Source organism: Rosa chinensis, chromosome 7 (assembly GCF_002994745.2).
Source record: "Rosa chinensis cultivar Old Blush chromosome 7, RchiOBHm-V2, whole genome shotgun sequence".
NCBI classification, from domain to species: Eukaryota; Viridiplantae; Streptophyta; class Magnoliopsida; order Rosales; family Rosaceae; genus Rosa; species Rosa chinensis.
Genome location: NC_037094.1, coordinates 28600693 through 28671025, shown reverse-complemented (window position 1 = coordinate 28671025; position 70333 = coordinate 28600693). Strand labels below are relative to the sequence as shown.

Genomic DNA, 70333 nt, shown 5'->3' with positions numbered 1-70333 from the left:
GCAGACTTGCTTGCTGTTGGTAATATTTGGAATCGTGCTTCTCATTGTGATAATAGTACTTGCAGCTTAATCAGAAGATTATCCGCATTTGATCAGAGTCAACTCACAATCTGCCCATCCGTTTTGCTAATGTATCTGATGGGTTGTTTTCTGGGATCATCATGCCTGACTTGAGTTTGCGCTTCTTGATCCAGTTTAGTATATAGCTGTCTGTTACAATATCTGGTTGTTTAGTGGGGGGTTGTTTTTGCTGTAGGTTGATGGTTGGGGCTTCTGATGGGTATTCTATGTCTGTTACGTAATGGTCAAAAGTATATGTTAATAAAATTCATAATTCTTTGGTTTTCATGTTATGCTATGTTATGGTTTTGGCTCTATCCTTTTTCCATTCATATAATTCCCTCAGTCTGTAATAATTAAAGTTGTTTAATGATTGTTTTTTGGAATGAGATATGGTTGTTAGGAGTTATTGATCTCACAAGATAGCAATAGATCAAGAACACAAGACCAATCTGAGAGAATGAGCCAGTTTATTTGAGATGCAATATGGCTATATCTTACAAGATAAAACAGAAATTCAAATGCAGCCCACGTTATCAGCTGGAAACGTGGTAACTTATTCAAAGCTGTAACAACATCCTAAAGACTAGGACACTTATTAACAGAATAACAAACTCTAAGCCATAACATTCCCTCCCTTAAACTAGACTGCCTAAGCAACTAGTTTACTGCAGGTGCCTTACACGCTCCCAACTGATCTCTCAACTTTTGAAATGACTCCAGTTTTAGTGGTTTAGTTAACACATCAGCCACCTGCTCTTGTGTTCCACAATACTTCAAATGCACGACTCCTTCCCTAGCCAGCTCTCGTAGGAAGTGAAAACGCACATCTATGTGTTTGCTTCTACCATGCATCACAGGGTTCTTGGATAACTTGATTGCTGAGCTATTGTCATAGAAAATGGTAGTGCTTTCGCTGCCTTCATAGCCAAGTTTCTTCAGAATTCTCTTCATCCACACGGCCTGACATGAACACGCTGTAGCAGCTACGAATTCAGCCTCTGTTGTACTAAGAGTAACAATTGGCTGCTTTCGTGACGACCAAGCAACTGCTCCAGAGCTCAGAATGAAAGCATAACCCGACGTGCTCTTTCTATCCTCCAAACAACCCGCATAATCACTGTCAGTGAAGCCAACTAACTCCTTATTCCCTCCCTTCCTATAAAGAATCCCAAAGCCAGCTGTTCCTTGTAGATAATGCAAAATCCTCTTGGCTGCCAGGAGATGAAGTTCTGTTGGCTTTGACATATACCTACTAATCAGACTAACTGCAAACATTATGTCCGGTCTTGTGGCTGTTAGATACATCATGCCTCCCACCAATTGCTTATAAAAAGTGCTATCAACCTCCACTCCATTCTCATCTTTAAAGATCTTAAACCCCGAAATGATGGGATTCTGAACTTCATTGCTGCTCTCCATCCCAAACCTTTTCAAAACCTCCATTGCATACTTCCTCTGGCTTATAAAGATCCCTTCACCAAACTGCATCACTTCAATACCGAGGAAATACCTCATTTTTCCCAAATCTGACATATCGAATTCCTTCATCATCGAACCTTTGAACTCACTGATCATAGCCTTATCATCTCCAGTGTAAATCAAATCATCAACATACAAGCTTATAATCAAATGTTTACCTTGCTCGTTGGTTTTGATGAAAAGTGTTTGCTCACTATCACATCTTTCGAAGCCTTCTTTCAGGAAATATGACTCAATCTGGCTGAACCAAGCCCTAGGTGCTTGCTTGAGTCCATACAGCGCCTTGTTGAGCTTATAAACCTTGTGAGCTTCATTCTTCACTTCATACCCCCTCGGTTGTTCAACAAAGACATCCTCAGTCAACTCTCCATGGAGGAATGCTGACTTAACGTCAAGTTGGTAAATGTTCCAACCTCTTTGTGCAGCGAAGGCAAGAATCATTCGAATCGTATCCATTCGAGCAACTGGTGCAAACACTTCCTCATAGTCAACTCCATATTCTTCTGCATAACCCTTCGCAACTAAGCGAGCTTTGTACTTCTCAACCTCTCCAAGCTCATTCAGCTTCGTTTTGTATACCCATTTGAGCCCAATTCTTTTAGCTCCTCTTGGTAACTTTGTTAGAAACCACGTTTGATTCTTCTCAATGGATCTCATCTCTGAGTCCATGGCTTGCCTCCATTTATCAACCTTCACTGCTTCCTCATAACATATTGGATCTGCACTAGTAAAGAGAGCTATGTTGACATTAATACCTTCATTAGAAAGGCCGAGACCTTCACCAGTTTCGTAGTCCCTCATCCATACCGGAACTCTTCGATTCCTACCTTCTTCTGAACTAGAGGATTCTGGATAACCTTCCACACTTATAGGACTTGGCAGAACTTCATCACTTTCTTCATTGTCATCTGCATCTTCTCTTTTAGACTCACTTGAAACATTTTGCTCCTCCTCGTCTCCCCATTCCAAGTCTAGTAGAATTTGGTCTTCGTAGCTTTTATCCCATTCCCACTTCTTGTCCTCCTCAAATACAACATCACGGCTGATCACAACTTTCTTTGAGACCAGATCATAAAGCCTATACCCTTTTGATTCCTCACTTACTCCCAATAGAACACAGCTATAACTCTTGTCTTCAAGTTTTGTCCTCCGAGCTTCAGGAATATGAACATGTGCAACACTTCCAAAAATCCTGAAATGTTCTACAGATGGTTTAACTCCACTCCAAGCTTCCTCCGGAGTCACATCTTTCATTGATAGTGTGGGGCACCTATTCAACACATAGAAGGTCCAATTCACAGCCTCAGGCCAGAAGGTCTTCGGAATACCTTTCTCAGATAATAAGCATCTCACCCTGTTCATCACCGTTCGGTTTTTCCTCTCTGCAACACCGTTCTGTTGCGGTGTATAGGCAGTGGTTAATTGCCTCTTTATTCCATTCCTCTTGCAATATTCATTGAATTCACTTGAAGTGAATTCCCCACCACGATCTGTCCTCAAACACTTAATGGCCAAACCAGTCTCTTTCTCCACATAATTCTTAAAAAACTTGAAAGAAGCAAATGCATATGATTTTTCAACTAGGAAATTCACCCATGCTTTTCTACTGAAATCATCTATAAAGCAAATCAGATACCTTTTATGACTGTTGGAGATCAGAGAAATCGGTCCACATAAATCTGCATGAACAAGTTCCAACTTCTGGGATGCTCTCCATGTGCTCCTTTTGGGAATAGAGTCTCGGTGTTGCTTACCCTTCAAGCAATCAGTACATACAGCGCTGGATTCAGAGAACTTAGGCAAACCTCTCACCATTTCTTTGAGCTGCAGAGTCTTGAGGCCTTTATAACTTAGATGACCATATCTACGATGCCATAGATGAGCTAGGTCTTGTGTGGTTGCTTGAAGGCACACTTCCTTCTTTGTTTGCATCTTAGTGAATTGAGTGTTGGATAGTAGAACGAACATTCTATTTGCAGTCATGTCAGTTTGGATGATCATACCTCTTGATGGATGATAAATTCTGCATTTGTTTGACTGAGTTAGAATGGCTAGCCCTCTTTCCTGCAGCTGACCTATACTGAGAAGATGATTCTTCAGTTCCGGCACATAAAACACTCTAGTTACTATGTGATTGAGACCATCGAGAGACAATCTCACAGTACCCTTTCCAACTACACTCATCTTCATATTGTTTCCTAGCTTGACCATCTGCTTGAACCCTTCATCCAGCTCACAAAACAATGATCGATCGCCACACATATGGTTACTACAACCTGAGTCAAGAAACCATACGTCATTTCGACTTGCTCCATGCATCTCTACGTAAGCCATGAGAAGCATTTCTTCTGTATCATCCAACGCTGCATAATTGGCCTGTTTATCCCACTTTGGAGTGTCCAAGTTGATGACATTTGAAACACTCGACGATGGCTTTGTTGTAGGATTGACGACCCCCTCCTCTGCCTCTTCCTCCTCTGAACACAGCTCTCCCACGTCCTCTTCCACTATATCTCTCTTCGTGTGTTACTTTGAGTGCCTGCTCTTCTCCACGACTCTTATGAAACTTCTGTTCATGCACAATGAGTGAACTTTGCAGTTCATCAATTGTGAGTGAATCAATATCCTTAGATTCTTCGATCGAGACAACTATATAGTTAAATTTCTCGGTCAAAGTCCTAAGGATCTTCTCCACAATGGTAACTTCCCTCATTTGCTCACCATTACTCCTCATCTTGTCAGCAATAGCCATAACACGAGCAAAATAATCAGTGATAATCTCACCTACTTTCATCTCCAGAATCTCGAAATCTCTTCTCAACGCTTGTAGAGCCGAACGCTTCACCCTAGCATTTCCCTTGAACTTTTTCTTCATAGAATCTCATATCTGCTTCGAGGTGCGTTTCTCCAGAATTTGCTCAAGAATTGTCCTGTCAATCGCCTGGAACAGGTAATTCTCCACTTTGAGGTCTTTAGCCCTCAACTCCTCCAATTTCTTTTGCTGCGTCTCACTCAACGCTGCTCCTGCTTGTGATTCTTCATAACTAGTCTCAACTAGACTCCAATAACCTTTAGATCTCAAAAGGTTTTCCATAATCATGCTCCAATGGTCGTAATGACCATCAAAGCGTGGTATGGCAGGTTGCAGGAGATTCTTCTCTTCACTCATTCTTCTCTTGTTTGTGAGTCACTCGAAAGACTGCAACTTTCTTTTCTCAGGCCCCAGTGGGGGCTCTGATACCAGATTGTTAGGAGTTATTGATCTCACAAGATAGCAATAGATCAAGAACACAAGACCAATCTGAGAGAATGACCTAGTTTATTTGAGATGCAATATGGCTATATAATAGCCTTACAAGATAAAACAGAAATTCAAATGCAGCCCACGTTATCAGTTGGAAACGTGGTAACTAAACTAGGAAGAATTCAAAGCTGTAACAACATCCTAAAGACTAGGACATTTATTAACAGAATAACAAACTCTAAGCCATAACAATGGTGTCCTCTTTGGGATGGGCACAATAGCCCCTCCTGTCAACTCCACGCATGACTGCGTAAGATGGATCTATTGGAACTAGGGCTGGGCGTTTAAACCTGGAAAACCGGCCCGAGAATGGCTCGTTTGGATTGGAATTTGGAAAAAATTGATGTGTTTTAGACTTTAGTTAAAAACTGGACCGGGTTTACTTTGAACTGGTTTGGTTCCGATCCTTCAATCTGCGAAAAAATTAAAAAAAACAAAGGGAAAAAAAGAAGAGGAGAACTAAATGGATGTTCTTTGACATGTGTCACTGACTTATTGGCTCAAGGGTTGTATATGTTTCACCATAGGTGATTCCTCACCTCAATATAAATAACATCATTTTAAATAAATTGGATATTTTTAAATGTATCCAGCAAATTTTTAAATGTATTCAGAAAAAAGAGAGAAGGAAAGACGGGAAAAAAGAAAATTAACTGGGTCATTTCATCCCTATTCAGTCGCCCGGTTTCTTCTTTGTTAGCCATGCAATAGGAAAAAAGAGAAGGAAAGACGAAAAGGAAAAAAAAAAATTCTTCATTAGAAGCTTTGCAGCTCCAATACCATATAACTTCTTTCTAAATTATCTTCGTCTCTCTGAACTTGCTTTGCAGCTCCAGTACCATATAATTTCTTTCTATATTTCGTTTTTCCTCTCTTCTCTCGTTACTCTTCCTTCAATCATCATGCCTCTCGGAAAGCCTCATTATCATTTTCTCCAATAGGCAACTGAAGAGAAGTTCACTAGTCATGGTCTATGGCTGCAAAACACTTTTCTCAGCCCTTCTTTGTGTTGTATATTTTTTGCCTGTTGATCATGGTTTTCAGCAGCTGGCATATAGTAGGTACCAAAAATTCTGTCCCAAAACAAAAAGAGTGGCTGACAGAAGTTGTACTTGGCATGTGGACAACTTCTACAGGGAAGGTGGTGAGGATAATTAGAGTCGGCCTAATTAAACTCTATATGGTTCATATGGATGAGCCATATAATCTTGTAACAACCAAAGAATTCCAATGCAGACAACAAATGCACTAATTGGGACGGTGAAATAATAGTGTCCGTTGGTTTGTGACTGAAATTAATAAGTCCATTAATTATCTTTTGGGACAAGTCCACATAATTAACCTAATTCTATTAGATTTTAGAATTTGCTTTATGCACATATAAATATATACTTTTGTCACCAATTAAGGTGTGAGAGAGAAAAGAAAAAACCGTAGCTTAGGGCTCTATAAAAAAATTACCTTTTGATTTGTTGCTTTTGTTCTTGTGAGAGACAATATATATTCGAGATAGTGGTTATTCTATTTGATCTTTCTCTTTCCGTCAGTGTATTCGAGTGTAATTGAGATTTTGGGTTTAATTGTTAAACACTTTGTAATCTCCTCACCATTTCCGCCCGTGGATGTAACCCTTTATTTTGTGGTGAATACGTAAATCCTTCGTCTTCTACATTTTTCTATTAATTTATTTTTTTCATATATCTTATACTTCATACTTGTTTGACGCTTCCACACAACAATGATCAACCGAGACTTCAACCAATTCGCTATCACTTTGGCACAAACTTTGCAAGCAACAAATATAGAGGGCGACAGGGGCGTAGCTGTGACGTAGAAAATGCATTCATGAAAGTTAGGACTATATGTTACGGACATTTTCTACACTCATATGCTAAGAGAGGCCAAAGGCGACATAATATCCCACTGACGAGTAACACGTGATTTGCATAAAACATAAGGTAGTTCATGCATGGGCCGCATAGCTTGAAGAGGTAGCCTAGGGTAGGTATTTTATATATTGTTTTACACAAGAGGATGATCCTAGAATATTATGACTTTGGAAATTGTCTATTCGCTACTGTATTGCTTCCTTGGTGTTGAAAGCTCATACATCCTTAGCATAAGTATTGATCTGTATACCTATTCCGATCCTAATGATGTATACATGCTTTGTAACTTTCTAAGCGTATGTGCATGTCTAATGATCTTGATCGATCAGATCCTATGCATCAACTCATTCTTTTTTGGTATGCAAATTTTTGATTCTTTATCCCATTCCTAAAAGCTTGTATATTTTAACTTTTTTTTATAGAAATAATTCAAGCTTTTTTGAGTCTGTGAAATAATTCAAGCTAGTCATTCTTCCAGTTTGGCAATGTGCATATACATATGTAAGGATCTCAGACCTTATGAATTGGCTGAAGCTGGTTGTACGAATTTGTGAACTTGTAAGTCATAACTCGTACATATCATAGATTTCACCTGACAATTATTTAGGTTATGTATCCCTTAAGCTTGTATACTTCTTGCTTCATTGTTCTGCCTTCTGTACCTTAAAACTAGGATCGTGTTCATATCGCAAGAGATCACAATCATCATATTCAAATGAATAATACACTCTTGAGACCTTCAAAAACGAGATACACAAGCCACAAATGACCGTCGGATTAGAACTGAAAGCATATCGTTCGAGCAACATTTATAACGTATGTCGTATTATATGGGGATATTAGACATTAGTTCAACAAAAAAGTTCGGAAATGCTCGCTTCTTCTTTCACTTCTTCATTCTTCAATTACATAGAAATATTAGTTAATAGGATTGTGAATAGCCTCATACAACTTTAGGCCAGCTGATGTTCATGAGACTTGGAAAACACTGCAAACTAACTATGATTGATCGATTTTCACACATTTTTATGTTTTAATTCTGAAATATTGAATCTAAGTCCAGATTAATCATACGAGAAAGACTAAATAGGTATCAAGTATCAATCGGAGACTGCACATCATGTCAGATTGATATAAGCTGCAAACTGAGTCAACCAAATCTAGGAGATGTACTTTTGCAGAACCCTGCCTAACATCAAATTAACGACAGTGATTACCAAGGAGATGACCATGATCACAGATCATTACAACTAAAACATATCGAGCAAAATAATGTATGCATATTACATCAGGGGATGTAAGTGCACTAAGAGAAATTTTTCTTTACAATTTGTTAACATGGACATAAACTATTTGGAGTACGTCTAACTAAATGATAACTATCTCTGAAAGGGAAGCTGTTGAACAAAAGAGTTAGAATCATCATCATCATTCGTGGCATGGTCTTGCTTCAGCTTCCTTCAGAAAGTTTTGATTACTGATATCAAACGACTTTGCACAATCGAGCTAACTATCAGTCTCACCTTAATTCAGACCAGCTAGGGTGGGTTATCCTATTTTCCTCGAAATCGTCGAGGCTTTTGGTAAGCATCAGAGCAGTAACATAACTGTCTCGTCCTGAGGGATTTGAATTAAGCTTCAGGATGACAAGTCTCACTACTGGATTCAGCTTTTGTTGGATACTTTTCTTTGCCCTGTAATCGTACGTTAAGCAATTTGACAAGAATGACCATTTGTGAAGGAGGTAAGAGCCTCGAGAGCACGGTCAACAGCAAAGGAAAATCAACTTTTTGAGGAGCTATCATTCTCTAAAAGCAGCAATAGCAATAGTATTAGCAGTTCTCCCCTAAGTAAAAGAAAAGCACTCCCTGTGTAGATGTTGGATAATCCTTCAAGAAAGGAAAGGCCTTGAAGCTTCAAACATAAGTAGGAAAAATCTGGGAGTTCATGAAAGCAACATATAATATTTCTTCTAAGAAGCTTCAGAATAATTATGTCCTTGGCTGCATGCTTTTTCTTTTATCCTAAGAAGCTGAGAGTGCCGTAGTTAAATTACATGGTTTTCACCTCAACCATACAATTTAAGGTCACACACACTTTCAGAGGATCTAATAATATTGGTTCCTTTTGGTGGCTTAGGCTATCTAGCTTTGTTACCAGTATATATGGTAGGGAGCGTACTACTTTTCATTTTACTAGTCTTTGATTTTTTTTCTTGTAAGTTTGTTCGTTCCAGTAAGATATTGTTTTGTGATCTCTATTTTGATCTTTGTCCCATGGAATTGGTTTGGCCTAGCCCCCCTTTCTTTTTGTACCTTTTTACTCTATCAATAAAATTTCGAATAGGGCGATAAGTTAGCTTGAGAACAAATAAAGGAAAATTTTGATTGAGGCTTTTGAGACTTTTTAGTTGGCATAGAAGAAGATGAATTACTGCGGGATGAAAGCATAAACTGTCGGCTGGAAAAACTATTGGTTTTATGAGTAGGCATAAATCTATGTTTAGATTGTCTCTTCTTTACATGCCTGTGTAAGGATTTAGATTGTCGTGCCTGAATTTTGGTCCCAAGTCCAAAATCTGTAGCAACCAAAATTGAAAATGAGCCTTATGTATTTCCGTAACCTTCCATACCACGCCCAATCTTGCAAACCCCAAGAGCATGATTGTGGCTCCACGAGCTTGGTATTATGCTTGTAAGAAGAATCGATAGTTAAATACAAGACCAAGAGTTCTTTCTAGCAAAATGGGCCTTAAGCTATTACCCTCTTTGGAATTTGTTTAGGTTTCAATTCACATGGTCAACTATATTCTATCAATTAAAATGCCCTTAATTAAAGTTTTCTTTAAATGCAGGTTTTTGCTTTTTATTTTTAAAAAGAAGAGGTCGAGCAAGTAATGCAGTTATATTTTTCTAATTATTAAAAAATAAAAATTTATTTTTGTATGTATTATATTAAAGAAAAATACAACTATGGAGTGATGCTGACAAAGCTCGAACTGGAGAGCAAATATGGCATTCAAAGATAAATAAAAGGGCAAACTACTGTTTAGTCCCTGAAGTATGCTTTCGTCCTCATTTCAGTCCCTGCCTTTCTAATTTAATCCCAAAAGTCCTTGAACTCACAATTTCTGTCCAAACTAGTCCATTCCCTCAGATTCTTCCGGTAGCTGGATGACGTGTCAGTTTTCCTCCTATTTTTTTCTTCTCTCTCTGTTTATGTCTCCTTCTTCACCTCCTCAATCTTCCTCACTTCGCGCCTATCCGGTTATTTCAGTCTCTCCCACTTTACTCTCAAACTCTCTAGTCACCACCTATGACAGACCCAATCCCCGCCCAATCACGCCGTTTTCCGATCATACGAACTACATCTGCGCTGTCCATTTACTTCCACCCACATCACCAAATCGTCCTCTACAATCTCTATCCAATCCTCCACAAAAAAAAAAAGAAAAAAGAAGAAGAAAGATCCCATTTCAAGAACTAATCGATTATCTCCTCTTTTGGATTTCTTGAATTTTTATACCCACCCTCCCCTTCCTGGTTTGGGAGGTCGATAAACGATGGTGGTGATGATGTTGGGGCCCAGGTGATGATGTGGGGTTTGATTGAGATGGGCGTCCGTGGCGGGTTAGGATGGGGGGAGAGAGAGAGAGAGAGAGAGAGAGAGAGAGAGAGAGAGAGAGAGAGAGAGAGAGAGAGAGAGAGAGAGAGAGAGAGAGAGAGAGAGAGAGAGAGAGAGCTCAAATTCTGATTCCCTTAAAATCCCCCAAATTCGAGCACCACAATGGGCAACATGGAGAATACCAGATCATGGAGTTGAAATTCACCTCCACGATGGGTGGATGTTCCAATTCCAAAACCTCGGCACAAGGTTGTGATTATGGTGAATGAATAGGCCAGTTTGGGAAGCAACGGGGGCGAAGAGAAAATAGGTTCGTCATCAGGGAGTTTCTTGGCGGAGGAATGTGGAGGAGGCCGTTGGAAACAAAACCCAGATCATAAAGTTACCTCCTTGGGTTCAACCTCAACTCTCTTCTTCTCAACTTGGTGGTGCAACTGAACTACAAGCTTCTCACAGACATGGTATTTCATGGAGGAGAGATAAACAGAAAGGGGAAAACAAAAAAAAAGAGGGGGAAAACAAAAAAAAAGAGGAGGAAAACTGACACGTCATCCAGCTACAGGAAGAATTCGAGGGAATAGACTAGTTTGGACAAAAGTTGTGAGTTCAAGGACTTTTGAGATTAAATTAGAAATGCAGGGACTGAAATGAGAATGAATGCATATTTCAGGGACTAAACAGTAGTTTGCCCTAAATAAAATGTCCATGGAAAGCTTTCTCCCTTTCTGTACCTAATGTAGTTTTTTTATTTCTTTGTTTTAAAGTCTATTGAAACTATTGCAGTTTATTAAAGAAAGGAAAATATCTTTTCAAAAAAAAAAGAAAAAAAAAAGGAAAATATAAAAAAGAAAAACAAATGAAAAACCCAAAAAAGGGAAAAGAAGAAAAAAAATGACATTGCTCGAAACCAGAACGCCCATGTCATAACCTTGCAGCCCTGCCACTGTCCCAACCAGTGCTGACGTAAAGTTCTCCGCCTTTTTTGATATAAGTACTGTTTATCATGAATCAGAAGTTCAAAACCACCGATAGCCAGAAATCCAGAATACCAGATTTGCTTATTCTTTTGTTCTTCTTCGACTTCCCTTCAACTTAAAGCTCCACTGGACATGTTAATAGCTTTGCAGCTACGGTTGGTACTGGCCACCGCAAAACCGCTGATATAATGAAACAACCTCAACAACTTTAGGCATACAGGACTGCCTCCAAGTCAAGCGCCGGGCAACCCGGGTTCACTCGTGGCCCAAAGACCCAATTTAGCTTTCGTCCTCATATAAGTGTAGTGATTTTGACTACGATTTTGACGAAAGAGTCAAAGTGACCCTATTTTTATTGGGTTGCAGATGCTAGATTTGGACTGGGGAAGCCGAAATGACTTTGGCTAAGTGGGTTGAGATGCCGTAATTGGTGAGTTATTGATGGGGGTAGGTGCCAAACGATGACGAATTACAGCCAGCAATAAATAGCGCCAGCGTCAACAACGCACCCTCTTTATTACCCGATGGCTGACTATGACTCACGTACTCGACACGAAATCTCTCTTTGCGCTTCCTTCTTTCCATCTATAGCAATACTTCTCCATGCCACCCACCTCTGAAATCTGATCTTGACCGTGCACGAGGAGGTTTCTTACGTCTTTAGCTGGTTTCTATTATTTGTGGATGATAAGAAAGCTGGCTTGTCCAATTATCGTTCCTTGATTTGAGAAATTTTGTCTTCATCTTTTTACTAATTGATCAATATGTATGTTCAAGTTATGATGTTGTATATATTGAGCGAGATGATAGAGCTTGTAGAGTGGCCCCTTTTTTTAATTCTTCAAAGCAATTCGTCTAACACCTTTGCTTCACGTACTGTTTCACCAATTGATAGTTACAATCCTCTCTGGGGAACAGTTTTGGTTGTTTTGCTTTGCATGACGATAAAGTTTGTTTCATTGTTCTAGTTCTTGTTTCCTTAAAGTAATACGTCTACACCCCATCTCTATTCTTTCATTTCTATTTGTAGATTAAAGATTGTTGTTTTCTTGAATTAGACTCTAGTTGTCATTGTTTTGATATTCTTTTGAGGCAATTCATCGAAAATCAACCTTACCTTTTATTTCAGATAAACAACTATGAATTGGTAAGACACTAACCCTAAACCCTAAGCACTACTATAAGAGTGAGCTATCTTAGACCCACGTTTTGGCTGACGGTGACAGAATCCGTTTCATTCTAACTTCTCTCTCTCATTGTGCATTGAATAACAAGGTCCACCAGCCACCATAGTTTGATCACTTGATGTCTATGTGTTCTACAACGTGCTTCTTTTATTATTTATTTTTGCAAGTCACCAACCTTGTTAATAAGATTAAGACAAGATATATACGAGTTCTTTTCATTTTTCATTGTGCAGACTACTGCAGACAAGATTCATTTTCATTCTTTTCATTTTTGCAAGTCACCAACCAAATTGATGGCATAGAGTGAGCACTGGTACAGTGTGAACTATCGTTCCAGTAAAAATACAATTTTGAATGAGGACGTACTATGTGCATTTGAACTTAGATAGCAAATTTTGCACGTGTTCTAGTAGTTAAATATCAATTACTATATGGATGTCATGTACAAATTCTGCTGAAGCCTATGACACCAAAGTTAGGCTTCCCTTTATAATAGTAAAGATGGGAGTTGTTCTTCCCCAAACGTGGGAGAATTTCTCTCTAACTGCTTTCACAATTCTTCATCTTTTTGTTTTTTTTTTTGAATTACAGTTTGAGGTTATTAAAAAAAAAAAAATCTAACAATATTTTTCCACACACAAAAATAGAACAAAAGATGAAATAAAATAAAAAGGCAAATTGACACACGCTAGAGGCTAGTGTAATTTTGACTGAATTACATAGAATAAACGTCCTGGAACGGGAGGGCATGACAATAGCACAAGTATTATAGATCAGCTCTTTATAATTTTATTTCGTGACGGTCCATATGGCGTCTTCATAAGATGGTGGGATCATTGGCATGTGATAGGTACCGAGTATCTTATCCCAAAAAACGAAGAATGGCCGGGAGTAGTTATACTTTATCCCAGAAGGCTGATGGTGCAAATCATGATACAGGCTATTGTTTTCGAATAAGACGTGAAACGGGTGCCATGGAAAGTTAAATAGGCCGGAGTGGTCGTCCACTGCTTTGATGGTTGCAAAGGAGAAGAAGAAAATCGAAGTCCGCGGAGACATCCCAGAGACCAAGAAGCTGACGGCTCCCGCCATGGTATCCACGAGAAGACCCTCCAACGGGTGGTTGTACAGTGCACCATATGCATACGGAGCCACCAGCCTGTGATGCTGGGAGTGGACGTGCTTGTAAAGAAACTTGTTCTCATGCATATATCTGTGCATGAAGTACTGCCATGTGTTCATCACCACCATAGCTATCAGAAACTGGACCGTAGTTGTGACAAGCGTCATGATCATTGACCCACAATTATTTTGACCTGTCGCTCATAAAACCCACAATTAAATAATATTAATTGGAAAATTTCCATCTCCATCTCAATGAATGAAGATTAGAGTCCGTCACCCCAATACCGTACCCAATAAGAATTCAGTTGAGCTGTACTTGGGAAGGGTAATCTTTTTTTTTTTTTTTTTTTTTTTAAAAAGGTAGGGTAATCTTTTTTACTCGCTATATTTTAGTGAAGCTTTTAAAGAATTGAAACCTATAGTTATGCAAATAAAAAGATAATGTGTAATATATAATTTGAATTAACAATTCAACTTTCTGGATTCTTTTGATAAAAAATAAAAATAAAAACTTTCTGGATTCTCAAAACGGAAAGAAAATTAGAACTCGCTGAACTCTCGTCTCTTTCTCCATCTCGACGCTCGTTCGCTCTGATGGACTCTGCTAGCAAACTACGCCCCTTCCAACGAAGAAGAAGATCAAAAACCCCACCAGCACCAACTACAACTACCGCCAAAACCCTCTTCTTCCTTTCTTTTCTCTTCTCTACCCCAACCCAAACCCAAACCCAAAACTTCATCCTTCTTCAATTCCCTTCCTCGTCCAAAACAAACCCAATCAAATCTTCCCCTTCATGAAGACCAAGGCCAAGACTTAAAACCCACCTCAAGATCGTCTCTTTTCTCCTCTCTACCCAAACCCAAACCCAAACCCTCCTCTCTCTTCCAATCCCTTCCCAAAACAACTCTACTTTCTGGGGACAAATCTCCATCCTATTTCTGATTTTAAAAAGTGGGAATCTGAAATCTATAGTAAAACTCCGTCATTACCTTCCCTGATTTGTCCTCAACTTTCCCCAATTCAGGTCACAAATCTAAATTAAAACCCGGCCCTAGCTGTACGGATTTTCGCCATCCCTTACCCGCAATCCATTTTGCTAGAGAGTTCTGGTGTTACACTAATGGATGATTTAACATGCATATAATGAAATAATAACCTGTAGTAGAAGTAGTCACAGAAGCAGCAGCATCATTGTCACGGTTTGTCAGAATATACAAGAGTGTGGCAGTGCAAGCCTGCAGTGCTTGCTGGAGGACAACACCTTTGATTACTGTCCCTTTGGAGACGAGGTGGTTTCTCTTGTCTTGCTCCTCTGAGCTTCGCAGTTTATACTTGGGGACTAATTTTTCAATGGATATTATTACGGCAGCGTAAAGCCAGTACAGTATTATGGGGATAAACATCCCCAGAATTTCATCAGAAGCTATTCCCATCAGTATAGGCTTATAACGATCTAGTTCTGCTCTGGGTTACTAAACAGGATTGATAGTTATAATTGATTCGTATTCCTATTTATAATATGAAAGAACAGAGCTCTCAAAAGTTTTGGAGGCTACATGTTAAATTGCAAATATGGGCAATTATATATAAATATATCATTAAAAAAATTTGTCATGTACAAATAAATATAAATACAAAATTAATTATTTTAGTTTTTGTTACCTCTTATCTAATATTATTTTTTCCACTTCTTTAAAAAACAAAAAAATTTAGAAAGAGAGGACTAAAGCTTTTTAAAAAACAAAAATTCCATTTACAAACAAAATGACAATTCGATTATGAATTATTAATGAAAATAAATACAATACTATCTTAAAAAATGAAAAACAGAAATAATTGAAACAAGGATCAAGAATAAATGTAAAAAAGACAAGAAAATGGAGGCAAGAAAAAGGGTCCCAAAAAAAGAGAAACAGAAAGCAAATCAACTGTAATGAGAATCGAATTGGTACCTTCCTACAAGGTAACAAGAGAGATAGTTCCCGACTAAACTATAAGAATCTCAAGTACTGAAGGCCCTTTCTTATATTTATATAAATATTAAGAAGTATACATAGGGCCCTAAAATTTGGGGTCTTGTTCCATCACTCACTTTGCAAAGCCTCTAAGCCGGATCTGTGACAGAATATAATTACACATACATTAACTACTAAGAAGCATCCATTCAATATGATATAATACAAAAAGGTGGCAAATCTTAAAAATGTTAGAATACATGTACGAGAAAGACACGAAGAATAAAGTTTATAAAACCTACATACTTCGAGTGATCTAATGTTCAAAGAAATTACCACATCTGTTGGAATTAACAACAAAACAATGCTATCTCCCTCCATCAACCAAACCAAACGAAAACAATCCTGCTTTAATGAATTGAAACCAACTTCTGTACCTTTTTTATAATTTTGCTCTCTTTTAAAGTTTTTCATATTTGAATCTCAATGACTATGTTGTACACGTATATTACTGTTTCCTGTAATTTCGATTTGATTTGAGTTTTCCTTTGGACTTTCTCATATTTGAAGTCTAATTACAACAAGATTGATGTTGTTTTCTTTTTGGTATAATTTCGATCTGCTTTATACAATTTGGAGGATTTGCTGCAAAGAATTTTTCTCTTTTGTTTCATTTAAGCTGTGGACATGCAGATCTTAAAAAGTAAGAAACACAGAAGAATGAAGTTTTTCCTGAGAAGAGAAGACTTGAGAACAAGCCGTGGGGAGGAAAAAGAGTAGAAGACAAAGCAGTAAAAATTTTCTTAGTTGAAGTGGCAATTTTTCAATCGTTAGATCACTCATAAGATTTTATGAACTTTTATAAAACTTCACAGCCCTCTCACTATAGAGGAGTTCGATCCGATATTTTATTTATTATTTGTATATAATTAAAAAAGATAAAACAAAAACAACACAATAATTTATTGCAATGAACCATCATGTTTCCAAACGAAATCCATAAGAGTTTTTCTATTGAAACCTCCAAATTTAATAGGGCTGGCAATTTGGGCCGAACCAACCGAATTTCAAACCGGCCCAAACAGCTATGGGCCGAAATATCGGCTGTCGAGAATTCAGCTCGTCTACCGACCGTATATACATACACACTGAATATATATACAAAAATTAATAAAATTTCGTAAGAGGTAAGGTTTGAACCTTAAACCTCTTACACACACCCACTGCCCCCAACCATTGGAGCACAATCATCTCTTACTATAATATATACAAACTTTATATTTATCTGGTCCTAGCTCTTACTATCGAATCAAAACAAAAGACCTTTACTCATTGTTTCTCTTCTTTCGGTATCTTCTTTCTTCCTCCTCTTTCATCAAATGCAATTACAGAATGCTCTCCTCCTTCTCTCTTCCCTTTATTCTTCTTCTCTCTTCGTCTTCTTTGTTTTGGGACTTGGATGTATCAAGTTAACTGTTGAAATTGCTGATTTCTATGAGGTTTCCTTCTTCTTTTTTTTCCTCCTCTCCCTCTTCTTCTACTGCTGGTTCTGGATTTGAAACTATAAAATCCCCAATTCCTAAAATCCAAGAAGTCAAAATCATGAGTTGTTCCTCCATAGAACACAGATTGGGTCCTGCGAATTTCTAATCTTTACAAAGCACCATCGGGTCCTATAAATTTTGAATCTTTACATGCAAATCCAGAAGAAAAGGACTGTATCAGATTCTCTTTTTCATCATTCGATTCCAAATTGGGCTCTCCTCCGGTATACTGATCTCGAGCCGAAGTTCCGGTATACCCATCCGTCGGTAACTGATGCCGACGGTTTGGTTTCGGTTGCAATTTTGGGAAACAGACCTCTGATTGGTCGGTAGCCGGTTGATGAAAATGATGCTCGGTATTCAACTGAATCCAGCCCTAAAATGTACTCACTTGACCTCCTTGCTTTTTACACCTCTTATTAAATTTTCAAATGCTAAATTTACTCACTAAACCTCACTCAAGTTCTTGAAATAACCTCACTCATATAATTTGCAAACATACTATTAATTACATACTCATTTCTTAACTAGATTACATAAATCTCTTATCCAATAAAAAAGAAAAACACAAGGTATTGGGCTTTAAAAATTAATTTTTAATAAAAAAGAATTATTTTTTAAAAAAACTTTTTTTATTTTTTATTTTTTTAAGGAAAGACGACAGACTATATTAAGTGATAACAAAAGGTTACATGGAGCAATGCAAAAGTATCAAAAGAAAACAATAAAGAAAAACGAGATGCACAGACGCATCTATAATAAAGGAAAAACAATCAAGGATAATCAGACGCACAGACGCATCTAGAATGAAAGGTAACCAGGATGTGACTTGATGTCGAACGACATCGCTGCACTGCACATGTCACAAAAGCAGTGTAAATGTAATAGTAACCGTAACAGTAACCGGTGATATGATCACCTAGGAGAGGTGATTCGCCCACCAGGAGTTCGAAAGTAACCGAGGGTGTCAGAAACTCAAAAATTAGCAACGAACTCCTAAGAACCAGAACCAATACCATATCAATATGAGTAGGTGTCTCGGATCCAAGATCCGGATTTGTAAGCCACCAGGATCCCAAATACGGATCCAAATCCGGCCCAAGACCAAAGTCAGGTCTGCCAAAGCAACCTTGACAAAAGCCCAAGCCCATTTGAATCTGATTAGGGCACCCAAGCTCATGGGCACCCTAGCATCAGCTCCTCTCCGGGCACCTGAGAGCCTCAGCACCCAAACACCACTGATCCAAGGAGCCGCACCGATATCCCAGTCTGAATTCCACCGGAGAAGGCTGATCCTACCCTCATCACCACAACGCCAAACACTTTCACCGGCACAGTCCTCCTTGGCCCGGATCCTGTTATGATACAGGATAGTGAAAATGCTCCGCCATAACCAATTTCCTCTCAGATCGGAGGGGCTCTGACTAGCCGAGCCTGAACCCGACAAGCCCCATGCAAGCAGCTCCACGCCACCACGATGGGCGAACTAGAGTTCCTCACCCAACCTCCTCGCCGCCATCCCAAAACTCGATTTCAATCGAGCCCGGCTTGGCTAGAATCTAGGCTTCGTCCAAACATCCTGGCCCATTTGAAAGCGCCCTCGCCGCCATCCGTAGGGGAAGGACTCTAACAAAACCTGATCCAATCCTGGCTCAGACAAATCCGTGAACCGCCCAGGATCCCAAATCTTCCAATCACCAGTAAACACCAGTTCAGTTGGCAGCCGAACGAAGTTCAACCTCAAACCTCGATGCGAACCAAATTGAGAAGGAGAAGCCCCTGATCTCGACGTCAATGAGAGAAACAAAGAGACAGGAGGGACGGACTGAACCGTACTCGATAGCTGCGACCCCATGGGAAGGGCCGAAATTTTTCTCCATCAAAGATGAAGGCAAGTGCAGAGACGCTTGGCCATGGCCGGCGCTCTCAAAAACCCTAGTAGAGAGGGTAGGGAAACTATATGTGTTTGAAGAGTGAATTCACTTGTTTTGTCGTTTTTACCTTTTTTATTGATACAGCTACAACAGGCTGTTTTACTTTTTTTGTTTTTTTTCTTTCTCTTGTAGATGTGCAAAAAAAAATGAAGAGTAATTTTTCTTAATGTTTAATTATTTTCTCTATTTTCTGTACCTCATGATTAATTATTTAACAGTTTTTTAGATTTTCTTTTTACGGCTAGCTATTTTTTCTTCTTCTTCAAATATAATAGATAGACTAGGATTTAGGTCATAATATGATTTCTTTTGTTATCCCTCACCAATATGCGTTCAACATATATGATGATAGGAACTTTTATGTCACATGACCTTGATTATAGTTTTAATTCTTATTAAATATATATAAATGCGTTAATGAGTATGTAGTGAAATTGGAAAATAAAAATAGATAAGGAAAATAATAAAGAATGTAATATACTATTATTGAATTGGAAAGTATAGAGAAATTAAATATAATTGTTTTTGGTATAATTATTGTCCTTAATAGTCATTTTATAAGAGGTTATATATGTCATTTAATAATTCATAATAGAGTGAGGTCAACTGAGCAGATTTGGAGGTCCCAATATAAATGCTCTATTGTGTAAGAAGCATTGTAATATAACTCGTAGATACTACATTGCACCTCCAAAATTAACTTCCTACACCTGGCAATTTCTTAACAAATTGCCCCAGTTGTAGGTAATAGCAGCTGCACCTAGGAGTGTGTTGGAGGTTTTGGTGGTGTTTTTTGTGATTTTAAGTGTCATGTTCTTTGTACTTTTGCTTCTAACATTGACACTGACATTTCTAGTTCTATAGCGGAGGTAATGGTGGTCAGTAATGACTTTCGAACTTGCTTGGGTACGTGATTAGAACCACATATGGTTAGAAATTGATTTGTTACTTGTGCTTGAAAGCATGAGGAGGGTGTTAGACGTTTTGGTGCTGTTTTTTGTAACTTTAAGGGTCATGTTCTTTGTGCTCTCAAGACATTAGTTACACTTGAACAATTGGCAATTGATTTTTGTGGGTGATTGATAGCAGTGACATAAATCTTCCTAATCGGAAATTTATAATAACAATTGTCAATAGGAATATAATGGTTATTGGATTAGGCAATTAATCGTATCTAGTACAAAAAAAGTATAACCGGAAATGAATCCCCATTGGAGGATTCATTTTCCCTCATTGTTCTCTTATTACAAAAAAGTTGTTCATTTTGTTACATATACCAAATTTAGGAAATTGATTTTTAATCCTTTGCGGTTCTTTTTGTTTGGACGAAAATTCTATATGTATTTTTTGGTGTTGAAATATATCTACTACTATCAGGAAAGCAAAAGATTTGGTGTCAAAAATTTAATTAAAAAATAATAAAAAATACTCATAATAAATCATTCAAAATGATTAATAACGGTAAGGGTGGTTCTAGTTGGACCTCCGAATTTGATATTTGGACCTCCATTTTTTTTTAAGGGTCCTTGACCAAAAGCCCGAAAATGAGCCAAAGTTATCCCACTTACCCCAGCAACAGATTTTTACTCCTACTAACCCAATTTAAATTAAAATGACAATTTTACCCTCACCTTAATTAATAAACTACAGAATGCCACTATATTTTATCTTTCATCTCTCTCTCTCTCTCTCTCTCTCTCTCTCTCTCTCTCTCTCTCTCTCTCTCTCTCTCTCTCTCTCTCTCTCTCTCTCTCTCTCCAGCACGATGCCCATGACGCCGGCCCCCTCCCTCCCCGTCGCTACTGGCTATGCCGCCATCTCCTTGGAGCAAGAAGGAGTTGGTCCTCCCGGAAATCGACGAAAACGACTTCGTCAGCACCTCCCAGAGATCTAACTCGCTCCTCCGCCGCCTTCACCACACCTAGGAAAACGCTGTCTCCGCCGGAGATCATGGCGCCGGGGACGAGTTTATTCTGATCAACGATGGATTCGGCGGCCTTGTTCTTCCTTTGGCTCTGAGGCTCGAGAAGGAGAAGACGGAGGAGATGTTGAGGACGACGAGGATCTCAGCTTCCTCGAACAGCCGACCATGATCTTGATCCGGATAAACCGGTCAGAGAAGTTATTGTCGTTGAAGGTGAAGGCGAAATCGGCGTCCGTCGACGTCGTCACCGTACCGGCGAACTCTGACCCAATCATTCTACTATCTGCTATTTCCGATGCTCACAGTGGAGGAGATGCTCATGTTTTCCGACGCACTCTTCACATCCGATCCAGATTCAATTGAGCCACTCTTCACATCCGATTCAGATTCAATTGCATTTCTGGTTTGATTGCTTGTTATAGGGTTTGCACTATCCAATATGAAATGATTATTTTGTTTTTGTATTTTGATGCTTTTGACTGTAAGAATTTGAAATGATTCTGTGTTACAATCCATCAGTAGTCGCTGCTTTTGTCTTTCATTTCTTTGTTAGTTCAATTTGTTTCATTTCTGCTTCATTTTGCTCCCACTTGAGGACTTCCTCTGTTTTCAATTTTCTCCTTTTCTCTCATCTGTGGGAGAAAGTGGCTAATGATGTTGAGAATCTGCTCCTCCTGGGTGTATTTCTCTGCTTAGATTAGTTCTCATTTTGGCTATCGAAAGTTTTATTGGGGGGCAATAGACGGCTATTGGGGGGCAATAGACGTTTTGAATTGATGTAATCTCCTTGTTTTTTTTCTGTAATCAAAGTTTTATTTGTCTAAATTTAGGAAGATTAGTTCCCATTCTGGCAACTGAAAGTTCTATTGGGGGGCAATAGGCTTCTATTGGGGGCAATACATGGTTGATAGTCGTCTATTGGGGGGCAATACATGGCTGATAGTCGTCTATTGGAGGGTAATAGACGTCTATTAGGGGGCAATAGACGTCTATTGGGGGGCAATAGAGGTTTATTGCCCATCTACTAGGGGGCAATAGATGTCTATTGGGGACAAAAAAACTTTCCAGTGAGATTTTCAGCAAATTCCGGTGGGCGGCAGTAGGTGACCGAAATCCGGCGACCGGTGACCGGATTCCGGCGAAAGTTGGCCGGTGACGGGCTCCGGCGAAGTCTCCCATGGTTTCTCTCTCTTCTATTTTTTTTTTCTCTCTCTCTCTCTAAGTAACAAGGGGGTGAGGGTAAAATGGTATTAAAAAAAAATTAAAAACAAAAAAAAAGGTATTAGGGAAGACTCCCTTAGAGTGTATTGGGTAAGAGAGAATTAAAAAAACTTAATGGGGTAAGTGGGAAAAAAAAACCCTAGAAATGGGGTAAATGGACAAAATCTCTTTTTTTAATTATCAATAGATTTTGTCAACTTATATGAAAAGACAAATAAGGATAAAAAGAAAAAAAAAATACTCTTCTTACCTCCCCTATAACATTCAATTTTTTCCCGAAAATTCCTTATGTTACCTATATAACTTTATAATTTACCTAAAACAATTAAGTAAAGATAATTAATTTCTATACAGGGCCCTATCATTTAATACAAAAGTAAATTAAAAACAATATTAATTTGAAATTTCCTTAAACTAAATTTATTGAATATCTTGGTGTAGTTATTACTAATTAAGATCCAAGCTTATAATTCGATTTAAGCGATGTATATATATTATTTTTCTAAGAGCCAAAGTCTTTTCTAGAACCATTCATATTGCAAAAAAAAAAAAAAAAAACTATGATCTGGATTAATAGAAAAATGTTTGTAATTGTCTACTTGTTCGGATCCTCCAAGAATCAATTTCTTGTTTCATCATTGAAAGTACACCAAAAATATAGGCAGCTTACTCACACAATTCTTCATGATTAAATTGATAGAGATAAGAAAAAAAAACAATAAATTGTTGAAGATACATATTTAATTGTTCAAGGGTGTTTTGGTAAAATTAAGGAGGTCTACTTAGTTATTTAAGTATTCAAAAAAGTGAATTGGAGGTTTAATAAGTAGGAGAGGTCCAAATATCAAATTTGGAGGTCCAACTAGAACCTCTCTAACGGTAAAATTAAAAGAAGTTCCATGTCTTTTCCTCTTCACCAATAACACTGTTGCACTCCCTATATACAATAGGAGATTCTTCTCCTTTTAGGGTTAAGATTTCGGGGCATAATGGACTCCTTAAAATCTTAACCAAACAGGGCAGGGAAACAAAATTCCACTACATGAACTAAAAGTATATTGTTTCATGGACAAACTTGATCAAATTGCGTGTGCTTATATTGTTTCATTGAAGGGTGTGTTTGGGTGAGTGAAAAAATGATGAAACTTAATTGAAAGTGAGGAGGATTTCATAAACGCTAATATGCCAAATCTCTTGTTTGACATTTCTCAACTTGAAATTTTGATTTTTTTTTTTTTGTGAAAAAAAAACTACGAATTCATTATTTGATTTCCAAATTTTAATTTTCACCAAAATAAGTGCCATTTTGCTATTCTTAGTTCTTTATTTATTTTCAAAACAATTTATTTATTTATTTAAGTTTCTTTATTTATTTTAAACTTTCTTAATTGATTAGGTATTCTAAATCCTAAACAGACATCGTTAAAATTCCTATAAATCTCACCGTTTTCTCATTGAAACAGACCGTAAGAGAAATTATAGCTTCTAGGTTCTTGAAGGAGGTTAGCCATTCGAATTTGGCCAAAGAACAGAAAGTGGATCATTTTGTGAATCTGCTCTTTTCGACTGAGTTCACAGATCGGAAAACAAAGGTATAGTGAATAAGTATCAACCGGACCGTATGAACAAGAAGAAGGCTTGGTGGTTGATTACACGTCGATCCTTTTCCCTTTCATATCGGTTCGATCGGAACAAATTTCGAAGGCATATATAGAAAAATTGATCGACCAAGAGAGCGAGAAACAAAATAGAGAGACAAGCCGTAGTTTTATTTATTGTAGACCATTGGATTGTAATAAAGCCGTGTCGCAATGTTGTCAAAAGCTTAGGGAGTAGGTTGGGAGAAAAATGACTTTGCTTAGGAGAGAAGTTGCTATACTGTTTGCTCAATGTCAAAGCTCAAAACGTTAATGTTTTTCATTAAAAACGAAAAAGGTTCCTGGTTGTTTTCATGAAGATTTGGGTATTAAAGTTGTTCTCTTTTTCTAAGATTTCTACTCCTGATACTGCTGTTGGCCTCTTCTTTCAGCTATGAACATCACATTCAGTCAAGAACAAGAAGAAGAGGAAATCATCGAGCCTCCTTCCGGTGAAGGAGCTGATGAGGAGTCCAGTCTGACAATGACGACGTACTGGTCTGCTGTAGAGCGGTTACCTACCTATTCCAGAACAAGGAGAGGAATTCTACTCGGCCAAGGTCAAGAGGAGGACGGTGAAAGCAGAGAGATTGATATCAAGAAGAATCTTGGACTACGAGAGAGGAAGACTTTGTTGGAGAGGCTGGTGCAGACTGTTGAGCAAGATAATGAAAAGTTGTTGCGCAAGATCAAGGACCGCATGAATAGGTGATTGATTAACTCTAATGAATGCTGCAAGTTTTTGATGAAATTGGATTGTAACTTGTAATCTTTAATATAATATTCGAAATGCACGCAGAGTTGGACTTGAATTTCCAACAACTGAAGTGCGGTTCGAACATTTAAATGTTGAAGCAGAGGCTTATGTAGGAACCAGGGCGTCGTCACCTACAGTGTTCAACTTCTCCATCAATATGTTAGAGGTACCATCTCCTGGATCAAGGTTATATCTATTTTAGATTCATGCTTTTATATGATGTAACTTAATAATTCACCTTAGTTTTTCTCTTTAAAATAAGGGGTTCCTGAATTGTTTTCACATTCTTCCAAGTAAAAAGAGAGCATTTCCAATCCTTCATGATGTAAGTGGGAGCATCAAGCCAAGAAGGTAACCAGACAATTACTACTTCATGTATACATACTCTTCAAACGGCACACTTCTCATACATATGAAATGCTGGTCTGTCTGATTTCTGCAGAATGACACTTCTTTTAGGGCCACCTGGCTCTGGAAAGACCACGTTCTTATTGGCGTTGGCTGGAAAACTGGGTAAAGCTAATCTAAAAGTAAGGAGGTCACTATTCGTATGCGTTTCTGTTCCAATACTTGATTTCTATTGCTTAGTTCACAACATGTCACTATATAATTTGGTGTAATCGCTTATGAATGACATTAGTTTTCGGGGAGAGTTACATACAATGGAAGTGAGATGGATGAGTTTGTATCAGACAGGATGTCAGCTTATGTTACTCAACACGATCTACATATTCCAGAACTGACAGTGAGAGAGACACTGGCTTTTGCAGCTAGATGTCAAGGTGTTGGACCACGTTATGGTACGTCTGTTAAAACACCCTAAAGTTAAGGTGACATTTATATACAATCTAGGTTTGATAATTTTGATCTAGAGAATCTGAATTAAGTTAATTTTTCATCTGCATTTTGGAAACTTCAGAAATGTTGGTGGAATTATTAAGGAGAGAAAAGGCTGCAAATATTATGCCAGATCTTGATCTTGATCTCTACATGAAGGTATGAGAACAGCTGTATATATAGGAAAGATCAGTATAAAGCTATGTTTTATAATTCTAATTAATGCTACAATACATAAACCAGAACAATATATCTTAAAATTTTTATATCTATGGCAATTGATGTGGAACTGTATCCTTTGTGTTGTTCATCATTTGCACCCTCTAAACCTTACTTTTTGTACTTGTTCTTGAAGTAGCATTCAAACACCTAAAATGGCTCTTTTAAACTTTTTGCAGGCAGCAGCACTAGAAGGACAGGAAGCTAATATAGTTACAGACTTTATTCTTAAGGTATCCTTCGTTCAAGTTAATTATGTGCCTTTGTGTACAAAGATAAAATCTAGAACCACACACTTCCTGCTTTGATCAGTAAACGAAAATTTTCCAACTTTTGCTAATAAACTTTTCCAGATTTTGGGACTTGAAGATTGTGCTGACATTATGGTAGGAGACGAAATGACCAGAGGTATATCTGGTGGACAGAAAAAGAGACTCACCACAGGTATGCATATATAGGACTTCCCCAACTCTCTTTTTTTCAGTTTCTTAAAGTGTGACCGGGTAGTTTAACTGCGGCTGATTCTTATACAAAAAAAAATGGTTGATACATTATTGCAGGGGAGATGCTGGTTGGACCAGAAAGAGTCCTTCTGATGGATGAAATATCCAATGGGCTGGACAGCTCAACAACATTGCAATTAGTGAAATCACTACAACAATATGTCCACATTCTGAACGGAACTGCATTAATCGCTCTACTGCAGCCAGCACCGGAGACATACAATCTCTTTGATGATATAATTCTCCTCTCGGATGGCTACATCGTTTATCAGGGTCCACGTGAGAATGTTCTTGAGTTCTTTGAGTACATGGGCTTCAAATGTCCAGAGAGGAAAGGAGTTGCTGATTTCCTGCAAGAGGTAGCTCAACTTACTCACACATATATATAATGACATCTCTTCCCTCTATGTCAACCTTTTGTTTTCCACAGAGATTGGATATATATAAATAAAGCTTCTCATTTATCTTAATTCTATGACAGGTGACATCAAGAAAAGATCAAGAGCAATACTGGGCTCATAGGGATAGGCCTTATAGATTTGTAACAACCAAGGCATTCTCTGAAGCAATGCAGTTATTTCACATCGGTAGAAAAGTTGGTGATGAGCTTTCTATTCCATTTAACAAGTCCGAAGGCCACCCTGCTGCATTGTCAACTAAAAAGTATGGTGTTAATAAGAAGGAATTGTTCAAAGTTTGTATGGCCAGACAAATTTTGCTTACAAAGAGGAATTCGTTTGTCTACATTTTCAAATTGGTTCAGGTGAGAATTGAGAAGTAATGAATATTACTAGTTAGTAATGGACTTTTTCCAGAGGTGGATTTAAATGCAAAACTCTTAATGTTCATTGTTCTAATATCTTAAGGAAACTGGTCAGGTGATTCCATACATGCAAAGTGAAATTTTGGCTCGTTAACCTGCAGTTGGTGCAAAATCAAATTGAACATTTTGTTCATCTTTCATTCAGAGAAATATAAAAGTAAATGAAATACTTCTATTGTTTTGGTTTCAGCTTATTCTAGTTGCTCTTACAACAATGACATTATTTTTACGTACTGAGATGCACCAGAACACAGTAGCAGATGGTGGGATTTATATGGGAGCTTTATTCTATACACTACTCGCAATTATGCTTAATGGGTTTCCTGAGCTTCATATGACAGTCACTAGACTGCCTGTGTTTTTCAAGCAAAGGGACCATCTGTTCTATCCTGCTTGGGCATACTCTTTACCCACATGGATGATAAGGATCCCTATAACTTTTGTGGACGTTTCCATCTGGGTGATCATAACTTACTACCCTATAGGTTATGATCCGAGCATTGAAAGGTAATTGAAAAGTGAAACATGTATTTTCAAAATTGCATTTAAAAGTTTAGGTTCAGCTCAGGTTAATTTTATTTGGTCAGACAGATCAAGTTAATTGGTTATCAAATATAATTATGAAAATTTGTTAACAGGTTTTTCAAACAGTTCCTTCTACTGCTGTGTATTAGCCAGATGGCAAATGGATTGTTTCGATTGATAGGGGCACTAGGAAGGAACATGACTATTGCAAATACATTTGGATTTGGTGCTTTACTTGTCATTCTTGGTCTGGGTGGCTTTGTCATATCACAAGGTAAATTCTTAATCTAATCTGAGAAATCATAACAGTGCTTTTATGTGTTATTGTAGTGGACGTAATTAAATTCTGATGGTAAGCTAACCTTGTGTCTTTTTTCTTTTTATTAATTTTGTTATTATTTTTTATTCAGAGGATATGAAGAAATGGTTGTTGTGGGGATATTGGCTCTCACCATTCACATATGGACTGAATGCCATCGCTGTCAATGAATTTCTTGGAGAAAGTTGGAGACACGTATGCAAGGATAACTTTTCACGATTGTGACAATAGAGCTAGAGACTAGAACAATTAGAGTAGGTGAAAATCTTCAGGAAAATGTTAATTCATGTGTCTTGGGATTTTGTAATACAGGTTCCTGCCAACTCAACAGAAGCATTAGGAGTTATGGTTTTGAAGTATCGAGGCATATTTCCGGAGGCACGCTTCTACTGGATTGGATTAGTAGCTTTGATTGGATTTATTCTTCTGTTGAATTTCCTTTTCACCTTGGCACTTCAGTATCTTGATCGTAAGTACCTAGGCATATTAATTTCTGTCTACAGATGGATACTATCAATGCTATGTTTTGACAATTCTGACAATTTCGTGGATGCAGCACTTGAGATGCCCCAAGCAGTACTATCCAATGAGGCATCCTCCACAACAGAAGATAGCAGAGTTGCAAGCAATCCTACTAGGCAGCATGGCATGGTTCTTCCATTTGAACCCCTTTCAATTACTTTCGAGGAAATCAGATATGCTGTTGATTTGCCTAAGGTATCTTCAATTTTTGTAAAGGAAAAATAGTATTAATGCTATTTTTCATTAATTAAAATGTTTGGTGACTGGGAAGCAACTTGAACTACATATCTACAAACACTATTAATATTACCGTCAAATCAAAATCAAATATGTTATTGTAGAACTCCCAGATTGAAATATCAAATAAAAGTACCCTTTTATAATAATTGAACCAATTACAAATGATGAATGCAATCAATGCATTTTCATCCTTCACATTAATATATATGTCCTTGCAGGAAATGAAAGATCAAAGCAAAACTGGGGATCGGCTAGAACTTCTTAAGGGCGTGAGTGGTGCTTTTAGGCCTGGAGTTCTAACAGCTTTGATGGGTGTTAGTGGCGCTGGAAAAACCACTCTCATGGATGTCTTGGCAGGAAGGAAGACAAGTGGATATATTGAAGGTAGAATCACCTTATCTGGATATGCAAAAAGGCAAGAAACATTTGCTCGCATATCAGGATACTGTGAGCAAACAGATATACACTCCCCTCATGTCACTGTTTACGAGTCTTTGGTTTATTCTGCATGGCTCCGGTTGCCCCGTGAGGTTGATTCCCCAACCAGAAAGGTATGCTTCTGACCTATCCTTCTTTCTTGTGAAGGCCTGTCTTTAGGATGATAGTTTCTTTAATCATGGATTATGTTTAGTCAAGTCTTGTTGAGCATATCCATGCTTTAATGATTTGCAGATGTTTATTGAGGAAGTCATGGAGCTTGTAGAAATGGCCTCAATAAGTGACAGATTTGTTGGATTTCCAGGAGTGAATGGTCTCTCAACTGAACAACGCAAAAGGCTAACAATTGCAGTAGAGCTTGTTGCCAACCCCTCGATAATATTTATGGATGAGCCGACCTCTGGCCTTGATGCTAGGGCAGCAGCAATTGTAATGAGAACAGTGAGGAATACAGTGGACACCGGGAGAACTGTAGTCTGTACCATCCACCAACCAAGCATTGATATATTTGATGCTTTTGATGAGGTGATATACTGTTAATTAGTATTAGTAGCTACATTTTGGATATACTATATATTTAATGTTACAAGATTGAAAATTTTGATGTTCTACTGTAGATGTTGCTTTTGAAACGCGGGGGTGAAGAAATATATGTTGGCCCTTTAGGCCACCATTCTTCCCAGATGATCGAATACTTTGAGGTTAGGTGTATAATACATAAATATATAATTATCTGCCATACTTTACTCAACTGCTAACATTAATGAGATTTTAGGAGATTTGTGGAGTTTCTAAAATAAAGGATGGTTACAATCCGGCAACTTGGATGTTGGAGGTTACTTCTCCAGCACAAGAAGCATCTCTTGGGGTTGATTTTGCATACATATACAAAAACTCAGAAATATTTAGGTAAGATATCCATAAAAATTCATGTAATAATGCTATACTTGTGTTTCAGCTACTAATTTCTATATCTGAACTATTAGGAAAAATAAGGCATTGATAAAAGAACTAAGTACTCCTGCACCAAATTCAAAGGACTTGTACTTCCCAACACGATATTCACAGTCTTTCTTCACCCAGTGTCTAGCTTGCCTATGGAAACAGCATGTATCGTATTGGCGAAACCCTCAATACACTGCGGTGAGACTTCTTTTCACAGCTACGATGGCTGCACTACTTGGATCATTTTTCTGGGATCTTGGTTCCAAAAGGTATATATTGTAACACACATGAGATACCAGTATTTCCCAAAGTTTTGTGATGCAATGTATGTAAAACTTAATGTGCAAGAGTGACATTGATCATTTCATGCTCCTTCCAGACAAAAGCAAAGAGATCTCTTTAGCGCGCTGGGTTCTATGTACGCTGCTGTTCTCTTTATTGGTATACAGAATTCCTTATCAGTGCAGCCAGTTGTACATGTTGAGAGGTTGGTCTCTTACAGAGAAACGGCAGCTGGAATGTACTCGGCTTTTCCATTTGCCTTTGGACAGGTATGCTATTTGTTACTAAGTTTCTGCAAGGTTGCTACTTCGATCTACAAAGATCAAAGTTAGATCAATCCATTGTTCTGTCCTATATGTCAGCATGGGAGGAAGAGTGTTGGCTTCATATATAATCTTCACACTAAATATTATTTTTTCAACAGCACTTTCATTTTTTGGTCAGTATTAGATGGTTGTCTATAACACTTTACACTGTATATTTGCCTTGCAACATAAGGATCTGTATCTTGTACATGAATCTAGGCCACCTAAATTTGACAAACATGAAACTTTTAATTTCTGCAGGCCGTCATTGAGATCCCATACACTTTGATCCAGACTATCATATATGGGGTTATAGTATACTCCATGGTTGGATTTGATTGGACGGTCAGCAAGTTCTTTTTTTATCTATTGTTCATGTACCTCACCTTCTTATACTTCACCTTCCATGGGATGATGATTGTGTCAATTACTCCGAGCAACACCATGTCTGCTGTAGTTTCGTCCGCCTTCTACCCATTATGGAATGTCATTTCAGGATTTCTCATTCCCAAAACAGTAAGTGAATATAATAAACAAATGTATACATATCAACTATTGAAAATTGTATACGCGAGTTTGTTCATCAATCTGATGGTATACACTCACATTAGTTCTATTTGGCGGTGACAGAGAATTCCAATATGGTGGAGATGGTTCTATTGGGTCAGCCCGACCTCTTGGAGCTTGTATGGATTGTTTTCTTCCCAGTTTGGCGGACTCAAAGACACCCTTGATTCCGGTGAAACTGTAGATCATTTTATAAGCACATATTTTGGATATAGGAAAGACTTTCTAGGTGTTGTTGTAGCTGTACTTATTGGGTTTTCAGCGTTCTTTGTGTTCATCTTTGCTTTTGCAATCAAGAAACTAAACTTCCAAAAGAGATGAACCATCATACAAGCATGTATCTGAATAATGAAATATGATATACAGTCCCATTATTAGTCTCTCGTTTTGATTCCGATCTGTTATCTTGCTGAAAATTATAGTTATATATAGGTGACATCTCCTTCTGTAGGTATCGATCATATCATAGAATATACACATATCAAAGGATAGTTTTTGATGATTTGAACTGCTGTTAGGTCCACAAAGATATTGGGATATTTGTGTTTATCTTTCATGACAAAGTAAAATTACAATGAACTAGAGCTGATGTATATATCAGAAAAAGTTAATAGATAGCGACACTCTGGTTTGTTTAACGGTAGATTGACTTCAGTAAATTCATGTGAGTGTCAAAAGAAGCTCATTTATAAGTTATGAAAACAAATAGTTAGAGACATTATAAGTTTTTAGACTACTTACAAGTTTCATTAAATTTACAGAAAACTCATATTTAAGTTATAAAAAGTAATAGTTAGAGGACATTATAGCTTGTTTACACCAGTGATATTTACGTAAATTCACATGATTGTAAGAAGAACTCATCTAAGTTGAGAAATAAACGTTACATGTTGAACCACAAATAAACTTCACTAAAGTCAACAGAGCGTCAAAGAGAGGACAAATAGTTTGTTTACACTAGCAAATCCTTAAATTTGGATGTGTTAAAGGAACTCATTTAAGTTGAGAAATATAAATAGCTAGAAATGTTACAAGGGTTGAACTACTAATAATTAAGCTTCACTAAATTCAAGGGAGTTCAAAGAAACTCATGTATATGTTAAAAAATTTAAGAGCTAAGGACACCATATTTGTTTAACTACGAGCAAAATTTCATTAAACTCACTCGAGTTTTATAAGAAACTAATTTGTAAGTTACAAAATAATCATCACGGCACTATAGTATGTTTTAATAACATATATACGAACTTTCACTAAATTCACGCAAAGTGTTAATTAAGCAAAACTTATTTATAAGTTATTAAAGTTTTTTTTTTTTTTTGGGGGGGGGGGGGGGGGGGACATGCACCAACACAACCTCGAAAGAGACCACTACATTCGGGAGTCACCGCCCCTCCCTTACTATAATTTTATTGATAAAAATCAAAATAATACAGGGATGACAAGCGGGGGACTAGGCCAAAACCGCTCATACAAACAAAGAGTTACAAAATAAACCAACAAAAGAAAAGTACAAGGAGGAACTCAAAGTAATGAGCCCAAAATAATACAAAACTAAGATGATCTATAGAGAACTCTTGCAGATAAATCATGAACAACCAAGTATTTGATAAAAGACGGGATGTTAATTAAGCCACCAAATCGCCCCCATTGGATACACCACAGTTTGCAAGTTTGTCGGCAACTGCATTACCTTCTCGATAGATATGAGAAACACGGAAATTGAGTTGATGAGCCTGATGAAGACGACTTAACCATTGATTACAGAGCCTCCAAGGAATTAAATTTGGAGAGTCAAAATAATTCACCATGAGCATGGAGTCAGTTTCTAACCATACGTGAGTCCAATTCCTCACCCATGCCACACATATTGCTTCAATTATAGCCAAAATCTTAGCAGCAATTGCACTGGGCACATTAACTTTAAAAGAAAAGGCACCAATAAATTGACCATTAATTAACATATTTGAAAATACCTCAAGAACCACCCGAACCCGGGTTTCTAAGCAACCCCACAATTTGTTAAACTACATAAAACTTTTCACTGAATTCATGGCAGATATATAAATAGAATGAATCATATTACTCAAATTTGGTGTGTACAGTACAACAACTACGAACTCTTTACATACAATCAAGAAACCGAGAAACACATTACAATGGTGTGTTGGGATTTCTACCTCAATAAGATGACGATGAGAGTTGAATATAGTTGAACATAGTACCATAACCATTGCCAACAAGACCAGGACTGGGTATGTGGATGAAGTTCTCTTCTGCAACAATGATGATCCATGTAGGCACCAACTATAGAACTTTCTGTTAAAAAAAAAAAAAAGGTCCGAGACCCTGATTTTCCACAAAAAAACTGTAGACTGTAGACTGTTTTTTTTGGCTAAAATCACATATTCTCACCAAATCTTTCCCCCCCTTACTCATGATTTCTAAGTGATTCTAGAACATGAACTAAGAAACCTAGACCTGATTTTTTTTTTAACGGTTGGAAAGCTGAAAAAATCATTTAAAAAACCAGTTCAACATTTTTGCGGTCCATCACTTGAAATAACTCCTAAAACTTATGTTTTACCAAAGATGAGGTTATGGCATAAGAGAATTTCAATAAAAAATAGTGTTGACAAGGTTTGACATGTTTTGACATGTCACGACATGCAACGAATACTAGAATATGTTAAGACCACTTTTATTCATTTTGTATTACAAAAAAAAAAAAGCAACCCGGCCATTAAATAGCGACACGGGCACTACATATTTTGTCATGATTGAGTAGGAAAAGTTCTCGTAGAACACATGCATGTCTAACCAAATTCATTCAACTATTCTAGATTCAGACTGCAAATGAAAAATATAAATGCATACTATGACTTTGAAGTTGCACTTTATAAGCAATTTTGATTATGTATAGTTGACCAAGGTGATGTAAATTCAGGTCACTCTAAATATCAGACCAAAGAAGAAATAAATAACTGGAAAATAGAGCTACACTAACCCATTTCACCTATATGTTTGACCAAATATATTCCCTAGCCTATTATAAAAACATAAAAAAAACTGAGGATGGTCTCGATTTTCGGGATGTAGAAATAGTCGAGGAAAATTATATGCTGCAACTCGCAGCGCATTGGAATTTCTAATGGTGTTTGACATCAAATTGAATGGGGGCGTTCCTGCAACACAGCTGAAAGGTTAGTTATGCATTAGTGATGGACTGATGGTGGGAGAATACTTATTGACTATAGGATCTACTCTCGGACTTGGTAGCTGGTGAAGGATTTTGAATCACATGAACTGTTTCTTATGTTGCATAACACCACTCTAGCATAGGTGACTGAAGGATTTCAAGTGTTGAAGTTGGAGACTTGTAGTACTGTAATAGTAGTGGTGGTGCTTGCTGGGTGGAGATTGTTGACCTTTGTAGTCAGATATTGTTTTTGTGCATGCTTAACAACAAATGCATCTCTTCTGTGGGAGGTCTTAGTGGTTCGGATGATATGACACTTGAAAGAAATTGCATCTATTTTGCTTTTGATTGGCTTAGTATTGAAACATCACCTATAGTTGACTTTGGGGTGTTTTCCCTGACAAAGAGGAGCGTCGAACCCTTGAGTTGTCCTATAAATCATTTGAGTCGAGGATTGAATCCAAAATGTGTGGTTTACACCAAATCTTTGGTAGCTAGGTTAGTTCAGTAAGCTTTTGTTTTGCAGTATGATCCATATGTACATTGGGGAACACTTTGACCTTGGTTTGCACAATTATACTCAACTTACATAGTGTTGTCTGTTCCTCCTGCAAATTGGTTTCAAGAGTGTGCTCCAACTCTGTCTTCAGATTCTTTCAATTAACTACTTTTCTTTATACTACTGCAGGTTCAAGCTTTTCATGTCTTCCAATATGCTCAAAGATGTTCAGTTTCGTCACCCTGCTAGGAAGTCCAGATCGAAACAACAAAGTCAAGGCTTACGATTGAAAGCTCCCACCAGTGGGATGGTTAAGAGTAAATGTTGATGGAAAGCTTTTGACAGGCTAGGACACCTACAAGGGTGGTGTTATTGGATTTGTAGTGAGAGATTCTGAAGGTATAATTTGTATGGGGCAAATGTACTAAAGACAGAACACACCGAAAAGCATTGGCTGGTAGGGAGTTAGTTCTTGCTCAACCCTCAGTCCAGTAAGTTTCAAGAATGATTCCTTGCTCCTAGAAAACACAGTGCACCACACCGACTAGGAATGCTTCTTAAGGTATTTTGGAGATTGCAAGAGGTGCATTTGCTTGTGCTTATTTCATTTGTCCTGAATATAGGAAGACAACGAAGAAGAAAGCAAGTTACGAATGTAGGATCTACATCACCAACTTGATTTGGATTCTAATAATTCAAAACTACTATTCAATAGTAGTGTTGCATGTATAAATCAATTCATCTGTTCTAGTTTCACGTATAAGTAGCCAAAGTCTGTTAGTTTTTTCACTTTTACTCGCATAGAGTTGCACTTGAGACAGGACACGTGAGGCACGTGTGCTTTTAAAACATTTTGTAAGAGTCCCACATCGAGAAACAGTAGTAACCTAAGGCTCTTCATATACGAATGCTTAGCAATGCAGCTCGTCCCTTCGGGGACATCCGATAAAATTGGAATGATACAGAGAAGATTAGCATGGCCCCTGCGCAAGGATGACACGCATAAATCGAGAAATGGTCCAAATTTTTTTGGGTTTTTTTTTGTTGATCTTATGATTCCAGGTAGTCTACCTTTGCTTTCTGGGTCTTCGTTTTTCTTCGTTTCTGTTTGTTTTATGAATGCACATGAAAAATTGAGATGTTGCCCACCACCTGTTTGATGAAATGCGTCTGAAAACCTCTTCTCTTTCCGATGCTTACTTGAACTCAATATTCCTTATCCTTGGGTTTGAAGAATGGAAATCAGATAAACTTTTTTTTAAATTTTTTTTTAATGCATTTGACTGAGCTACTTGAACAACATCACTATTTGTTCTTGCTGGTTTATACATGCCCCCATATATTCCTGGGCTTAAAAGTTTAGCTCAACTTGTTCCATTCATACTCTTCCTGTTCATATTGTAAAACCTGCAAGTAGTCCTCCTGATTTGGTGTTGAATATCACATGCATGAGAAGCACACAAGTTCAGTCTTGACTCTTGAATGCTGCAGAGGCGATCAAGCTAAAATATTAAATCCCTTTCTGCACATGTGTGTTAATGAGGAAGTATTCCCCATCGTTGATTTTGGATGATTGGATGCCAAATAATACTGTAAGACGAGTTAGTGACTAACGGTAATGGTGTGGTGAAAAAAAAGACAAGTAAGTTGATGAGAATTGTAGTATATTCTTTGTTCCCAAAATGTTTCTTGGGATAGCTAAGTTTACACGGATTGAATACATAATTTCACTTTTTTTCAGTTCAAAATTGGAACCCCGTGATTTTTGCACCAATCGTTGTTGAAGATGCATACAATATTCTCATATGTCTGCTTCATAACTTGTGTATCTTTCAGCTCAGCTCCATTGCAGCTGCAAACACGCACAAGCTTCCCCTAAGCAGAAGCTGAGTCGGTTCAGTTGATGATCAATCATGGCCTCGCCTCTTCTTCATCTTGACTCAGCAGCATGTTCTGAAATTCTGAAGCCTTTTGAATATGAAGTTGGATCCCATTTTCATTTCATCATTCAGTCACACACTTAAGCTGGAAGTGAGATCAAGGAAGGTGTCCTCACTGTAAGGAATTGTAATACCGCCCATGGGATGATCATATCCAAATTCTTCTTCAGCTTGACTCAGTAAATCCATGAATGAAGGTTGGTTCAAGTATGATATTGGAATCACAAATCGCTTCTTCTGGCTCTCTCCAACATAGACCGCAAAATAGCCTTTTGGGATATCTAAGGTTTTTGAAGCTGTCTTGTTTGCATTAGATGAAGATCGGGTAAGACTTCTTTTGGGGCTAACAATTCCAGGCAGCTTGAAACCCATGGCTTCTATATCCCAAGTGGATAAACAATAAAAAGACTTGAAAGGATCTGGGAAAGAGAGAAAGTTTGAATGTTTAATGAATGAGAGGAGTTGAGTTACTGATCATGAATTGGTATGTCTATATATAGATGATGAAAGGGTATGTGGAAGATCATCTGCTACATGAAATGAGTGGTTAACATTGGCACCAATGAGGGACACTAGGTTGTTCCAAATGAAGAAATCACATGGGTTGTCTTGTCCTTCACATAACTCATCCCCCAGCAGATACATATGCAACTGTCGTCTGGTACTTCCTTGAGTTGACAGACAACAGGGACCACCCAAAGTGAGATATCTTCCCGCTTCAGACTTGAAGTTCTACTCTAAGCTGGTGTGTAGGGTTTCTTTGCAGACAAGTATTGGTGGATAACCAAGCCAACCTAGCATGTGGTTTCGCTGCTTCATGTATTATATCTATGATCTCCAGTTCCAACAAGCTGAGGAATTATTTCATCTATGATATGATTGATATCTATGATATCTCTATGATCTCCAGTTCCAACAAGCTGAGGAATTATTTCATTTTTTCTACTCAACTTCTTTTACCCTACCACTAAGAAATTTGGACAGTTACAGGTACATATCCAGATATGGGCGTGGTCGCGCGCGCGCGCACACACACACACATATAATATACTGTTTCCTTGTTCGAACTGGAAATTCTATAATCTTTTGATTACTTGGGTATCAAGAATGGTATTCAGATAATCCTTTTTCAACTCCTACTTGAACTGATATTTAGCGTACAATGGTTTATATCTTCCCTTATTTCTAGATGTTTACTGCACTTTTTATTCATTTTGAAACTCACTGCACTTCAGTTTACATCATTATTGTATATTATGGCACCATTACCTTACTGGTATTTAATTCTCAGAGATTGTAATGCTGCTGATCTGTGCTTGAAAATTCCTCCACATGCACTTCTATATTTTTTTTCTAGGTTTGGTTTTTTCTCTTTCTTTACCCGCAAAATGGAAAGCTATTGTATTCCTCACTTTTCTTTTCCTATTTTTCATCTGCTAAGATATCATCCTTTACCATATTGACAGTTTCTGGCTCTATCTGCAGATATTTTGTGGTAATGTTAATATTGATGTGTCTAATTAGACACCATCTGATATTAGGCATGCCATTGTGAAAAATCAGATGAGCCATTATATCATCAAGTATTATTTCCTTTTCAACATATGCTGTGATTAGGTAATTATATCGCTACAAGAAGATAAATGAGATCATGAAAAATAAGACAAGAAAGTTTATCCGCAATTGAAATATATTCTTTTACATTCCCATATATTGTACATAAGATTAAAAAGACAGCACTTGACTGTCATTGAGTTCAAAATTTGGAGTCTCATGGACTTTAGACTAATTGCTTAGAGAGTATATACAATGTTCATATTTGCCTGCTTCATAAGATGTGATTTGATTCTTCTTCAAAATTTGGAAATCTTTCTTCAGCTCAGAAGTAGCTTCAAGAGTACAGCAGGCTGGTTTCCCGTTAGCACAAGAGTGATTTGATTCAGTGGATGATCAAATTATCAACTGAAGCCTCTTCTTCATTTTGACTCAGCAGTGAGTTTCAAAATGAGGATGTTTTGGATCCAAGATCCGCTTCATTAGTGTTTACTCACACACTTAAGCAGGAAGTGAGATCAATGAAGGTGTCTTCACTGCAAGGAATTGTGATACCACCCATTGGATGATGGTATCCAAATTCTTCTTCAGCTTGACTCAGCAAATCCTGAAACAAAGGTTGGTTCAAATATGATATTGGAACCACAAATCGTTTCTTCTGGCTCTCTCCAACATAGACTGCAAAGTAGCCTTTTGGGATATCTGGTGTCTTTGTGCTAGCAATTTGAGGCAATCGAAAACCCATGGTTTATGTATATTGAAGTGATCAAAGAAGGAAGAAAAGAATTCAAAGGACTTGAAAAAAAGAGAGAGCTTAATTTGATGCTTGCAAGTAGAGGAGTTGATGAGTTTGCTCATGAACCTGATTACGTGTGTATTTATAGAGAAATGGTATGTGGAAAATCATCTGCTACATGAAATTAGTGTTGAAGAGAAACTGACATGGGCTCCAGTAGGAACATTAGCTTGTCAGAAACCACATGGGTTTGTCTTCCTACTGAAATGACATATAAAGCAGACAAGAAGAGGGCTACCACAGGTTTCAATCCATCTACCAAACTATTTTGAAAGATAAGCCAGGGAAATGATAAGAGGTTGCGATCATCTGCTACATGAATGTGAAGCATGCAAGTGGTGAAGAAGGTACATGAAATGAGTTGTCGAATGAGGGTCACTAGCTTCTGAGAAATCATGAAATCACATGGTTTGTCTTGCCATTCTCTTAAGTTAGTATCCTCCCATCAATTTTCCATATATGTGCTACTGATGAAACTCTGTCCAAGATTGTAAAATCATGCCGTCCCAACACCCTATACAGAAAACACAACAATGCGACTAGCAGAAGTTACATTTCTATCCAACAAATAAATGGCAGGCTATAGACACAAGAGTCCTGTCCAACATTGATAATTAATGCTGGTCACGAGTCACAACAAGAATTGGTGGTACTAAGCTACGTAGTCATGCTATATATCTTGAATGGGAGTGTGGAGCCAGCCTAGCATTATGTTATTGTTTTATCTACAATCTACGGTCTCTAGTTTCAACAACCTGGGGAAGTATTGGTTTTGTTTGGTCAGTCTAGAAAGTTCATTTTGATGATCAAGCATGAGGAGAAAATCGGACAGGTACTGATTTAAATACTTCATAATCAGTAGGCAAGATGCGGAACATTGATTCTTTAATGATTAGAATGAACTCCATCTATTAGATTCTTTTGAAAGAATCACCCAATAACTAATGAAAACTATAATTCTATTTGTTTTCACTAATTGCTTACTTATGGTTTGGTTATCTGGGGTTGCTGTGACCTCTGTTTACTGATTTGTTGTACATGTCCTTTAACACAACCTGGGAACTAAGGTTTTTTGTTGTTGTTTTGTTTTTGCTGATTTAAAGACTGAATGGGGAGGAACAGTTAATGGTGATTGTGATTATTCAAAAAAGAAATTAGTTCATTCAAAATGCTTTGGGTTTGTTTTTGCGGAAGCTTGAACAAAAACTTAAATCTAAGAGGGAAAGAAACTAAATTTGGATCCGTATGTAGCTCTTTGGTTTCGCAATCTTTTTTGTCCAAGATCACAAAATAACTTTCCTTTTAAGTTTTTAAATGCTTATATACGACAGTTCAATAAGGCAGTGTATGGGGGACAAGTCTCACATAGAAATAACCACGGTAGGATATGCTCTTCATTTTTCACTAATGATTGCTCTTTGCACACAACCAGTTCTGGTTTGTTATTCTTCATATTGATTCTGCTCATGCATTTGAATGTTCTTTTGTTTTACTTTTTGTTTTGTTTTGTTTTGCTTGTTTATTCATCAACTACTGAACTGTTATTGATTACTCAATATTCCTCAAAAATTAGAACATGTTTTTGAATCAGTCCCATCTTCTTTATGACAGGATGAGTTATTTTTTAACCATGTTATTATGCAGAGAGGCTTTACACCCCTGACCTCAGATAATCAGTGTTTAAGGGATTAATTTGATGTCTTGGTTAATGTGAGGTTACTAGAGACTAGGAGTTGGCCACTACATTGATGTATGTGTAAATTGACTACAGTATGAGTCCATTTTGATATGTAGAAATTTATTTTTCTCTTCAAACGTAGAACATAGTATCTTAGAATTGAGAAGATAGTAAAAGATGTAGAAATACCTCCTTTAATCAGCGTAGGGATTAATTGCCATTGTCCTTTTTAATTCAGGGTGCGTTTGCCTTTTGTGATTGTTAGTCAACATATTACTTTTAATTTTGTTGATTTCTGTTCTTTTTTTCTCGTTTCCTAACTGGATTAGAATAATTTAGTTGTCAAAACACTCACATGGTTAGTCACATACCAATACCAGTGATCTTTTGTTGTTATAACCATTGCAATTATTTCAGTTCACAAGAGTGACTACTCTGATCGAAAACACTGCAAGCTATGATTGATTGATTTTCACACATTTTTATGTTTTAATTCTCAAATATTGCATCTAAGTCCAGATTAATCATGCGAGAAAGACTAAATAGGCATCAAGTATCAACTGGAGATCGATATAAGTTATAAAAGCTATCAACAAACCACTAATAGTAAAAGCTCATTGATTCACAAGTGAAAGGACTACAAACATTGAACCCACAAATATTATTATTCCCACACGACAAAAGCATTACAACTAAAAACATATCGAGCAAACTAATGTACCCATATTACATCAGGGGATGTAAGCGCACTAAAAAAAATTTGTCTTTACAGTATATTAACATGGAAATAAACTATTGGAGTCTAACTAAAGGATAACTATATATCTCCAAACGGAAGCTGTTGAACAAAAGAATTTGAATCATCACCCCGTGGCTTGGTCTTGCTTCTGCTTTCTCCAGAAAGATTTGATTACTGAAATCAAAGGACTTTGCACAATCGAACCAACTATCAGTCTCACCTTCAGACCAGCTGGGGTGGGGTTATCTTATTTTCCTTGAAATTGTTGAGGCTTTTGGTAAGCATCAGAGCAGTAGCATAACACTTGTCCTGAGGAATTTCGAAGCTTCAAGTCAGTAGCAGTATGAGCAGTTGATGACATCAATTTGTTTCTGAAGGCAAAACCTTTTCACCAATGATGAGTCTCACTATTGGATTCAGCTTTTGTTGGCTACTTTTCTTTGTCCTGTAATCGTTAAGCAATTTGACAAGAATGGCCATTTGTGAAGGAGGTAAGAGCCTTGTGAGCACGGTCAACAGCAGAGGAACATCAACTATTTGAGTAGCTGTCATTCTCTAAAAGCAGCAATAGCATTAGTACTAGCAGTTCTCCTCTAAATAAATGCACTAGTTAAAGCGCTCCCTGTGTAGATGTTGGATAATCCTTCATGAAAGGAAAGGCCTTGAAGCTTACAACATAAGTAGGAAAAAGTGGGAGTTCATGAAAGCAACATATAATACCTTAGCTATATGGTAAAAATGCTAGTTGTATCAAAAGCTAAATTTTCAACCAAGAGGTAGTTGTCAAACAAGTAAATCCTAGTAGTAAACCTATTACCAATTATTTCCAAAATGAACTTTACAGAACATACCAAATGAACATTACGAAATGATATGCACGAAACATAGTTTGTGACTAGATAGCAACAGAACAAAACCATACATGGTCACTAACCTCTTGACGAATTGTTTCCAAACAGTTGTAACACATCCCTCACATCTACACCAGAAGGATTTATGGCTAGTTCATCACAGAAGATACGGTTGATTACCTTAAGCACTTCAAGAAGTGCTGCAAGATATCCACATTCATCAGTCTTTAACTCAGCATGAGACTTGCATTTAGGTAGGCCCATTTTGTGCCTAAAGAAACAATACTTCTCGACAACGATTAGATTGTCCCGGCTTTCCTTTGTCCATGCCGCTTCTGTATCATCAAGAATCAAAACATTAGAATAATTGCAGCCAACCACAGCATCCAGACTCTTATATATCCTCACGATTCCGTGATCCTCGCAGGATATGACTCTAGAACTGGAAGGGAAATACTCCTTCCTAGGATCAAGCAGGGCAGCCATTAGACCCGCATAGTACCGGTTACCCTTTGTGTATATGTACAGCTCAAACATCTTGCTGGCTTCATCCAAGAATCTCCAGACAAAGGGCCTGAGCTTGGTGATCACAGTTTCAAGCACGAAAACATCTCGATGAGGATGGGTTCCGATCTTGAGATAGTCTTCTTCAGGTGTCAGATTACAGAGTTGAGTGGTGTGGAGGAGTGTGTGATCCAGATCAAGAACCAAGTGGAGCTTTCTGGAGTTGGAATTGAAACTCAGTGCTCTGGCAAAATTAGGGTTAGAACAACATTTTGAAACTTGAAAAGAAGAAGCTTTTGGAAATGAAACATTACCATTGACATCCAGATTTTCCTGAAACAACGTTGGTTTTGCCATCTCCGGCGAGTCGAGAGTGGAATTGAAACCTCGGATCGAGACAGAAAGGGAGAGAGGGAAAGCACATTGATTTAGGAAAGAGAGAAAGAGAGACAGAGACAGAGAGAGCTATAAAGGAGTAGAATATATACGCGGTTGAATATGCGGGGAGTAGAATATACGCGTTTTTATTACTGTATAAAGCGTGTTTTATACAAAAAGTGTAAAAATAAAAAATAAATATAAAGGTTTTTTTTTTTTTTTTTCAAAAAATATTGAACTTAAAATGAGGTTAAATTGCTATTGGACGTGGTTTTTTTTAGGGTCCTTGACCAAAAGCCCTAAAATAAACTAAAGTTATCTCACTTACCCTAACAACAGATTTTTATTCTCACTAACTCAAATTAGAGTATAAAGACCAGTCTACCCTCAACCTAATTAAATAACTACATCAATGCCACACACTCTCTGTCTCTTCTCTCTCTCTCTCTCTCACGATTTGGCCACATCCCCGTCGGCGTGGTCGCCGGTCGTAGGAAACGAAGACAACAATGAGATCGTGCGGAAGTTCGAAACGGATCTTCAAATTTCGCCGACGAAGAAGGCGAGGATGTGAGTGATGGTCGAGATCGACCTCCTTGGCGGTCCAGAACAACCTCACCGGAGAAGATGGTTTCCATCCCCTTGGGTCCTGGCCCTCCAGTCTCTCTCTCTCTCTGCCATGAAAGCTCTGTCGCTCTATCCTCGTCGAACTCAGTCCTGGTGCCATCTGGTTTCTCTCTCTCTCTCTCTCTCCAATCTCCAGTTCCAGCGGAGGAGCACTCTGCCTTCTTCCTCTTGCTGCTCCAGCAATGAGCTCAACGACGTCTCTTACTGAAGACGTTGCTTCTGGTCAGCTCGTCAGCTCTCCGGTTCTGGATCTGGACCAAGACACTAAACGACATCTCCGACTGAAGACGACTTTTGGTCTTGAGTCTCACGGTTGAACTTCGATAGGGTGCCCAAATCATTTTTTTTTTTAAGCTATGGGACAGAAGGAAAGAAAAAAGAAGTTTTGAATGTCTATTGGGGGGGCGGGGGGAAATAGACGTCTATTGGAGGGCAATAGATCTATTGAATTGATATAATCTCTTCCTTTTTTTTCTTTAATCAAAGTTTTATTTGTCTAATTCTAGGAAGATTAGTTCTCATTCCGGCAACTGAAAGTTCTATTAGGGGGCAATAGAGGTATATTGCCCCTCTATTAGGGGGTAATAGATGTCTATTGGGGGCAATAAACCTTTCCGGTCAGGTTTTCATAAAAGTCCGATGGGCGGCGGCCGGTGACCGGAATCCACCTTCTTATATTCTATTTGGGTTTTTTCTCACACTTTCATTTGGTTCCTTTTTTGTGCCTTCTTCCATGATCTTCTTTCTATGAGAAACTCAATCTGAAATAATCACAAAAGAGTTTAATTTTTTTATAGAAATATATCAGAACTTTACTGACCTTGAGAGTTATAAGTTGATATTTGAATGGACTTGATGAAAGCTATGTTAATCTGCAATCAAACAGTGAAAGGACTAAGATTTTTATGCACTCATGCAAGTTGCCAAAGAAAAGGCAGCCTGCATTTTCCCTTCATTGTAGTTTATGGCGCTACTTTTTCCTCGAGCAGACATCAAAATCAAGCAATGAATTTACCTTAGAGAATCATTTTACAACTAACTTCCTTACCCGCATAAGATGAAGAAAGAAGGAAGAAGAAAGAGGAAATAACTACTTCTGTCAAAGAGTTTTGAGATTCAATGAATTGTTCTTTGCTTCATTTCAACAATTATCCTATTAAAATTGAAAATTTTGTGAACAGAAATGAGTAAAGATCGATTAGACCATGATGTTACAAAGAACTTGGAAAACAATTAATCAATATAGAAAAAGGTACTAACAAAAGAATGAGATAAGTTTGTCCATCCCACTCTGTTTTCTTCACTTTTTAACTAAAGAGAACTTAGTTAAACAAAGCCATCAAATATAAGACACCAGGACTACAATTTAATTGCATACCTGAGTGGGATTGGATAAGAACTGTAAATTCTAAAAAATTAAATAAGAGAAAAAATATTCAAAATGAAAATTGCATGCATACCAAAACCATGAGATAAGTTTCATTTGTGGTAATTGCTGGACGCCAATTCATTTTGGTCTTTTGTGCAAACTGTAAAATGTGTTCTCTTTTGTTATTTTCCTTTTCATTTCATTTGTCTATGTACTCAATGCTTGATTGCTTGTTCATAGCGATACCCAATTGTAATTGACACCCAAAATCAACATGTAAATACAATCCAATGGAATAAAAACAACAGAAAAACCTAAACAAATTGTCAACGTTGATGGTTTTCCACTCTGGCACTTGGTGCTGCAACTAACCACGAAAACCTAGCAAAGGAGAAAAATTCTTCTACGACCCATAAAAAAAAAAAAAAAAAAAAAAAAGGTGTTTGTGTTCCGTAGACACTGTCACACGTAAGGACAGTTATAAAAAAAAAATAATAAAAAAAAAATAAAAAAATAAAACACAACACACATAGATTTGGAGCAATCAATGGCTTAATGAATTTTATCGAAAAAAAAATCATACCTTAATGAAGAGAGAACAGTAGGAACGCATAAATTAATTGGGAACGCAAGATCAAAGGAACGACTTACCTTACTTGAATGAAGATTCAAAGAACGTGTAGGGTATCTCCTGTGTTGATAAACCCATTCCTCATGAATTTGGGTATCTCGAAAAGTTTGTCAATTAGAAAAATTATCAATTATGAGGAATCGAAAATGGCAAAAACTAAACCTGATAGAACCTCCTTTGATCCGGCTTTAATGTCATAATTTCATCGATCTTCCTGTGTTGCAGTGAAGCAAGTATGCCTACGGGAGAGATTAAACACAATAAAGGAAGAAAGTGTTATTGGAAAAAAGAAATTGAGTTCGAGTGGGAGTGGGAGTTAGTAACTTCTTTTCTTCCTCAAAACGTGGCCATGGGTTTACTGCTAACTGTAAGAGGGAGTTGTGCATTTCTCTTTTTACCCTTTATGTATTAAATTTCTAACAATAATTAATTTAATAAACCAAGGGCAATCACAAGAATTTTTGAAAATTTAACCTTAAGCCTTATTGGCTTAATTAATATAGAAAATTACACAGTAGCACCAGACCAAAGATATAAACACAGAAAACCCACATTCAAATAGTTTTATACAAATAAGGACACAAGCTCAGGCCCAAAACCTAATAAAACAGGCCTGGCTCCGAATGTTAATGGAAAATGATCAAATTGCTCAGTTTTCATCACAATTTACGGGCATGCCATTGACATAATACACAACAACCAAAAAATCCCAAAACGCAAAATGCAAAACGCAATCAGAAACCCTAAAATCTCCACCGATGGATCCAACGCAGTAGCAACGTAAGGTTTTCTTCAATTTTGACGGATCCAACCCAATTTCTCTGTCCCTCTCACCTCTTATCGATCCAATTCCTCAATCCCACGCAGGCACAATTCCATTCACCATTATCGCCTGAGATTCAAACCAGATTTGATTATGTTTGGGGTTTTGGATGTGATCCGTGTGAAATCGGAGACAAATGGCTTACCTTAGGAGAGCGGATTTGGACGGAGATGGCAGGATCAGCGGAGCTGAGGCCGTCGCTTCCTTTCAGGGCGCCAATTTTCCCAAACTAGTTCTTGCTCAGGTTCTTCATCCTTTGGCTTTAATCTTCAAATTTGATTTGTTTCTCAACATCTGGTATTGTGGATTATTGAGCTTGAATATCGGAATATCATAGTTGATAGTGAGTAGAGAGACTTAGAATTCTGTCTGTCATTTTTGAAGCAACTTCACAGTCACTGGCTTGGAAAAATTGGAGTAAATGCTTGCTTTGGATTAGTTTGTTATATACATTACCGCATTAACGACGTGAAAGAGTTGGAGGAATTTTGATGATGCTGTGTGTTTGTGCTTATTTGGAGCTGTTACCACTGAGTCTATTGGTTCCTTTGCAATTCAAAACTTTGCCTGGTACTGAGAGTTTGAGTAGCACATGATTTTACATGGCTTGGGTTAGTACATTGTATGAGACAGAATGGAAAAATATATTTTATAGTAACAGAGATAATTTTTTATATGAGCTCGTCTCAGTTCGACTCTGTTTTGGTGCTTGTTTCTGCATTATGTCTAGAACATCATGATCTTGTGCTTTCAATATTTGACAATATTTGAATGACCGATTGACATTAATGTTGTTATGGAAAGATTGTTACAAATGCAATGTAGTTCTTACATGGCTCCAAGTATACCACGTAAGCTATGTGAGCTTCTATCTCAGTTTCTATAAAATTTCATTACTTTCTGTATGTCTTTGGTTATCAATTGATGCGGTGCTTTTTCCAGAGAAGCTAGGATATGGTATATATAGAAGGTGAAACCATGTGAATGTGATCAAGGTAGGTAAATAAAGTTCAAACAAGCAGATGTGTTTAAATGCATACATAATATGATTTGATATGCTACTGTTCAAATTGAAATGATATGCAACTTTATAGTTTATTGTTTATGTTAATGATTTGATCTGCTACTGTGTATAGGTGCAAAAGGGAGATGTCACAACAAAATCGATGAGAAGAAAAGCTCCGGCACATAGGAAAAAGTTTCCAAGCACAAGAGTAAAGAGACAAAAGCAGAAAAAAGTGGAACAAGAAAGGGAAGAAGAGGAGGATGAAGAAGAGGAGGAAGAAGATGAGAAGGAACAAGACAAGGGAGAAGAGGACAATGACGTAGAGGAGGAGGAAGAAGAAGATAACAATGGAGCAAGAAACAAAGGCAAAGACCAGAAACAATCATATTGCCAATACAAGTGCAATATGATTATGAGTGCAGTAGCAGGATTGGACAAGTGCAGTACCAGGATTAGGCAATGTCGAGTGCAGTAGCAGAACACGAGTTCAAGTGCAGTAGCATAATTGGACGAGTATAAGTGCAGCAAGCGCAGTAGCAGGATTGGACGACTGCAGTAGCAGGATTAGGCAATGATGAGTGCAGTAGCAGAACACGAGTAGAAGTGCACTAGCATAATTGGACGAGTATGAGTGCAGCAAGAACTTGATGAGTATGAGTACAACGAGTGCAGTAGCAGGATTAGGCGATGACGAGTGCAGTAGCAGGATTAGGCGATGATGAGTGCAGTGGCAGAACTAGACAAGTATGAGTGCAGTAGCAGGATTACGCGATCACGAGTGCAGTAGCACAACACGAGTACAAGTGCAGTAGCAGAACTGGACAAGTATGAGTGCAGCGACTGCAGTTGCACGATTGGACGAGTGTAGTAGCAGAATTAGGCAATACGATGAGAGTAGTAGGAGAATGAGGTTTTTTGAAGTAACATAAAGGGATTATTCTAAAAAAAAAAAAAAAGTAACATAAGCGGATTGTTCTAAAAGAAAAAAATAATAATAATAACATAAACGGATTATTCCAAAAAAAAAAGTAAGATAAAAGGATTATTCTAAAAAAAAGGGGTAAAGGAATTAGAAGTCAAAAGAAGTAGTTAAGGGTAAAAAAGTAAATTAACCCGTGATATGTAGTAAGTGGAGAGCAAATTGTCCTTATTTGTAAGATTTAATCCTTGTAAATGAATTAGAAGTCAAAAGAAGTAGTTAAGGGTAAAAAAGTAAATTAAATCATGACATGTGGCAAGGGGAGAGCACATTGTCCTTATTTGTAAGATTTAGTTATTATATGTTTAATTCAATCTTTAATGGATGTATTTGTTAAGTCATTTTTTGTCAATAACTTATATGTAATTTGTTATAATTAATATTGATATATATATATATAAGTGTGTGTATGTATATTTTTTTTTACGAAGGATCGATATATGTATAATGAATAAAAAAAAAAAAAGCCAAAACAACAATTTTTGTAAAAGAATGTCAAAAAATTTAGAGTTACTAGATTTTGGAATGATAAGATGATTTTTTTTATTTGAGAATTATATAGCATGATTTGACAAATAGGTGATGTCTCTACCTCCAATTTTAGGTCCCGCAAAGTTGTGAAGTGGATGACGCATGTGAATGACCTACCTAGTCCAAAATTTTTGCTTGAGCTAGTAAACTACCAGGTAAAAGTAGAAGTGTCATGAAAAAAATGCATTTACAAACTTTAAGTTCCAATATATCCACTATATATAATATATAAACAATTCACTTCCTCAACTCCTCATTCTATCTTGTTCTCCATCAACTCTCGTTCTATACATCTAGCTACGTGGCACAGTTACCTATATTTCGTTTTCCCTCTCTTCTCTCATTACTCTTCCTTCAATTACCATGCCTCTTGGAAAGCCTCATTATCCTTTTCTCCTATAGGCAACTGAAGAGAAGTTCACTATTTATGGTCTATGGCCGCAAAACACTTTTCCAAGCCCTTCCTTGTGTTATATATTCTTTGCCTGTTGTTCATGGTTTTCAGCGGCTGGCATATGGTAGGTAGCAAATATTCTGTCCAATGCAAAACACAGAGAATGGCTGAGAGAAATTGTGCTTGTCCGGTGGACCACTTCAAAGCAAAGTATGAGTTCGTGGACAACTTCTACGAGGAAGGTGGCCGGTGAGAATAAACTCTACACGGTCGGGCCTAATTAAACTCTATACGGTTCATATGGATGAGCCATATAATTTTGTAAGAGCAACTCCAACCATGGAGTCAAAAGCCAAAATAGCTCCCCCAATCAAAATCCACAACCCCCAACAATAGGCAATATGTAGTCATGCAGTCATTTTGACTCAAAAGCCAAAAGTCTAGTCAAACTGGCTAAAGAATGTAGAACGAAAGCCATATTGGCTTCTATGGGAACAGATGTGGGCCCCAGCGTCCACTTGCAGACCTTCTGATTTGGTTGAAGCTGGTTGTACAAATTTATGAACTTGTAAGTCATATCTCGTACGTATCATAGATTTCCTTGGTGTATTAGGGAAGTGTACATCAATATTTTGGAATCTCTTCACTAGTCAATTATTCGGGGTATGTATCCCTTATGCTTGTCTACTTATTCTTCCTTCATTGTTCTGCCTTCTGTGAGATTGTTCTGCCTTCTGTGAGGAATCTACCTTAAAACTAGGATCAATCGTGTTCATATCGCAAGAGATCATAATCATCATATTCAAATGAATACTACACTCTTGAGACCTTCAAAAAGGAGATCCACAAGCCACAAATGACCGTCGGATTAGAACTGAAAGCATGTCGTATTACATGATCTAGGGATATCAGTGCAAGAAAAGTTTAGAAATGCTCGTTTCTTCTTTCACTTCTTTAATAATATAGCAATCCGTTATTAGTTAATAGGATTCTGAATTGCCTCATACAAGTTTAAGCCAGCTGATGTTCATGAGACTTGGAAAACACTGCAAGCTATGATTGATTGATTTTCACACATATATTTTTATGTTGTAATTCTCAAATATTGCATCTAAGTCCAGATTAATCATGCGAGAAAGACAAAATAGGCATCAAGTATCAACTGGAGACTGCACATTATGTCAGATCGATATAAGTTATAAACTGAATCAACCATACCAAATCTAGGAGATATACTTTTGCAGAACCTTGCCTAACATCAAATTAACGACAGTGATTACTAAGGAGATGACCATGATCACCCCTGAGCATTTACAGATAACCAATACATGATCAAACAATAACAGGTTTTAAGATCCTACTCCCATTTCATTCTCAAATTACATGATGTTTGATCAAATACTGTATCTACAAAATACCCCGCTCTCTATCGTCTTCACCCAAAAGCACATTTTTCAACTTTGGCATCCGAGTATACTTGAGAGGCATTGTTTCCATGTCTTTCCCATCACTACTATGCTAAGGAACTTCAAGTCGAATTGAATGCATAAACGAAGATATCAACAAACCACTAATAGTAGAAGCTAATTCATTCACAAGTGAAAGGACTACAAACATTGAACCCACAAATATTATTATTCCCACATGACAAAAGCATTACAAATAAAAGCATATCAAGCAAAATAATGTACGCATATTACATCAGGGGATGTAAGTGCATTAAAAAAAAAAATTGTCTTTACAGTTTGTTAACATGGAAATAAACTATTGGAGTCTAACTAAACGATAACTATATATCTCCAAAGGGAAGGTGTTGAACAAAAGAATTTGAATCATCACCCCGTGGCTTGGTCTTGCTTCTGCTTTCTCCAGAAAGATTTGATTACCGAAATCAAAGGACTTTGCACAATCGAACCAACTATCAGTCTCACCTTCAGACCAGCTGGGGTGGGGATATCTTGTTTTCCTTGAAATTGTCGAGGGGTAAGCATCAGAGCAGTGACATAACTGTCTCGTCCTGAGGAATTTGAAAGCTTCAATCACTACCAGTATGAGTAGATGATGACATCAATTTGTTTCTGAAGGCAAAACCTTTTCACCAACGACGAGTCTCACTATTGGATTCAGCTTTTTTGTTGGCTACTTTTCTTTGTCCTGTAATCGTTAACCAATTTGACAAGAATCGCCATTTGTGAAGGAGGTAAGATCGCCTTGTGAGCACTGTCGACAGCAGAGGAACATCAACTATTTGAGTAGCTGTCATTGTCTAAAAGCTGCAATAGCATTAGTACTAGCAGTTCTCCTCTAAATAAACTCACTAGTAGAAGTGCTCCCTGTGTAGATGTTGGATAATCCTTCAAGAAAGGAAAGGCCTTGAAGCTTACAACATAAGTAGGAAAAACGAGGGAGTTCATGAAAGCAACATATAATATTTCTTCTTAGAACCCTTCAGAATAATTATGTCTTTGGCTGCATGCTTTTCCTTTCATCCTTAAACCATACTTGAACAGTATCCTTCCCATGTTTTGGGAGGTATTGATTTATTATTATTATTATTATTTTTATGATTTTTTCTCTATATGGTAAAAATGCTAGTTGTATCAAAAGCTAAAATTTCAACTAAAAGGTAGTTGTCAAACAAATAAATTTTAGTAGCAACCCTATTACGAATTATTTCCAAAATGAACTTTACAGAACATATCAAACGAACATTACGAGATGATATGCATGAAACATAGACTGAAATTAGACAGCAACAGAAGAAAACCATACATGGTCACTAACCTCTTGACGAATTATTCTGGAAAAGTTAAAGGCACGGTCAGTTTGCATTGATCCTCAAGGTATGAAGTGGTATTTAGCAGAAAATGGAATGGGATATTCTTTTCCTCTTTTCAAGCAGTCTCAACTTCTTCCAAGATGCCTAACACATTACAAAAATGCAGATTCCGCCATCTTAGGCAGATCACCGGCTTGATTTGGTCAATTAGAAACGGTTTCCAGGATGCCTAACAACCTTCAACAATTGTTTCCGAACAGTTGTAACACCTCCCTCACATCTACACCAGAAGGATTTATGGCTAGTTCATCACAGAAGATACGGTTGATTACCTTAAGCACTTCAAGAAGTGCTGCAAGATATCCACATTCATCAGTCTTTAACTCAGCATAAGACTTGCATTTAGGTAGGCCCATTTTGTGCCTAAAGAAACAATACTTCTCGACAACGATTAGATTGTCCTGGCTTTCCTTTGTCCATGCCTCTTCCGTATCATCAAGGATCAAAACATTAGAATAATTGCAGCCAACCACAGCATCCAGACTCTTATATCGCCCCACGATTCCATGATCCTTGCACGATTTGACTCTAGAACTGGAAGTGAAATACTCCTTCCTAGGATCAAGCAGGGCAGCCATTAGACCCGCATAGTACCGGTTACCCTTTGTGTATATATACAGCTCAAACATCTTGCTGGCTTCATCCAAGAATCTCCAGACAAAGGGCCTGAGCTTGGTGATCATAGTTTCAAGCACGAAAACATCTCGATGAGGATGGGTTCCGATCTTGAGATAGTCTTCTTCAGGTGTCAGATTACAGAGTTGAGTGGTGTGGAGTAGTGTGTGATCAAGATCAAGAACCAAGTGGAGCTTTCTGGAGTTGGAATTGAAACTCAGTGCCCTAGCAAAATTAGGGTGAGAAGAACAATTTGAAACATGAAACGAAGAAGGAAATGAAAGATTACCATTGAGACCAAGATTTTCCTTCTCCTGAAGCAACATTGGTTGAGACAGAGTTGCCATCTCTGGCGAGTCGCTCCTGAATTCAAATGCGGGCAAAAGAAATAAACTCTAGAATCGAATCAAGTAGGCAAAGAATTGAGAGTGGAATCGAAACCCTAGGAGATCTGAGACAGAAAGGGAGGGGGAAAGCACAATTGATCTAGGAAAGAGAGAGCGGGAGAGAGCTAACGGCTATAAAGGAGTAGAATATACGCGTAGGTGTTACATGGTTGAATACGCATTTTGATTTTGATACAAATATCATAACTGTATAAGCGAGTTTTATACAAAAAGAGTAAAAAATAGTTTTTTTATTTTTTTTTTATTTTTTTAAATATCTATTTATCTATCTCTACTATTATAAAGGCAAGTCAAAATTTAGTATCAAAGGTTTCACCAAATTTTGAAATACCTACAATATCCTTTAGAATAAAAGCACAAGCTCATAGTGAGATTATCTAAAAATGTTATTATAGTAAAAATAAAAATAACAAAAATAAACCTAAAATGGAGGAACTGGATGAGAAGAAAACTTCAATACGTTCTCATATTTTCAACAATAACAAGTGCATCGCATGGTTATGAGGCTTGTACTATTATTAAGAGAATATGCTTTGTTAACCAAAATTTAAGATTTTGACAGACTTGACCCTAGAAGATTAATAAATTTTGAGAATTAATTAAATCACAAGGATAATTAAGACATTTACAAAATGTATTTTTATTAAAAAAAATAAAAAAGGTACCCACAACCCACTTTTTTCTCAGCTATAACCAACTTTTTTATTTTTTATTTTCTGAAGAAAAAAAAAAAAAAAAAAAAACTTGCACATGCAGAGCATATGTGGAGAAATGTTAGTTGAACTTTAAGAAAATGGACAATGATAAAAAAAGGTCATTTTAAAGTACCCAATGATAATCCAGATACCACAAATGTCTCCATGATAATTAAGGTCACCTGATAACTACCTACCACTAGAGTTAAACTTAATTACAAAAACTGCCACTAAACTTAATTACAAAAACTGCCACTGGCAAATCTCCCTAGTCCCTCCCTCCCGTTAACTAAGCCTGTCTGAAACCTTATCTGAATATCCCTCTCTCTGGTAGCATGCCGATTTCTTGGACTTGCTTCGGAGTTCCACGCGCCATCTTCGTCAACCGAGAGCCCATCGTCATTGACGAGGTCAGCACCGGAACTTCGCCCGGAGCAGCTCATTTCCGCCAAGGAGGATGCCGCTAACAACTTCGCCCGTGGCCATACACCATCGGCAAAGAGATCGTCGATCTCTGCTTGGATCTGAAAGAAACCAAACCAGTCTTGTTTAGTTACTCTCATCTTCTGCCTCAGTCTTCTCTAAAATCCCTTAACCCCAACAAAATGGCTTCGCGTCGGCTCTTATCCCCTCTTCTCCGATCCCTTTCCAGATTTTCGATCTCAAACCATAACCCTACCCTATCAACCCCCTCACAATCACCTCCCTGCGCTTGGCTGTACGCCCGCCTCCTCCGGAATGCTCTTCTTACCAGCCACCGCTTGCTCCACACCTCTTCTTTGATCACCGTAAGCTCCCAAATTCACTTTATTTATATAATTTGTGGTGGTTTTCATTAGATTACTGGTTAGTACAAGCTTGCCATTAAGAAATTTTAGGGCTTTAGTAGTTGAAATGAATTGAACATTGATTGGTTACTGTGCTGTTCTGTATGGTACACATTGTATTGTTCAGCTGATTGATCCGTATTTCTGGCTTCTGGTGTTGAAAAGCTTTAGTCTTGCTTGTTACGTTGTGTGGGGATCAAGTTGTACATTGATTATTAGCTAAAAGGTTATGTATATGTCAGATTCCGGGATCATGTTGCCATTAGACTTTGATAAGAAATGTCAGGCTCTAATGATGGTTGATGTTAAAAAGTGTTGATTTTGTGCTTGTATGAAGGTATACCTTGACTTTGCTTGATTTATGTGTTGTTGCAGTCTTGTTCTGTCCAGTGCAAATGATATTTCAGTTGATTGATCAACATTTCTGGCCTCTTCTATCGGAAGGCAGGGATCAAGTTGCACATTGATTGTGGTTAGTTTTGACATAGTGGTATGCATTTTGAATGTGCAAAATGTTAACCAAGGAGGTAAAAGATCTTAACTTATCTGTGGTTGGTTGCTACTTGTTATGCAAATGAAGAGGAGGATGAATTCGGCAATGCAAAGCTGAAAGTGACATGGCAGCAGGCAGGGGAGGAATCAACCATGCATGTCCCTCGCAAGCGCGCTCAGGACTATGACCACGACGACTCTCTTACTGAGATCGACCCTGGGCTCCGCTACAGCTTCCACTGTAACTATCAGGTACTTCCTCTTTTAACTTTACCCCTCAATTTCTTTGGAATTACCAATTCAATGTATCTAGGCTTGTCTGTTTTGCTCGTTATAGAATACAATAGTTGTAGTTGTAGAGAAAAAATGAAAATTCTCTCAGAGAGTTGTAATCAAATTTCACATGTTTGGTCCTTTGGTGGAACTCCCACCAAATTGGAAGGGTTAGTTTCAGACCACAAGGCTGCTGGTGGATTATGCAGAAACAAGTGAATATCAGTGAAGATTTTACGCCAAAAATTGATTCTCTGCTTCACATGAAGACTTGGCTATAGTTGGCTAATTTTTACTACTCCAAGGGACCAGGTTAGGACCAAGAGACATTCAATGTCCACTAGTAGAATGTCTGTCTATATGGCCCTGTCTAGAATGAGATATCCTTTAGTGAACCCCATCCCATTTTACTGTGCCTTTGATATACTTGAGATATCTTTTTACTCTAGTCATGTTAGAGGCTTAGGAGAGTGCATAAATTGACAGCAATGATCTTTAGATGGTTAATTGAATGTTGCAATTCTGTATTTTGTTTTTATAGAAGATCATTAACTTGTAGATGGTACAGTTCATGTTTTAATTGATCTGTGTTGGGTTTTTGCAGGGGACGATTACAAGATTAAAGTTTGGAACTACAAGATGCATAGATGTCTTTTTAGTCTTCTCGGGCATCTAGATTATATTCGTCCCGTGCAATCTCACTTTTTTTATGCTTGAAGCTTTGTTGAAAGATTTGTACAATGATGTAAGTTTTATAATGGTCTATGCTACATGTGCTCTATGCACTATAGTCATTCTCTATGCACTATAGTCATTCTCATTCAGGTTTATGAACCATTCGTTTGAAGGCAATGATTTCTTATTCTTGGTCCCCATACAGAGGATTTCTTAATCTTTACAAGCAATATGCCTTTTAATTTACTAATGATAGCTTTCTTCTAGGTTATGCCACTGTAATACACGTTACTGACTAAGTCACTAACCAAGTCACATTGCATGTTGACCACGTCACTGTTATACACATATCACTGACCAAGTCACTGGCCAATAAAGTCATTGGCTAAGCCAAATCCCTAGTTAGTGAGGTCACTGGCCAAATCATTGTTAACCTCAAGTCACTGTCAGTGACTTGGCTACTGACAGTTACTTGGTTAGTGACATGGTCAGTTACTTAGTTAATGACATGTGATTAACAGTGACTTGGCTATTAACTTGTGACTTGGCTACTGACAGTTACTTGGTTAGTGACATGGTCAGTTACTTGGTTAGTCACATGTGATTAACAGTGACTTGGCTACTGACAGTTACTTGGTTAGTGACATGGTCAGTTACTTAGTTAGTGACATGATTAACAGTGACTTGGCTATTAACTTGTGACTTGGCTACTGACAGTTACTTGATTAGTGACATGATCAGTTACTTAGTTAGTGACATGCGATTAACAGTGACTTGGCTATTAACTTGTGACTTGGCTACTGACAGTTACTTGGTTAGTGACATGGTCAGTTACTTAGTTAGTGACATGTTCATGATTGTGACATGACTATTAGCTTGTGACTTGGCTACTGACAGTTAGTTAGTGACATTGTCAGTTACTTGGTTAGTGACATGGTCAGTTACTTGGTTAGTGACATGGTCAGTTACTTAGTTAGTGACATGGTCAGTTACTTGGTTAGTAATATGTGATTAACAGTGACTTGGCTATTAACTTGTGACTTGGCTACTGACAGTTCCTTGGTTAGTGACATGGTCAGTTACTTAGTAACATGTGATTAATAGTGACTTGGCTATTAACTTGTGACTTGGCTACTGACAGTTACTTGGTTAGTGACATGGTCAGTTACTTAGTTAGTGACATGGTCAATTACTTAGTTAGTAACACGTGATTAACAGTGACTTGGCTATTCACCAGTAAAGTCAGTGGCCAAGTCATTGTTAAACGCAAGTCACTGGCCAAGTTATTAGCCATGTAACAGTTATGAACATGTCACTGTCAATCCCTAGCCAAGTCACCGACAAAGTCATATCTATGTCACTGCCATGTCATAGTCATGAACATGTCACTGATCATGTTAATAGTAACTTAGCCAGTGATTCCGATTCTATCCTTGAAGCCAATGACTTGAGATTAACAGTGACCTAGCCAGTGACTTAATATTTTTTTGTCCCAATTCTACCATTTAAACCAGTGACATTTTACTGACTTGTGATCAACATTGGACATGGGCTCAACATAGTAAATTAAACAGCATGAAATATACAAAAGCATAGATTAATCAGACATGAATAAATCGTTCCTAGATCGACACACAGACTTGAGTGATAAATGAGATTTATGAAGAAATTCGAAGAAGCTAGAAGAATAAAAAAAAAAGGTGAAATTCTCAGTCTTACAAGAACCATGTAAAAATTGTTTCACAATGCTGATGGATAACAAAGGTAAATAAAACGAGAGCCTAGTGAAGAAGGGCCGGTTTAGGTTTTCGGCGTTGAAAAGCGTGGAGAGCTGGAGGAACTTCGAGGTAGAAGTGGGGACAATCGGTGATGACACTGACTCGATTCTCTGCTTCTTAGGCTTGTGTTCCTGCTGCCCCTACTGGTGACCTAGTAGAAAACTTCCCACCATAACCTGATTTATCCGAAAAACAGATTATATGATAAAGATCAGTAAAATTAACATTAATGTGTCGAACTAATCAAAAATATTAGATTGATTTTATAGTGCTCAGAAATGCACTTTCGTAGTTGATAGTAAAACAAAAGATAAACTCGACCAGAATAACTCTATTAACACACTATTTTGGCCTCACTCCTCTTGTTTAGAGAAGAATCAACACAATGAATTAGTGATTTTCTAGCAATAACAGAATATCGATAAGCAACTCCTATATCCCAATGATAAAAGAACTTAGAATTCATTTAGTTACAACTGTTTTAATCACCATTGTGTCAAACTAGCGGTAGGTACTAACATTTTACCAAAAGATTTCATCATTACTTAGTCATTCAGTAGTAAATATGCTAAGATAATAAAAGTAGAATACTTTTATGAGTTCATCATACCCACTCTGGCTTCCATGACCTCTATTTGGGTTAAGAGTTAAGACGGAGTACCCCACATGGTAAGTTCGGGTCATCAGGGAACTACAAACAAGGACAAATAAACACAAGAGATATGCGCTCAAGTAATGAAACATCAAAATGGAAGAAGAGAAAAGAGTACTGCCTCTGGAATAACTTCACGAAATTACGAGTGTACTTTGTAGTACAGAGAAAAAACTTTGTGCTTACTTTCAAGATCAAGACGGCAGCAAAACATCAATACTCAATCTTTCTCCATGCTACCATTCCAGAGCAATTTTTAGCTAAGAGATCAAGAATTATCAAATTCTTTAGTCACTTCTCCAAAGTTATATTAAAGCAGCAAAAGTAGCAAACAAACCTGGCATTCCACTCTGCAGTCATTGCTCCCCTAGCCCTCTATACAGTGATCTAGATGATGAGAACAAAACAATAGCAACAAAATCAGAGAATGTACTTTGCGAATCAAGGAAAACAAAATAATGGTTTGAACCAAAGCCAATGGGCCATATTGGACTGAAAATAAAAGGGCAAAGATAATAACCAATCAGCTAAAGTGGCACTTTTGAGAAATAAACAAATTGATGGCGAAACCAGAACTCTAAGAATTTAGTGGCAGTAGTAACCACCATGATTCTTGAACCCAGTGTGTTGGATCATGTATGCGTACTACCCTATTGCTTCCATGAATTTAGTACACACAAGACTAAGCTTGAACATACATAACATTACAACAATCTTTTTCACATTAACAGATGCAACTATTTTCCCATTTATCATATAATGCCACTCTTCATATTCTGGCCTTTGGAACCTAGGAGTAACTAACTGCTCACTCTACGAGGAACATCAGTTTGAGGCAAACTTAAAACTTTTTAGGAACCAAACTTAAACTTTTCAATGGGTATCTAAAAGAAGCTTGACTTTAGATAATACAAAAAGAATCACCAAAAGAACAAAAAAAAAAACACAGGCATGAGGGAACTCAAAAGATGAAGTCTTACAGCATCCTTAAATGCAATAAAAACAGTCTTTGGAGAGTATGCATAAGTCGTTCCACTATCCAAGATAGTTTCATGCTTTTCATCAAACACCTTTGAGTAAAACTTCAAAGCCTTTCCAGCCACATGTATCTCCATCAATTCAATATTGTAATATGGACTGTTGCCCCAAAAATAAAGTGTATATGTGAGATGAAGAAAACACATTACTCAATAAAACAAACTAAATTAAAGGCATTATGAAAGTATGTACCTGCAAAAAGGATCCAAATGGGTGAGCACCATATCCCGGGGGGATTTAATCCCACCTAGAACCATAACGCCCCCACCTACACCAATTCCTCCATAACACATAAAAATGAATCACTGATAACACCCTTATCAACAAGCTGGTCCATGACGTAAGCTAAACACGACCCAAACCCATTATGCCATCGGTACGTTGGCTGTAAAGATCACCAGCTTCAAAATTATTGCAACCAAAAACAACATGACAGGGCACAAGTGCACTCTCATTGCCAAAAGAAATGACATCCTCACCAAGCACACCACTGCTGGAGCTCTGCTCAGCATAGCGCCTCTCATAACTGCATTGATTTCCTTTATCGTCACAGTTGCAATTGATATTACACTTTACAGGTTGGTACGTGCTGGATCAATCTGGTTGAAACCTGGGGTCCTGCATAGCAACAATTGTTCAGCTTGCACGAATACGAACTAATACTAATAATATCAACCATCCATAACAAAAACAGAACGCCATAAGAATTAAAAAAAAAAATTACAGCTTTGAAAAACAAGTTCAATAATTCCCTAGACCATTTGATGCAGAAAAATAACAGCAGAAGTACAGAAACATAATGTTTCCGGCTCTAAACAAAAGAAATGAAGGAAACACAGCGAAACTAGTGAATCTGATTTTGAATTCTTTTGGTTCCTACCTTCTTGTCAAAAGCGTCATACTTAATTTTAATCAAGTACATTAATCGCTAAGCTCTTATTAAATGACCCTCAACCATCGTAATAATCACAAAAGTAACCAAGTTATTGACTAATTCAAGCATGGAAATGAAGCCAAACCTGATGGTTATCGCATGCTTCACAGTTAGAGCAAGGCACATAAGTGACTAGTACTTCCCGTATCCACAATCAGAGCGAACATCTGAGGCAGTGTTCCAATCCACAACCGCGTCGTGTAGTACCTGATTCCAATTCCAAGTTCCAAAACCTTCAGTTCACTACAACTACAAATACCAAAGCTGAAAAAAAAAAAAAAAAAAAAAAAGCGAGGGAGAATTGAGAAGAGAATCAAACCCGTTGGTAAGGAGATCATGTAGAGCCTCATGTGCGCGTTTGGCTCCGATCACTGGAGACGTCGACCATTGAAGGCTCGTCGGATTGCTGGCACAGTGGCACTGCTTCAAGAACTCATCCACTGATCCCAACGATGCGTCGCTCTTCGCCATTGACACTCTCGAGGTCTATAAGTGGACGACGCTCTCGGGAACGACCGCTCCATTTTCAACATTTTCCAAGCTCGAAATTGATTTCAAATCCAAATGACGTCCTGCTCCGGATGCGAAGCGACGGTAGAGAAACAGAGCTCCGGCTTCTTCAACTTGACTTCTTCTCCTCCACACCCTTGGATTTCTACAGCACGCCCTCTTCATCGCTGTCCTCATCGTACTAATCGTTGGACCGGAGCTTGGGTAGAGAGAGAGAGAGAGAGGATTTGAGCTTTAAAGTTATAAACGTATATTAGGCTTTTAAGGGCAGAATCGGAATTAAAAACATTAAAAACTGACATTTTTTAACATCACTTCATTATTTATAAGGAGTAAATTAATATTACTAACAATTCATTATGGATCATTTTATCAAGTGAGAAACTTGGTGATCTTTTTAGGGACAATGATAAAAGAGGTCATTTTAAAGTACCTAATGATGATCCAGATATCACAAATGTCTCCATAATAATTAAGGTCACCTGATAACTACCTACCACTAGAGTTAAACTTAATTACAAAAACTGCCACTGGCAGTTCTCCCTAGTCCCTCCCTCCCGTTAACTAAGCCTGTCTGAAACCTTATCTGAATATCCCTCTCTCTGGTAGCATGCCAATTTCTTGGACTTGCTTCGGAGTTCCACGCGCCATCTTCGTCAGCCGAGAGCCCATCGTCATTGACGAGGACCGCACCGGAACTTCACCCCGAGCAGTTCATTTCCGGCAAGGAGGATGCCGCTAACAACTTCGCCCGTGGCCATACACCACCGGCAAAGAGATCGTCGATCTCTGCTTGGATCTGAAACATAATGGACCTTTTTATCAAGTGGAAAACTATGTGACATTTTTATCATTTCACACTCTAATGTGACCTTTTCCGTTATTTCCCTATTTTATATCTAAAGGAGAGATATTCTGGAAAGGCAGATGCAATTTTCATATCTTAAGGGAAAGGCAAGTTGTGATGGTTTTTTTTCTTTACCTTTTAATTAGGAACAATGTTAAGTTTTTTCATTACCTTGTGCATATATATGTTTGCAATTTTGATACCTAGTACAAAGATAATTTCTTAAGGTACTACACCAATTTCGGAATCAGACAACACATATCAGACAACAGCAAACATTTTAACTGTCGTCTGAAATAATCAGACGATAGCAAGAAATATTCTGTCGTCTAAGTTTTCGAATCCAACAACAGTTTTTTCTTGACTCTTGTGCAAAAGCATTTAAGACAATGGTTGATTTTTTTTATGTTGTTTGAATGAGTCAATTCAGACAACAGTTATTATGTGATGTTGTCCAAGGTTCATTTATACAATGGTTTATTTTTGCTGTTGTCTGATTATTTTCAGTCACACAACTGTTTTATTTTATTGGGAAAAAAATACAAACAGTGCTCCAACTAAGGCCGGTTCTAAATTTCTATACCCAAGTTTTTGAAACTATCACAATGGTATCCAAAATTGTCAACCCGACCCAACATTCGTACCTGCCGTCATGACGGTGTTAACTATCATGCCACGTGCTAATTTTAGAGGGATATTTGGGTCATTTCTTATTTGTCTCCTCCACCAAAGCAAAGTCGCAGATCATCTCCCTCCTCTTGTCACCTCTCTGGTCTTTGATTCTCTCTCTTTGATTTGTTGTATACCGTGGGTGTTAGATAAAGAAAGTTATATGAGTGTGTTTCTCTTTAAGAGAGGAAGAAAACGGTGTAAAAATTTTGACCAGAGGAGACCAGAGATAGCAACGTGGTGATCGGAAAAGAAGAAAGCAGTTGGGTGCTTTTTTCTTCTGGGCTCAATATCGGGTTTTGGCAGCAAAACCCAGCAACTGGGTAGGAAATGCAGAAGCAAACAAACCTTAATCTAAACACAGAAAAAGAATGGCCAAAAGCCAAACCCAAACAACAAAAAGAAACCCATACATAAAACAAATTCCAAGGCTCTTTGAGCCATAACCACCCAAGCCACAACCGGAGACAAGACGCCACCACCCAAGCCACCAAGCAGAAACACCATCAGATCAGGGTTGTAAGGCTTGGAGGTGCCGATTGTGACCTTAATTGCGAACTCCAGGAGGTGCCGATTTCGACCTCAATTGTCGTTTCTCCGTTTGCATTCTTGTTCTATTATATTGCATCCACCTCCTCCAACCTCTCAATTGTGTCGTTTCTCAAAGTACAGAGAATCCATCATAAAGAGTCTAAGTAACTACCTTTCATTGGGAGGCTTAATCCAATCATGATCTTCTTCTTCAAAAATTGGTGGCTCTGAAGCCATAGCTTTCTTGGGTAGAGGAATCTCATCATGATCTTCAAATTTGGCACAACAGCACCAACTTCACAACACCACCTCTCTCTCTTCGAAGCAACTTTGCTTGTCTTGAATTTTGTCTCCAGTCTTTACCAACAAGTTGAACATTTTACACAAGCTCAAGAGCTTGCAGCAATGGAATTCCAGAGCTTATTGTGGGCTCGAACAAAAAAGCCAAATCTTTTAAAGCTTTCCTAGAAATACTTGACCCCATTGATCGACCCATCATGCTTGCCATCTCTGTTGTCCTAATCGACTCCGACCCATGTGGCCGAATAGCCTTCAACGTGTCCCAAGTACCTCCACTGTCTTGATTCGACGGGGGTCACCCGTGGAGTGGACTCGCTGCCTGAGTTTGAAGTCTGGGTTTGATTCCAATGAGTCTTGCATTTCTGAAGATCAATTGTTCGAGATGATCATCGCAGTTATGCCGCAAGAGTGGGAAAGGAGAAAGTAACCATAGTGGTTATTAATTAAGTGAAAAAAAAAAAGTTGGGACGGAATTACCCCTCAAAATATGCCACCTGGTATAATAGTTTAACGCCGTCATGGACGGCAGGTACGAATGTTGGGTCGGGCTGACAATTTTGGGTACCATTGTGATAGTTTCAAAAACTTGGGTATAGAAATTTAGAACGGGCCTTAGTTGGAGTACTGTTTGTATTTTTTTCCCTATTTTATTTTAGGTGTCTGTTGTCTGATATCTTTTAAGTCAATGTCTGCTGAAAGATGTTGTCTGATTGTTCTGATTCACACAACAGTTTTTAGCTAGGTTTCTATTGTGCCACTCTCTTTCGGACAATGTACTTGAGTTGATGTTGTCTGAGTTTTAGGGTTCAATATGCTAGCGCCCAAGAATTGGCTTTTAAGGCTTGGTTAAATTTTCAAAATTCACTTCCCTCTGTTCATCCAAATTTTGGTGAAATGTTAGAGCAGTATATAAAGGAAAGGGAACCCTAGCATTTCCTCCTTTTCTCCTTCTTCCTCTCTCGGGCCGCACACGCCTCTCTCTCCCCTGTCCTCTTACATTCTATTCTCTTTCCCTTCCACTTCTCTCTGCCATCGTCGGAGACCACCATTTTTGGCCACCAATTCATGACACCACCCTTGAATCAGCTCCTCTGCTCGAAGACGGTAAATGGAATCGGAGTTCTGCAATTCAGGTTGGGTTCGTGATAGGGAAGCTCAGCTATACCCTGGGTGGATTTCGTTTTGGTCTTTTCGATTAATCGCATATTTTCATCATCTATTTTTGTTTTCTCTGTGCCTCCTTCTCTTATTACTGTGCGAATTTGTGGGTTTAGGTACTATGGATTCATCAAGAAAAGCCCAAGTCCCGGTACCTAATTCAAGAACCGCTCTTTCCAAGACAGCATAGACAAGAAAATGTAAGGAAACCTCTGGGTTCTTTAATTTGATTCGATTTTATTTCAAATTTAGGGTTTTTCTTTGTTAACGATTTGCCCCAATTCTGGGTTTCATTCTTTTTAAGAAAAAGAATGCAGCTTTTCTTTTGCTAATTAACGTGTTTTTCTGGGTTTGATTAGTAATAGGATTTATAGTATTGTTTCTTACTGGAGGGCCAATTGGGGCATTGATTGTACTGTTGAATCTTCATAGCAGCTGTGACTCTATGAAGTGTAGTTAAAAAAAGAGTTAATTACTGTTTACTCCCTATACTTATAGGGTTTCATCGTTTCAGTCCCTGACCTTCGAATTTCACCTAAAAAGTCCCTGAACTCTCAATTTCCTCCAAATTAGTCCTTGCCGTCAAGCTCTGTCCAAATTATCCGTTAATTTGCTGACGTGGCACCCATTTTATGCCAAAATCTCTATTTTACCCTCACTTAAAAAAAATTCTTTTTTTTTTGTACTTAAAAAAAAATTCTCTTTTTATTTTTTATTTTTTCTCTTTACATCCTCTTCTAACAGAGCCCCAATCTAGTATCGAAGCTGCCCTCCATCACCCAGATTTCATTTCTCTTCTTCCTCACCTACTCAAAAACCCCGATTTCATTTCTCTCTCTAGACATGACGGTGACTCTGTGTCTTAAGGCCACTCCCTCTTCCATTCTCTCGCTCTCTTTCACCTCCCAAACATCACCACCACCTCTCTTTCCCCAAAACCCGCATCCCCACATTCGCCACCATCACCATGTCGTCATTCCCCGTCGTCGAGCACAACGTCCTCTTCAAGGTCAAAGACAACACCAATCCCTCCAAGGTCAACAGCTGCTCAGATCCGCCGCGTCCCTCCATCGTTTTGTCGCATCTGGGTTCCGGGTCGGATAAAGAGAATCTCAGCCTCTTTATCTGGGACCTCTTTACTCGGCTACAAATCGGCTGCATCGAGTTCAAGAAGAAGGCTTTGGAGTCTCAGCTTCAGCTTCTCGAAGACGACGACAAGGCCGCCTGCTCGACAAGGCCGTCGATGGGATTCAATCGGCAACTTTAAAATGAATCCCTCGTTGTCTTCTTCTCCATCTTCTACTTTCGCCGGCTCTTGGTTTTCCAGTGTGAAACGATGTCAGCAGTTGTAGATGTCAGAAGGTTCGATCTGGCGGGTCAGCACAGGCGCAGGAAAATCCAGGTCCGATCTGGTACGGTGGGAATTTGGGTCGAACATCGATGTTCAGAGCGCCGGTGGTCGGCATAGAGGAACGACGACAGGAGAAGACATCGTGGTGGTCTTTGAGCATCGGGTCTGCAGCTCGGCGACTGGTCTGGTACGGTTCTGAGTACGGATCAACCATTGGTTTGGAGACATTGGGTAAAAGATTAATGCTTTGAGCTCCATTTGCTACAGATTTTGCTCACTTGGGCCATTTTGGTGTTTCTGGGTCTCTAAATTCAGAGAGATCGCTCACTTGGGTCCCTTTAAATTTCTGCAGGGCTTGTTTCGATGATGATGTCAAGGAGGGGGGCAAAGTTTGCTTGCAGTGTGGCACTACCTATGATGGTATCTCTTTTACTTGGATTTCTCTATTCTATGTTCATGTTTTAGAAGTTCAAATCTGCTTGAGAGGGGTTGATGTGTTTTGTATGAAATAAATGCAATTGATGTTTAAATCTTCTTTGAAGAAGATGGGTCTGGTAGTAATTGAGGCTTGGTGTTGCTCAGTTCCCCGTCTGATTGGGTTAGATCTCGGCTTTTTTTTTTTTTTTTTTTTTTTTTTTTTTTTTTTTAATTGGATTTGCCAAAAAAAGGGTTCTGGTTGTGAATTTTGATGTGCGTGAATGTGGAATTGTATATGAATTGTTGAATTATCAAGTTTAACTGATTCTTGATTCGTTGAGATTATGATCTGTTTTGGTTTAATCAATAATTGAACTAAGTAGTGAATCTGTGATTAGGTTGGATTTATGATATTATCTTTGATCCCAATGGTATTGATTGGAGTTGATAAGTGGTTTGTATGTTGTTATGGTAATTTTCGGATGATTCTGGTCATGGGTATGCACATTCTCAGTCCAGCGAGAAAGATGCCAGAGGATGAGAGCTTCCGGATAATAGACTGCGATAAACAGAGGAGAGGAGAGATGTGGAAGAAGAAGAGGTAAAAATAAAAACAAACAAAAAAGAGAGAGAGAAAAAATTTAATTAATAAAAAAAGAGTAAGTGAGGGTATAATAGACTTTTAGCATGGAAATGACCGCCACGTCAGCGAGATAACGGAGTCTTGGACGGAGGCTTGACGGCAGGGACGAATTTGGAGGAAATTGAGAGTTCAGGGACTTTTTAGGTGAAATTCGAAGGTTATGAACTGAAACGATGAAACCCTATATGTATAGGGAGTAAGCAGTATTTAATCCTTAAAAAAGACAAAAGGAATTCTTTTTTGTGGTAATTTAGGCTTTAGGATTTTGGAATTGAAGTTTCATGTAATGGTGCCTCACTACATATGGGGGGATTGGGGTACATGCAGTATGCACTTTCATAGGTACTTGACATGAAAGATCTCTGGTACCTATATATGTAAGTATGTGTTGCCCTCATAGAATACGTTAGCATTCACTTACACGTATCAGAAAGTTATAATATTGGGAAACTATAAAATTTTGTGGTAGTTTCTGTCTGTAAAGTAGAAGCCTTCATTATGGTCATGGATCCTTAATTCCTGTTGTCAATGACTTTAGTGTATTGGTCATTTTAGGGACCATTCATGCTGCGAGATTGAGTTCCAGTAACATTTAAATTACTGGAGTGGTACTTAAGATATATTGTGACAATAGCAATATCACTGTGCAAGGTCTTGGGTTCAATCGTAGTACATTAACAGGTGACAAGATTTTCTAATGTCCCCTTTCTGCGACTTCTCATGTTATGCAGATATTGTATAAGAATGTGGAGCATCCAAAGCTTGCTGCATTCATCAAGGAGCATACTTGGGTAATGGAGTCCGAAGAATATCTTACTTTTCCTTAAAACCAGTTTGAGATTAAGGGAGGGGTTCTTCACTATCTTGAGTCCATTGAAGAGGTGAGCTTCCTCATCATGTTAATTGCAACTTGAGTTGTGCTGAATCTTTATGATATTATTCACTAAAGCGGGTGCACTGTACCTTGGCATTCAGATGGTTTGATTACCTTTATGCCTTCATGCCTTTAATTGTTTTTTTTTCTTTATTGAATTTTCAATCCTACTTTAAGTAACATTTTCATGATATTCTTTCATTTGTAGGGAGTAAGCATCTTCTAGAGATGAATAGGATTTTAAGGCCCGGGGGATACTTTATCTTGTCAACTAAACATGACAGCTTTGAAGCTGAAGAAGGTTTGTCCCATGTTTTACAATTACTATTTTGAGATGCTTGAAAGCTGGAACAGTAGACCTTATCTTATACTATATCATGAGGAGCAATTTTCTTAGTGCATGTAGTTCTGTTTGCTTTAAGGTATTTGATGATTTCCCCGGAATGCTGCTGTCATAAGAGTTGAATCTGCTTGCTCATGCTGCTGATTGTTGGTTTTTAATTGAAGGGCCTTGTTCAAAATCCTTTATATTGATGTGGGGAAAGGCGACTGACTTTGCTTTAGTACTACAGTCAGTGTATATGGGTCGGATATAGTCATTTTTCAAATCTGCATGTTTTTCTTAGTGCTTACTTTGGACCTATCATTGCTTGGAAAGGATAGTGCGGATGAATTCTCAATTGTGCCTTTTTTTTTTCCTTGATGATAATATGTTATCAAATAAGAGTATAATTGTGCTTGATTCTTGATTTTTCGATGGTGGTAGAATGCAGCTACGATAATTTGACTCTTAGAATGGAAAAGAAGTAAGGTAATTGGTGATGTCTATTCTCAATAGTTCTTATTGTTATTTATTTTCTTGCTGCATATCTCATATGAAAATATATAGTGATGGGTCTCTTTTGATTTTTAAGGTAAATGTGCCACAGTGGCTCCATGTAGCGTATCGTTTCTAAAGCAACACTACTTTAGGCCAATGGTTCTAAAGCATTGAAGCTTGAAATTAGAATGGCATCGGAATTGTCAAGCTTATGGGATATTAATTTGGTAAGCCTGCATACATATGTATCATAACTTGAAGTTTTTGAATCTTAAGTTAGGTATGCCACAGATTTCATAACTTTTGCGTTATTTTTTTTATATGATTTCCCCAGTTTATCAGTCCCGAGTGTATGTAAACTATTTGATTAACTTGTGTCAATCTACATTTTATAAGAGCTTTAGTATTTGATCATGATGCTCTCAATACCTTGATAGTTTATTAATTGCATCTACTTTTCTTTCCTTGCAGTGATTTTGCTTACAACTATCTTGGGAGATCGAGCAAATTGTATTCTTTTTTATTATTATGTAAAGCTCATGAAACTTGAAAGCTTGTTAAGCTAATGAAATAGATATAGGCACTTGGGCAAGGTTAATTCCTGTGTAAATGTTGGGATGGATACTGCTAATGGAATGAAATGGTTTTTGGAATCAAGGATGTGTTGTTCAATTGTACAGAATGTACGTATGTCTTCTCTTCTATCTCAGACAATTCAATACCAATCACAAATCATTGTCTAACAAACGAACATAAAGAAAAAACTGTTGTCTGAAGCAATGACACACAATGACTTTAATAATTTTCCTGTTATCTTGTTTGAAGTCAGTCAAGAGTATTCAATTACTTTGCTGATCTACAAGCTTCCTTCAGACAACAGTTTTTTAACAAAACAATGTTCTTTAAATGTTAGTTACACGTCAACATTCTTCTAGGGTCTGTCAACAGAAATTACTTTGCACAAGAGTTAAGGTACCAAATGTTGTTGTTCTTCGTGGTATCTAGACAACAGACAGTATAGTAGTCGCTGTTGTAGTAAACTTTATCAGACGACAGTTTTCTGCTATTGTCTGATTCATGTATCAGACGGCATTGAGATAGACAACAGCAGACTCTATACTCAGACGACAATGAAAAACTGTCATCTGATTGAAAAATTGGTGTAGTGAGGGGAAAGGCAAGCTGTAGATATATATATATATATATATATATATATATATATACAGCGGTTCTCCACAGCGGACGTCTGCAGTTTTTCGATCCGTACGGATTTCCAGTTTTGACCCAGTTTGCAATCATATTTTCACATCTTGACCGTTTAGTTTTTAGGTCTTAATGTATAGA

General features: G+C 37.8%; 7 protein-coding genes, 1 long non-coding RNA gene, 1 other non-coding gene and 1 pseudogene across 14 annotated transcripts in view; 5 read left to right on the top strand and 5 right to left on the bottom strand.

The window, feature by feature from the left end:
* LOC112179818 (syntaxin-22) overlaps nt 1–375 on the top strand; it is a 5546-nt gene extending 5171 nt beyond the window's left edge. Inside the window, exon 7 of the mRNA XM_024318298.2 lies at nt 5–375. Within this exon, the coding sequence (XP_024174066.1) occupies nt 5–70 (66 nt within the window). The 3' untranslated portion in view covers nt 71–375. The remainder of the gene's footprint in view (nt 1–4) is intronic.
* A 12937-nt stretch (nt 376–13312) lies between these two features.
* Nucleotides 13313–19003, bottom strand: LOC112177742 (sphinganine C4-monooxygenase 2). Its single transcript, XM_024316001.1, has 6 exons — nt 18780–19003; nt 18254–18503; nt 15742–15764; nt 14784–15113; nt 14521–14530; nt 13313–13786 (listed from the first exon to the last, which is right to left on the bottom strand). The coding sequence occupies exons 1-6, from the start codon at nt 19001–19003 to the stop codon at nt 13313–13315; spliced, it is 1311 nt and encodes a 436-aa protein (XP_024171769.1).
* Nucleotides 19004–23705: 4702 nt separating this feature from the next.
* LOC112177740 (pleiotropic drug resistance protein 1) lies at nt 23706–31502 on the top strand. Of its 3 annotated transcripts, XM_024316000.2 has the most exons (24): nt 23743–24162; nt 24257–24572; nt 24664–24787; nt 24884–24972; nt 25064–25151; nt 25262–25421; nt 25541–25617; nt 25857–25910; nt 26031–26121; nt 26238–26539; nt 26662–26943; nt 27194–27510; nt 27642–27802; nt 27939–28042; nt 28160–28316; nt 28404–28564; nt 28828–29160; nt 29282–29572; nt 29665–29748; nt 29823–29956; nt 30034–30261; nt 30372–30543; nt 30841–31095; nt 31210–31502. In XM_024316000.2, the coding sequence occupies exons 1-24, from the start codon at nt 24117–24119 to the stop codon at nt 31465–31467; spliced, it is 4284 nt and encodes a 1427-aa protein (XP_024171768.2). In that variant the 5' UTR covers nt 23743–24116; the 3' UTR covers nt 31468–31502. The 3 variants fall into 3 exon arrangements, with proteins under 3 accessions (XP_040367705.1, XP_024171768.2, XP_040367704.1); XM_040511771.1 differs by having other exon boundaries at nt 23706–23819; nt 28160–28564; XM_040511770.1 differs by having other exon boundaries at nt 28160–28564.
* A 4268-nt stretch (nt 31503–35770) lies between these two features.
* Nucleotides 35771–35873, top strand: LOC112181075. The gene has a single exon (XR_002928683.1). It is a non-coding gene; the product is annotated as a U6 spliceosomal RNA (small nuclear RNA).
* Nucleotides 35874–36620: 747 nt separating this feature from the next.
* Nucleotides 36621–37243, bottom strand: LOC121050741 (auxin-induced protein 15A-like). The gene has a single exon (XM_040511774.1). The coding sequence runs from the start codon at nt 37154–37156 to the stop codon at nt 36857–36859; it is 300 nt and encodes a 99-aa protein (XP_040367708.1). The 5' UTR covers nt 37157–37243; the 3' UTR covers nt 36621–36856.
* Nucleotides 37244–38443: 1200 nt separating this feature from the next.
* On the bottom strand, nt 38444–39202 carry LOC112179816 (auxin-induced protein 15A). The gene has a single exon (XM_024318297.2). It carries the CDS (start codon nt 39081–39083, stop codon nt 38832–38834), a length of 252 nt encoding a protein of 83 aa, XP_024174065.1. The 5' UTR covers nt 39084–39202; the 3' UTR covers nt 38444–38831.
* Nucleotides 39203–41441: 2239 nt separating this feature from the next.
* Nucleotides 41442–43295, bottom strand: LOC112178959 (RNA polymerase II C-terminal domain phosphatase-like 4). 2 transcript variants are annotated; one of them, XM_024317243.2, is made up of 3 exons: nt 43221–43281; nt 42486–43150; nt 41442–42106 (listed from the first exon to the last, which is right to left on the bottom strand). In XM_024317243.2, the coding sequence occupies exons 2-3, from the start codon at nt 42937–42939 to the stop codon at nt 42081–42083; spliced, it is 480 nt and encodes a 159-aa protein (XP_024173011.1). In that variant the 5' UTR covers nt 42940–43150; nt 43221–43281; the 3' UTR covers nt 41442–42080. The 2 variants fall into 2 exon arrangements, with proteins under 2 accessions (XP_024173011.1, XP_024173010.1); XM_024317242.2 differs by having other exon boundaries at nt 42486–43295.
* Nucleotides 43296–46870: 3575 nt separating this feature from the next.
* LOC112177739 (DNA ligase 1-like) lies at nt 46871–48215 on the top strand. Its single transcript, XM_024315999.1, has 2 exons — nt 46871–46978; nt 47871–48215. Exons 1-2 carry the CDS (start codon nt 46871–46873, stop codon nt 48213–48215), a joined length of 453 nt encoding a protein of 150 aa, XP_024171767.1.
* A 9823-nt stretch (nt 48216–58038) lies between these two features.
* Nucleotides 58039–62880, bottom strand: LOC112177738 (annotated as a pseudogene).
* Nucleotides 62881–65626: 2746 nt separating this feature from the next.
* Nucleotides 65627–69646, top strand: LOC112178961. Of its 3 annotated transcripts, none has more exons than XR_002927568.2 (7): nt 65627–66466; nt 66588–66655; nt 68027–68176; nt 68378–68470; nt 68936–68980; nt 69084–69216; nt 69461–69646. It is a non-coding gene; the product is annotated as an uncharacterized LOC112178961 (long non-coding RNA). The 3 variants fall into 3 exon arrangements; XR_005804112.1 differs by having other exon boundaries at nt 68592–68980; XR_005804111.1 differs by having other exon boundaries at nt 68378–68980.
* Nucleotides 69647–70333: the final 687 nt, after the last annotated feature.

What these genes read in the sequence shown, in the direction of transcription:
- LOC112177739 (XM_024315999.1), top strand. Translation starts at nt 46,871, where the DNA reads ATGGCTTACCTTAGGAGAGCGGATTTGGACGGAGATGGCAGGATCAGC. An exon ending in CCAAACTAGTTCTTGCTCAG is followed by an intron (nt 46,979 to 47,870) that starts GTTCTTCATCCT and finishes TACTGTGTATAG; the next exon opens with GTGCAAAAGGGAGATGTCAC.
- LOC112177742 (XM_024316001.1), bottom strand. Translation starts at nt 19,003, where the DNA reads ATGGGGTCGCAGCTATCGAGTACGGTTCAGTCCGTCCCTCCTGTCTCT. An exon ending in CCAGGATTGGATCAGGTTTT is followed by an intron (nt 18,504 to 18,779) that starts GTTAGAGTCCTT and finishes GTATCATAACAG; the next exon opens with GATCCGGGCCAAGGAGGACT. An exon ending in CGGCTTAGAGGCTTTGCAAA is followed by an intron (nt 15,114 to 15,741) that starts GTGAGTGATGGA and finishes TTAGTAACCCAG; the next exon opens with AGCAGAACTAGATCGTTATA.
- LOC112177740 (XM_040511770.1), top strand. Translation starts at nt 24,117, where the DNA reads ATGTCAAAGCTCAAAACGTTAATGTTTTTCATTAAAAACGAAAAAG. An exon ending in ATCTTGATCTCTACATGAAG is followed by an intron (nt 25,618 to 25,856) that starts GTATGAGAACAG and finishes AACTTTTTGCAG; the next exon opens with GCAGCAGCACTAGAAGGACA. An exon ending in TTGATTCCCCAACCAGAAAG is followed by an intron (nt 29,161 to 29,281) that starts GTATGCTTCTGA and finishes AATGATTTGCAG; the next exon opens with ATGTTTATTGAGGAAGTCAT.
- LOC121050741 (XM_040511774.1), bottom strand. Translation starts at nt 37,156, where the DNA reads ATGGGTTTCAAGCTGCCTGGAATTGTTAGCCCCAAAAGAAGTCTTACC.
- LOC112178959 (XM_024317242.2), bottom strand. Translation starts at nt 43,263, where the DNA reads ATGGCAAAACCAACGTTGTTTCAGGAAAATCTGGATGTCAATGGTAAT. An exon ending in TGGAAACAATTCGTCAAGAG is followed by an intron (nt 42,107 to 42,485) that starts GTTAGTGACCAT and finishes TGCTGCTTTTAG; the next exon opens with AGAATGACAGCTACTCAAAT.
- LOC112179816 (XM_024318297.2), bottom strand. Translation starts at nt 39,083, where the DNA reads ATGGGTTTTCGATTGCCTCAAATTGCTAGCACAAAGACACCAGATATC.